The following is a 72,089-nucleotide window of genomic DNA, read 5'->3' on the forward strand; positions in this document are numbered from 1 at the left end:
TTCTCCATCGTCCCTAAAAAAATTTATTATCATCAGTAATACAATTCGTGTATTGCTAACTGTAAAAAGCACTGAGTCTCACTGTGCACGATCACGTAAAGTTTATCAGGAAGCAAGAAGAGAATTCATTCACTAAATTTAATTTATGAGAATTGTTCTATATATCACAAATCAGGCTTGATTTTAAGAGAAAAACGAGAGAACGAATGTAGCTACTGTAAGAGCTCAATATTAGTAGTGTATCATTCTGCTATGAGGCGATTTGATACAGACGACGTTAGAGGTAATCAAAAGAGAAATTGTAGGTCAAATGCGCTCATCTCTTTTGATATGACCGTCGCCCTTGGCAAGCACGCGGGCAAGATAAGAGAGCATTCTGCGTGAAATTAGTTTAATACAATCTGTTCCAAATTTCCTTGTTGTTATTACATTAATTCTCGAAATCAGTGGAACAGTGGAACAGCAACTCACTCAAAGTACGAGGGAAACCATCTACGAGAAATTCCCCGGTATGAACGAAACTACTTTTTAAATGCCGTTGGGTTCTAATGAGAACGTTTAGGGAAGAGAGAGAGAGAGAGAGAGAGAGAGAGAGAGAGAGAGAGAGAGAGCTTTTTGTTTGGTATTTAATGTGCCGTCGTTGTAAAGCGTGTGAGATCATAAATTAATGTACTGTATATCCCCTCTGTATTTATGTACTAAGCAATACATTAGCTTCTGCGTAATGTGTTCAATGGCATAAAAAGCAACAACTCGCGAAAATCTAATGTAAGAGACACAAGACGGAGTTTGTTGTTCTCATAGACATACCACACGTAAACCATCAGTTGCGCAATAAATATGCTTGCTGAACGCCTGCTTTCTAGACAACTGTAGATTCTAAACTAGGAGGCAGTTGGTTTAATAATAGTGAGAAAAGACAAATGACATAGCCAACAATAATACTTCGAAATCTACCGAACTTTCTCGAATTTCAGTGGGTAGTCCTTGGCAAGTAGCAAGCAGTTCAAGCTCAGACAAAGTGCGCATGTCCTTCCCCTGTTCATAGACAACAGATAATCCAGAATACATCTACCCTTAAACCAGATAATGTTCTTGGCTGAGTGTCCTTCCCATTGTAGGATTTCATACTGTTTTATTCTCGAATCGAGCGTGTAAGAAATAGCGGCTTAAAATCCTGTAATTAGCGTAATCGTATCTTTGCTTGATACTAACTTATTTCTTGAAACTGTAACAAATCATGTGTATCAACGGTATTAGCGATAAGGTTATATTTCAGAATATGAACCTGATTTTTATGTCTTTATTATATGTGAAATTCACTATCTTCTTTGCTAAAAAACTTAAGGGAACTGCTGTTTAGTCTTCCTTCTTCTTCTTCTTCTTCTTTTTCTTCCTCTTCTTGTTGGAGCCTCGTTGATATAAGGTTATATTGGTCTTGTATCTTGAATTATGGTATAAAATAACAACTCAGTGTAAATCATTTGTGTCTTTACTTTGGTAGTGTGCATAGCCCTCCGTCCGTGTAAAAATAACATCCTTTGTGTAATTTTTGGCCTTTTAAATTATTTGGAAGAGGTCGGTTTGATGACGAAACGATCGCGCTCCGTGAGCGCGCTATCGTTTTTCTCATTTTCAACATTATTAAGTTGAACTTGCAATCTATGTTTTTAATGAAGTCCGATTGTGATTACTATTAACTAGTCCGGTAACTGCACCTAAGTCGGTGACCGCAAATGCCGTTTAGTGGAAGGGCTGGACCTTGGGTAATTTAAAACATCATTCACCATTAAAAGGGAACAACATTTTTATTTCACATTCAGAACTCAAAAGTATTGACAATATTCATTTCGGATGTTAAACCAGCCGACTCGAACAGCCGAAAACCAAAGACCGTGACTCTTACCGGAAACATAATCAATACGAGTCGCCACAGCTCAGATACCACCCAAGTTACATTCTTGCATTAAAGATTATCAACAACGTAGTTATGTGTCACCAAGCTCGCTGTTTTCTAGCCACGACCTCTGGGTCTGAATCTATCTTTTGCGAGAGAAGGAAAATTAATTTATGCCAGTAAAATTAACTTTATCCCACAATAAAAGATTTAGTGCACAAATACCAGTTTTAAAATTACATGTCATCTTTCCTTATCAGCAACATGACATATTCTATCTTCTACATCATTCCGCTCTCATGGATGCATTTAAAATATATAGTCATACAGAAGAAAGAGTAATACATTACAAAACTTTGTAAGCACACTTTCGCAGGGTTGTAAACATCAGTAGTGGAACAAGGGCGGTACCAACACATTTTGTTAGTGTGGGTTGCCTATATCAGGGGCAGGTATGCAAAGCTATTGTTATCCTTTGATTGACAGGTTCTTAACCTATTGTTCCCCCGCCCCCACCTCCTCCTCTCAACCCTCAGGAAACCTTCCCCCTCGCTGCTACAGATACACTTTCAGGTCTAAGTTATTGGAATATCCCCCTCTCACTCTTATCAATTTGATTGACTATTTAATTGAATTGATCAATTAATCAACCTCTCCCCCTATAGTAAACTCCCTCCCTCCCACCTTCCCTCCCAGAAATTGGTGGGAAAAAGACTTAGTTGATCGGTTATTTGGAGGGAATTCGATTGTAGTGTATGGAATATTGATTAATCAATTTAGACAATGTGTGTAATATTGTTTGTTTAAACAATTTAGGGGATTCAAGGAGTGTATGGAATATGGTTTATTTAATTATTTAAAGAATTTTTCAGGAAGTCAATCATCACCCCCACCATCCCATCCCCACCCCCTCACACCCGCCTCTCTGCGGTGGAATGGAAGGTTCTCACAAAGGGAAATTCAAGGGTATATTGTTTCTTTAAACAAAAAAAAATCAGTTTGCAGGATTTGGATTTCTCTTGCTCATCATTCTCTGCTGTTAGGAAAGATGGAGGTCTTGTGAGAAGTAATTACATCGATCACATTTCTTTTTTTATTCCGATTGCGCAAGGAGTACCGCCATGAAACACACATCACATGTAATTACACAAAGCTAAAAATCTTTCAATGCTGAAGAACGCACTACCTGTCTTCCTCTGTCCACTGGGCCGGCCGGAGTGGCCGAGCGGTTCTAGGCGCTACAGTCCGGAACCGCGCGACCGCTACGGTCGCAGGTTCGAATCCTGCCTCGGGCATGGATGTGTGTGATGTCCTTAGGTTAGTTTGGTTTAAGTAGTTCTAAGTTCTAGGGGACTGATGACCTCAGCAGTTAAGTCCCATAGTGCTCAGAGCCAGCCTGTCCACTGGACCACACAGGACACTACCGCACTTGCTCCCAGGAGTCGGGATGCACTGGCAGCCCCCGCGAAGTGACAACATGGCCATCAGCTAGCAAACCATGCGCAGTTTTCAGTTTGGGTCCCACAAGGATGAGGCAGAGACATCTCTTTGATACTTGACACCTGAGAAATTCCTGTCAAAATACGTGTTCACCTAGGCATCATTGCTGGCACGATGACACATAGCTGTGGTGCGGGTCCAGCGCCGAGAGATGTTTGCATAGCAGCTAAAAGGTTCTCAGTATTATACTGACATCACATGTCTATGTAAATAACAGCCAAGTCCCCCCTCTTGACACACAGTAGAAATCTGTTGCAATGCTTCCCAGAATAACAAGGGTTGCATTCATCCTAGAAATCTTAACAGAACAGTCCGGTTGTCACTAAATTTACCCACCAAACTGCTGCTGTTACCGGTGTGGGAGCACCGTCCACCATTGTTTTTTGCAGACGAGACTCTCTACGGCAAAACTATTTTGTACAGATCCCCACATTGCATTGACAGTTAAACCCTGCAAAATTTGTCTACGTATCATCAAATTCATACAAGACTCACAAGAATATTGGGAACGAGGAACATATTTACCAGTGTAACTACAATTAAATATTATGACTGCTGCTGCAGTCTGACACCGATCAATGTACAGGTAATGTCTCCTCTTGACAGCTGTGGTTCTGGAACGAATCTCAGTATCTGTAGCACACATAATTTTCCACATAAAAATCTCTCTCATACCCTTGCGGTATTGATGCACTTAATCTATACGTCCCTCACAATAGGACACATACTCATTTTCTCTGGTCATGCCACAACATAAGCCACAGTAACATTACATTGCAATATATTCACATTTTACACAAACAGTGCAGTCATCTATTATATCTGCCCGAAAAAATTATGGTATGCCTACACTCACACCAGCTATATGTCTCGATTCTCCTCAGTCCTAGGAAATTGTCTGACAAAGTCTTCGAATCAGCGCTTGTGGAAGGTGCTACACCCTGCCAAGATTCTCTCAAACAATTGTTATGTGGGACAAGCATCTGGTACTATGTGATAATGAATACCACACCAATGGACATAATGCTTGGAAAGACATCACCGACACGCTTTGGTGTATTGTTATCAACATCATATCGATAGAACAACAAGGAAAATGCGAGGGTACACTTAGGGGTGATGATGAGGGGACGTATTGTTACAGCCACATTGCCCATCCTCTTTGTACACTTAAACAGGTCCAGTTGAACACTTGCATTGCTATTTTGTGAAGCTGTTTACGAAATGAATATGTGACCACTTACGTTTGGATATACTCCTCAGTGCATTGAAATCACAATTCATCATGCCCAATCTATCCATCCACTATGACTAGACATATGTAATTTTTTGTGTTTATGTGAATAGTAGTTTGATTACTTCCCACAAACGTATGTTGGAACATAGCCACGGTACCTTTGTGTTCAAGCAGCAACGAAACATTTCTGACTATGAGTTGTAAGTGTATAAAGAAATTTATGATACGTTCGCTTTTGGACCTGCTGGGTGTCGTTTTCGCATTGAAAAAAGCCTCCCGCCATTACATATTTGTCGATGAATAAGGGATGCAATTAAAATTTAAAAAAGCACTAGAGTCTTTTCAGTTTATCAGTTTCACCACTTCCACGAAACGTTTTGGTATTTTCGATAGTTCTAAATCCAGCCAACACACAGTGGTGCTTATCCCATGTGCGACGATCTTTACGTGAAAACTCGAAAAAAATAGAAGAAACTGATATTTCCACTGGGAATACCGATGTCGGTGATATAACAGATTCCAAATCATCCTTATAACTTACAGAGGTAACTAAGGTGTTTCTCATATCTAGAGAACCAGAAAACATGTCCTCCACCCGTCTTTCACCTGCCAGATGCACGCAATACACACACCAATCGATCTCCTCTCAACCAATGAAGAAGCAGTCAATCGGACAATTTACATGGGCGGGAATAATGGTCCAGCACTTGTCAATTTGAATCTTCTCACATTTCCACAAGATCACGAAAGCTGTCCAACACATATTAAGGATTAGTCCGCTATTCGGCCGTCTAGAGGACGATATGGTTAAGTCAACTACTTTCCTGCATTCCAACAGGCCTCTCCATTCGGACGGCTCATGCCGTTAGTGGGAAACGTGAATCATTCCCGACAGAGGCCACCGCTGCCACCGCGTCAAGCACACTTAAACAGAATCGTCCTATGAAATCGGCTACATATATATTTGATCGCTATACTTGCAATTAAATGCTACGATTTCGGTCTCGAACGAGATTCGACAATGAGCGAAGTAACGGAAATACACCAGGCTGACGGCTGTGGCTCTGGAAATACAAATATCTGTACCATTCTTATGACTTCACAGGCTCCTACCTTTGCTATCACGGTATTCCACATCAGATCCATACCTTCATTACGACTGATCATAGTCATTTCCTTTGCACATGTTGGAACACACACATACTTTATAAGCCTTATGCTCAAGGCGAACCTATCATGCATCCCCTGCTGCTAACTATAATACTTCTCCAATAACTGATTCCTGGTGATTCACTCAGTGCCCTTCACTCATTGCAACGTTTGTATGCGGCAGACAAAATTGTCCAGACCATCCAGGATGCCCTCGTCCGACTACAGCGACTGGGGAAGGTTGTAGCTTTCTGCTGGGTTCCGGGGCATGTTGGCATTGCTGGGAATGAAAGGGCAGATCTCGCAGCCAAGGAGGCGTGTCTCGCCCCACAAGTATCTCAGTGTGCTATCCCCTTGCACGCACTCACCTCGCTGTTGAGCTCACGGGTCATGCGTCGGTGGGAGGATGAGTGGCTGGAAGTGACTGACAATAAGCTCCGTATAGTCAAGACCACAACGCGTGTGTGGTGTACTTCCTTTCAGCCCCATCGACGGGACGAGGTTCTCCTCACTCGGCTTCGCATAGGCCACAGCCCTATGACGCATGGCTTCCTGCTCCGGCGAGAGGACCCTCCAATATGTGGTGCTTGCGGCGTCCAGGTCACTGTGCGCCACGTTTTATTGGATTGCGTTTTATTTTCTGACCAGCGGGTCGCGGCTGACTTGCCAGCGGACCTGCCATCTCTTTTAGGCAACACTCGGACGAATGTGGCTAAAGTTTTAAAGTTCTGTGCCCTGTCAGATACTTTTACAAAGATTTTAGGGAGAGGATTTTAATTTGGTCACTGTGTGACAAGCTCGCCCATATTTTATGTAAGTGGCCAGCCAATAACAATTTCCTGTGACATTCTTGTTGCTATGTTTCCCATTTCCTTAGGTTTTACTTTCTTAGGTAGCATTTTCCTTCTTTTCCTGCTTTGTTTGAGTGTGTGCTTTAGTTTTCTTAGATCTGTCCACATTCATTCCCTTTAATGCGTGTCAGGGCGCTGATGGCCTCGATGTTGAGCGCCCATAAGCCCCAACACACCACCACCACCACCACGAAATAATACTGGCCGAAAATCAGCGATGGGTGGACATGTCTCATAAGTTTTTCTTGCAAGTGGTGCCACTGTGTCGTAGAAAGAGAGGCGTAATCGTCTTACAAACTGCCAGATGTTAAAAAACATGATCGCAAAAACTACTGTATGTTACTGGCACAAGCGGTCTTGGTTCTACAGGTGCATACAAGTATCCATGTTAAAAGCTATACTGGCTTTACAAACCGAAGTATGGCATTACCTACAAATGAAGTGGTTTTTCCAGACAAATACCATGACACTGAATATAGACAGCGATCGCCAGAGTGTATATTATCAGACCAACAGTGCGGTTACACTTCGCCGATGGTGCAACCTCGTAATAAAATTACCGAATTTAGAAAGTGGTTCGGCTAAGGAACGTGGTATGAAACCGGCGTTCGCAACTCCCTCACGCCGCCACTAGATATTTCTCCAGTATTTGTAACGCATTCTGTCTCGATGCCATGTCAGACGTTCTGTGATATATCTACTGGATTATAGGCGATGGGTTGATTGAGAAGGATCACAAACAGTAGACAGTGTGCTAATTGAGGTCGTAAGAAATCTACATTAGCTTTCCAGATCTCTGGTGCTATGCTTTCTGGTAGAAATTATGTCTATGAGTTGGAATCAAGTCTTTCCATTCAACCACATACCTGCGCTGGATCCTATGGAGAAGTCCTTTAATGATTAAAGCCACTAGAGAATCATATTTCTGGCTCTCTCATATCTTGAAACGAGTCACCTTTTTTGAACCTATTAGCTACAGCAAAATTTTAGATAGTCCCTATGCCTCTTGCAACTGCCGCCATTTCTGCAGCTTTGCGTATGTGATGGTTCAAATTTAAGTAGGAACTGAGCAAAGTCGGAGAGAGCTGTATCTAACGCTTTCTGCAACCCATGTAGAAACAGAGTGACCTGAGTTAGTGCAACAGGACCATGTTTTGACCATTCGGTGGAAATGGGAACATGTTGTCATAACTCTGCCAACAGTGTACGATGTGTGAGGTGAACGCCAAATGAAGCCTGCTCCTGCAACACGAGGTAATGTAAAAGACAGTACGGGAACTTGGGGGAAGGACGAGGATTATGCTACTGCATTGTGGTGCGCCCCCAAACAACATACAAGTACTGTTGTCGGAAGCAGATCTGCATCCCTCAGGACCCATTCGCGTCTATCACCCCAACATGCTATCTTCGTTATTCTATATCACCCAGCCGAGAAAAATTTCGAACTATAAAAGCTCCTCCATCTTTATCTAATAGAGAACTGAATAAGATTTTTACCACACCTGCCTCCTCCCATAAATCGAAAACAAACACTGTCTGCGTGCCAACACCGAGCACATGTGACGAACCTGTTAAATATACAGCTATTGACCCATTGCACGGACCAGTGTAAAGCTGCATCGCCTGTACTGTAGGAGGATGACCATATCCCACAAACTATACTGTAAGTCGAAGAGACCCTCCCTGTGATTCTGTGTCGTTGTTTGAAACATTGTTTTTTTCTGCTGTAACACGCTTTGTACACTGCCATACATTTTGTTTTGCCGCCACGGGTTCGTGGCCTGTGTCAGGTTCTAAATTGACTTTAACACACTCTGAACCGTCGCTTCTCGCAGAAAACTAGACGTCGCATGGCATAAGTAATGTTGCTACTGCTGCTACCATAACACACCACAAAAACTGGATGACTTTACATAAAAGACAGTTGCAACATAAGGAAACTGGAATAGTTTGACTCCATTGTGGAGAGTTTGCAAACTGTTCTTTGAAGGTGATTGACGACCTCTACATTTAAACTCATCTGTCACAGTGACGGAATAGCTGATGGCTCTCTATTCTGTTTCATATTGCAGTCATTTGGGCGATTACTGTTTCAGTGGTAGCCATCCCCAGAAGGTGTTGCCCGTCCACCAAAATTCTTTCTCCATCTCAAACAGGTGATGTCAGTCAATCATTATGTGGTAACCAACAGCATACCAGTGGACGGATGGGATGGCAAAGGCATCGTCGATGTACTGTAATAATAAGCATCACAGTCGATAGTGCGAACAATTTTAGCAATTTTAGAGTATTTTCAACAGCGACCAATGATGCAACAGCATGTTTCCCAACTTCAGTATCACAGCTAAACCGGCACCTTCTCTAATTTTCGAGTATCATTGCGAATGTGCGAATGTAGATAGATGACTGTGCAGTACGTCCGTCTATTCATTATTAATTCTCGAACACATACATCATCAAAGTATACCTGACACCACTCTACATATTTCTAGCACCTGGAGCATAATGCATAATTTACGATCTATCTCTAAGCAGATTGGAGTCGTAGAGCATTCTCGCAGTCTTAGGATAAAATTAGAAACTGAAAGACCCCCTCGCGCTGTCTTTGACTAGCCCGCCCTGCAGCACCGTTACCGATTTAATCTGCAGCTGACCAGATGTAGAGCGTTGCATTCCGCATATTGTGAATTAATGTAGCTAGCCGAGTCCTCACCCATCCAAGTACACAAGATTACTCCAGATGCACGCATGTCGAGGAGGTTAGCACTCCTTATCGATGTATAGTAAGAGCTTTGAAAGTGTTGTGATGTAATAGCAGATGCTTAAAAAGAACAAGAAACGGCTGGTTTTTGAGCGTGCTGGAGCTCCAGGTAGATGGAGTTCGAAGCATTTTTACTCAAATCAACCACGCTATCAACTCTGAATTATTTCTATAGTCCGGGATCAGTACCTGGAAGGTACTGGTAAGAGAGAACATTAACAAACGCACTCCTAAGGCTACAAGGTTCCACACTTGAAACAGGCTATAATGTTACATCACTCCAGATTCTGACCTATTAGTCGTATGGAATGTAACGCTGTCAATATTCCAACGTATGAAATATATTTCCAGCACATGAGATACATCCTTCTTGCCGGTGTCTCTACGATAAATTATGGTAACAAACTGTAAAATGAAAAACTGCTTCCTTAAAATATCAATTCTGTGTGGTACGTGCACAATATAGCTTTTCAGAGATGTATAGCATCCACTGTTTACATCTGATCACAGTGAATAAATTATACTATGCCCGTATCAGTCCTGTATAAAATGATCGTTATTAATGGGGAATACCTCTTAGAAGGAAACAGATAAACGCATAGCAGCGGCATTTGACATGAGAAATTACATGTCATGCCGCCACTAACTCTGTAAACAGGACATTGTCAAGCAAATGTATACATGGGGATTGCAGTGCCTCACAAACACCTATCTTTAATAAGAATCATCTTAGTTCTGAAACTGAAGTCTTGATTTTATATCTAAGATGCGATAGGGGAATGCAGCACATCGCATAAATTTTCATTCGTTTCGAGGAATGTGTCACGTTTCATCACACATGAGAAGGAAGTCCTCTGATGACCAAGAGGTTTACTGTTAATGGTCGCAAGTAGACACTGCTCTAAGACCCACACAGAACACGCGGTTGTATACGAGTCAAACGCAGGCTATGTCACGCGACTGTTGTATCCTGAGACAACAGCGGAAAAATTGACCTGCAGCAAATTCTCCCTGTCTCTCTCTAGAATGCATCGTCACTCTACCATTAAATCGTACGTCGTTACAACTCCATCTCAACCGACGACCACCCCAATCCACTCTATGTCATCCTTTAACGCAGATGCAAGTAAGTTTAGAGGCAGATGGTTCACTGTTTTTTCCAGGAAAGCATCAAAGACAGCAGTCAACACATGTGTATCGTTATTACCTAAATAGTCATACAGTAGAATGCTGCCTCGAAGAAAATAAAACGTGTTTCCTTAGTTCCCGATATTTGTCATGTCAACATTATCTGGTACTGCTCTCACTGTCGTATTCTTGTTCCCAAGTACAAGAATTCTTCTGCGCAACCAAAAGACACGCAAGTACTTCCTCAATTTCCCCACATTTCAGTGTATTTTCTATCAATTTATACGTATCTTCCACCATTTTTCGCAATTCTATCGATTTTTTATGTCACTTCTACCCATGGGATCATGACATCACTTCTTGTTCTGTGTTATAAAATTCCTTGCAAATGTAGTAAAGCTGCCATCACCTAGCCCAAATGCACTGATCGGGAGGCGTAGTACAGCAATGCACTCGATTGTATCCAGTCGCCTTCGGACAGCAGTACTTGTATGTAGTTTGGGGGGCGCACCACAATGCAGTAGCAAAATCCTCGTCCTCCCTCTCCCCCCCCCCCCCAGTTCTCATTCTCATACTGTCTTTTATACTACCTCAGGTTGCAGGAGGGCTTCATTTGGCGCCGACGTTACACATCGTACACTGTTGCCAGAGTTATGACAACATGTTCCCATTTCCACCGAATGGTCAAAACATGGTCCTGTTGCACTAATTCAGGTCACTCTGTTTCTACATGGGTTGCAGAAAGCGTTAGATACAACACTCTCCGACTTCTGCTCAGTTTCTACTTAAATTGGAAAGATCACAAGTGCAAAGCTGCAGAAATGGCGGCAGTTGCAAGAGGTATAGGGACTATCTAAAATTTTACTGTAGCTGACAGGTTCGCAAAAGGTGACTCGTTTCAGGATTTGAGAGTGCCAGAAAAATGATTCACAAGTGGGTGAAATCAATAAAGCATTTCTCCTTAGGATCAAACACAGGTATGTGGTTGAATGGAAACACTTCATTCCAAATCATAGACATCATTTCTGCCAGAAAGCGCAGCACTAGAAATCTGGAAAGCAAGTGTAGATTTCTTACGACCTCGATCAGCACACCATCTACTGTTTGTGATCCTTCTCAATCAAGAATTGCCTATATCCCAGTCGATATATCACTGAACCTCTGACGTGGCATCGATACAGAATGTGTGTGTGTGTGTGTGTGGGTTGAGGTTTTCGGGCGCTAAACAGCGTGGTCATCAGCGCCCAAACGCATAGAAACAGGAACACATGCGGAGAAGAGACGAAGACGGACAGCGAACAAGGAGAACGGCTAAAAGACACAGACCTGACGCAGTTACAAATCCTCACATACAGAGGCAAAACAAGAGGAGAAGAAACGCACTAAAAAGGAAAGGAAACACAAGGAAAAGAGAACAGAAATTGAAGGGAAACAAGTAGGTAATCGTGACTGGCGGACCTCTTACCTAAAACCTGGGTGAACCAGTCACCCAGCAGCACATTAAAATCCTCTCCCTAAAATCCGAGGCAACAAATTGGACAGGACACAAAACCGTAAGACCTTAACCACAGTCGTTGCGTCGTCTTGCAAAATAGAGGGCAAAATCCGGTGGCAAGGAAACCACCGCCCTCTGGTCAGAGAATAAAGGACAGTCAATGCGTTACAAATACTAGAGAAATATCTAGCGGCGGCGTGAGGGAGTTGCAAATACCTGTTTCATACCACGTTCCTTAGCCGAATGACTTTCTAAATTCGGTAATTTTATTACGAGGTTGTACCGTCGACGACGCGTAACCGCACTGTTGGTCTGATAATATACGCTCTGGCGATCAATGTGTATATTCAGTGTCATGGTATTTGTCTGGAAAAACCACTTCATTTGGAGGTAATGCCATACCTCGATTTATAAAGCCAGTATAGCTTTTAACATGGATACTTACATGCACCTGTAGGACTAAGACCACTTGTGACAGTAACATACATTCTTTGTAAGAATCAACCTACATTAAACTACAGTAGTTGTTGCGATCGTGTTTTTTAACATCTGGTGGTTTGTCAGGCGATTATGCCTCTGTTTATGAGACACAGTGGTACCACTCGCAAGAAAAACGTATGAGACATGTCCACCCCTCGCTGATTTTCGGTCAGTATTATTTCATATCGCCAGCAATCAGTTACTGGCGAAGTATTATACTTAGTACCAGGGGATGTGTGATAGATTCGCCTTGTGCATCAGTCTTATAAAGTATGTGTTTCTGTTCCGACATGTGCAAAGGAAATGACTCGACTTTGTTGGGTACATGCACGATGTCTTTCCGCAAAAGGTCATACCCTATGGTGTTTATTAATAATTTTTTGTTATTAAAGGAAAAGACGTCAGTAAATATTTGTACTTTACAAGACAATCGTAAATAAACGATCGTGTGATGTACATTTTCGTACCTCCCAGGGTCCTTAGGAAACAAGAGAACGAAAAGCGTGTAATTTTTTAGTTATTGCTGATTTTTGTGGCAGTAGATACACTTACTACTGTAAAAACTATGTTACAGCTTAATATAAACGTTAGCATACGCACTCATCCGATACTGTATTCAGAAGTGTCGCTTGCTGGCCGCTTGTGGGGATGCTATCGTTTTGGGTAACAAATGAGACGGGGTGTTGCGTCCGTTACGTCATAATGTAGTACAGTAAAGGTGAAATATTCACAATGGCAGAAAACATATGAAAACCTTAGACAAGTACTTCTGACATCACTGCTAGATGCCAACGGCATCGTTGTCACAGCAGCTGGGGACTTTAATTCAACAAACGTTAGGCAATTTTTTAGAAATATTTATAAATTATTTGCACAAACTTTCCTCGTTAATCAGTCTAACTACTAGTGAAAATCGTATCAAAATCCCTGCAGTAGTTCCTGAGAGAATCCTAAAGATACAGACAGAAACCGCGGTTTGGGGATTTCATTTATATATGTATAGAAGATAGATCGATTGCCTTTGTGTGAATCGGTGCACATGAATCCAGGGCAGTGACTAATACCGTGCTCAGGAATACTGCTCTTTGTTGCCAATCATAACACCACATCGATATTATGTCTAAGATGGTCTCAGTTCCCCAACCCATACTCTGCGATATGCCTTTTCTGTGCACTACAGTGTCGGGTTCAGCTAAACTGGTGGCTGTCCGACCTTTGCTTAACGTGATTCAGAAGAATAAAGACCTTCAGTTCGGCAACAATAACTTAATTGCGAGCGCGTATCTGACGACGCCCGGCATGCATGAACCGATCAGAGTTACAAAATTTGCTTCCGGCCTCTACAGAAGGATCCTTAATCCTGGGAAAACTTCCGTAGTTATTAGAGAGAAAACAGTACTCGTCCACACAAGCCAGGAGCCACGGAATTACTAATTAACTCAAAAAACAAGGAATAATAATAATAAACAGAACGTATATAAATGCTAGAAAACACAGCGCCTCTAGAGGCTGGGCGCGGAACTACACAGACGTCGTGTACAGTAATTGCGACCGCACAGCACCGCACTGACACACGCGCACACACCACACACACACACACACACACACACACACCAGCGAGCTTGAATTAGCGCGCGGCAGCGTCGCTGCAACAGTATCGTCACAGTCTGCGTGTTTATATACGTTGAGAACATTTATTGTCCTGGATAACGTATTAGGGTCTGCTAGGTAAAAAATTTCTAGAACAGGATATATCTGTGAAGAACTCATGTCTTTGCTATCAGTTGACAGTGAAATCGTGTAGCTTCGGATTATAAAAATCTCTGCCTTCTCCAAGACACAATATCTTCTCTTGTCTTGTCATTATTCGCAAATGTTTTGATACCTACATGTTCTCTTCTTATGGGTCTCATTTTTTAGGCTGCATTAATTTAAAGTTTCTTTTGTAAAGTTTTGTTTTCTGTTATGCATTTCATCATGTCACAGCATTTCATGTTTTCTGACATATGCGCCATGTTTGGTGTTTCGTTCCGCTGTTACTACGCATCGCAAGTTTTCATTTACAAAATTAATTTAAAAAGGCATATGGCACCACATTCATGGAAAAATATTACTGTAACAGTGTCCATGTGGATTCTCGGTGGCACGAGATTGTATATTTCACCAATATTGTATATTTCGCGCTCTTCTCTCAAAGAAAATACACAAATGACTCATTTGTTTAGGGTCTAACTCTTCATTGTGTTGCCTTTGAACTATGAGCCTATTCAAACCAAGGAGTCCTTCTTCCTTACACAGATGGTAGAAATCCGGTTCGTGAGGAAATCTTGGTACAATTTTACGTTGATGGCTCACTTGAATAAAGATTGTATGCTTGCTGACATACATCAACATCTTACATTACTAATCATTTGGTACCGGTACTGTGTACTGGAGGAAATAAACTAGCAATGCCATGAAAACCGACAGATGAACGATGACTAGAGATTCACATAACAACTGAAACTGACTATAATAATAAGGAGCAAAATAGTTACGGTACTTAGAAAAAGTTCACAAGGCAAAACTGTTTAAATATAGCATGGTATGTTGCAAAGATGATAATTATACGTAATAATAAAGTACCAAAAAAAGTTGCAACTTTCACTAATGAAATAAAAAATGCTCTGAGTAACCGGAAGTCACTCGTTGGGGTTTTTTGTGATCTCTCAAAGGCTTTTGATTGTGTAAATCATGGAATACTTCTAGATAAGCTCAAGTACTGTGGTATGAATGGGACAGCGCTCAAATGGTTTAAATCATACCTAACTGGAAGAGTGCAGAAAGTTGAAATAAGCAGTTCACATAATCTGCAAAAAACTGGTGATTTCTCAAACTGGGGAACAATCAAGAATGGGGTGCCGCAAGGTTCGGTCTTGGGTCCTCAGCTGTTCTTAATGTACGGTATATTAATGGCTTACCATTCTATATTCACGAAGATGCAAAGCTGGTACTTTTTGCCGATGATACAAGTATAGCTATCACACACAACAGACAAGAATTAACTGATGAAATTGTAAACAATGTTTTTCAGAAAATCAATAAGTGGTTCTCTGCAAATGGGCTCTTATTAAACTTTGACAAAACACAGTATATACAGTTCCACACACCATTAATAAATATAGACTTCGATCAGAAATCGGTAGCTAAGGTGGAATATTCAAAATTTCTAGGTGTATGCATTGATGAGGGGTTGCAAATTTTGGAGATATACATCTCAGTAAATTAGCTTACCACGCCTATTTTCATTCTCTGCTTTCTTATGGCATCATATTCTGGGGTAACTCATCGTTGAGTAAAAGAGTGTTGATTGCACAAAAGCGTGTAACCAGAATAATTGCTGGAGCTCATCCAAGATCATCCTGCAGACACTAAAGAGCTAGGGATCTTCACTGTAGCCTCACCATAGATATATTCACTTATGAAATTTGTTATTAACAATCCGAACGATTTCAAAAGTAATAGCAGTGTAAATGGCTACAGCACTAGGAGAAAGGATGATCTTCACTACTCAAGGTTAAATCTAACTTTGGCTCAGAAGGGGGTAAATTATGCTGCCACAAAAGTCTTTGGTCACTTACCTAATAGCATCAAAAGTCTGACAGAAGAATTTCTGAATGGCATCTCCTTTTACTCGTCAGATGAACTTTTGGATATAATAAGTGGGTAATTTTCTCACCCCCCCCCACCCAAAAAAAATTAAAATACCAAGTGTCATGTAATATTTTGTGTAATGTAATATCTTGTATAGACACCTTTTATTAACCTGACACGTTACACATCATTACAAAGTGTCATATTCATGATCTATGGAACAAGTACTAATCTAATCTAATCTAACTATGTAGCAAACATGTGAAGAGTCAATCAGATTTCAGCTTATGTCAATTTGTGATATTTATTGCAGACTGAAAATTACTTAAAATATATATTGGAGATTGACATACACTGAAATCTAATTGACTGTCCATCTTATTGCTTCCTTTTGTGCCCTGAACCTTAGCAATTCCCTACGGAAAGTCTGGTACACCGTATGATTATAGTTACCCACGAATCGGGATTTCTTAATTCCGTATGAACATCTACAGCGCAGTCCTCTCAAGTATCACGGTCTATATGCCATCCTCTCGATACTACATCTGTCGACATTTTTGCGATATTATCGAAAATAGTTACAGTATTTTGTTAGTATATTATTGGCTGAGTAACAGGAAACTACGAAGTATCTACCATACTCAGTCAAGAGAGCGGACAGTTTTTCTTAGATCACGGCCGGTTATGAACTGATCTGAGAGGGGAACACAAGGTCTCGCTTTCGGTTGTTTTATTTTCCTCGGCTAACCGAGATTATGTTTGCCTGAGGGGGCAACACAGATAGTGCCCAGGGTTGCAGAGGTTAGCCCTAATGAGAAGCAGACAAAGTTCTGCCCATTGCCACCACCCAGTCCGGGACAATAGCCGGTCATCATATGTCTCTTTATTGTACCAGCTAGGAAGAGAACGATCAGTCTGCGAGAGTCATTAAAGCACCGGAATACGAGTATGTTGTACACGGTGCCGAATAATCTATATAGTTTACCAAATAAATTCTAGACTAGATCCCAACAGCAAACAATCACGTGCGGACTGAATTACCTGACGGATGCACCTGTAATATTTCATAATGGAATAAGATATTTAAAAAAATGTAGTAGATAAGAGTTAAAAAGTAAAAGGGAGAGTGATTTACTGTTTCCTTAATACTCTAAATTATTATCCATCACCATATTAAACCAACATTTTTTCATTAAACAAATAAAACAAACGATTTAATTATTTTAATGACATGCGAGAGCTACTGTGAAGAGGAGTACAACTGCAAGTCCCTTCCATAAATAAAAGGCGGGAAAGGGGAATGCAGAAATTCCGGTCCAACACACTTTCACCTCCATTGTCACGCAAGTAGTACATGATGGTGGAAACTGGATATCCTCAGTCTTGGCTTCGTATCTACTACATTTAGAGCCTCTCAGTTGGGATACGTTCCGTTGCACTCTTTAAAAGATTCACGTTATTAGACTCCACGTTTCAACATCTCCTGATTGTTGTTGAAATCTCAGCCAAGGATCTATGATAGCCCCAACCGGGGCAAAAACTTGATGTTGGCACCCCGCCATCCCTCGCCCCCCCCCCCCCCCCCTCACGCCCTCCAACCATTTGTAATAGGACTTAAAAAATTAAAAAAATCTATGTTTTCGAAAATCAATTTGTACAGCACATTTTTCTGAAGAGTTTGATATATAAAACATATATTTTCGAGGAAATGTAAGACACGGCATTTGGTCTTAAGCGTGCCAACGTGCAGAGCCACGCCTCTTCACACAGCATTCTTCTATCGCTCGTCAATGTTTTTCGCTCTGTGGAATTCCAACGCGTATATTTTGTAATGGAAGCCATCAAACATACATACAGGAGAGTTGAAACTAAAATGTCCTGTGGTGCCTCTACTGCTCCAGTCAGCCGGCTTGACATTCTACTTCTCTTAGCTAGTAACTTTCTCTTTTGTGTGACATAAAATTAAATGTAGGAAACATAAAATCAGTAAAGACAAGAGACACGCGAGACAGTAAGCATTTCTTCAATCCTTATGTCCCAGCATTTTTTTCCCTTTAATCTTGTTACAGCTTTACGCAGCGTTCTTTCCTTTCTGTGAAAAAATCTATTACCTCATCAAAGTTCGTCTTACAGGCATTGTATTTTCAGTGGCTAGAACCGCGAGGCCAGATAGACGTTCCTGATTCACTGTTGGAAGTAGATAGTTTTTAACTACTTTCAGTTTGCTGAAGCTTCGCTCACAGCTTTCAGATGTTGTCGCTAATATGCTGTATATCCTTACAGCTTAATTAATATTAGGAAAAGCTTCTTGCAAGTCACGTTTGCACAGATGTTATAACAGGTCGAACGCGCTTTATTTTTCGTTAATTTCATTTACTAACTTTTTGAATACGGCGAGTTCCAGGCAAAAATCAATTGCATTCATGCCTTTCGAATATCTTTATGTTAGGTCGGCTCTATTTTTCTGCAGATCCTCGGTCGACATATTTAAAAATGCGTGACCACTGTGGACTCACTACCCTTGTTTCTCGTTAAAATTTTGTCAGATACTACTCTTATATCTTTGTAAAACAGCTGAGTCGGATCTAGTGTCCTTGATTCGTCCTCGCTGATTTCGTCGTGTTGCCTTCTCTTTCTGGAAGTTAGTTTGCTTTTGAGAACAGACTCGATTTCCAACTTTTCTGAAACAGATATAACTTCTTCGATCCACTGTTCTGTTGGTTTACCTCCCATTTCTTACAAGATCTTAACAAGGTCTTGCATTAGCACAGCAGAACGCGAAATGATAATGTCTTCTTTCTGTATTTCGATGTTCACTCTATTAATCTCTTGAAAAATTCCAGCCCAAATAAATAAATTTAAAATCCAGGATAAATTTAAAATCCATCACCGCGTATAGTAGATGACTAGCTTCATGCTTGTTAGATTCCGTGACAAGAGAAGATTCTTCAGTTTCTTCCACAGATTTGACAACTTCCGGTAAATTATTTAATGGAGCTGCAACAGCTAGGTCTTCAGCTGACCATCTTGTTGACTACTTCCTTTTAAGTTGGTTTTTGTAACCTTTTGCATTATTTTACACCGCGTGTTGGATCCAGTTACTGTATAACCCCAAATAGGCTTCTGGACATGATGACGCAGAATGCTCGCCCACAAGATTTAAAGAGTGTGCTAGACATGATACAAATTCTGCCAGCTCCTTCATTTCCATAATTCTGGATTGGACTCCTTTGTATATGCCGGCCATATTAGATCCGTTGTCGCAAGGTTATCCACGACATTCTTACACATCCAAACAATCAGCTTCTAGTTTTGCTAAAGTTCGTTGTATGATATATTTTCCAGTCTTTCCGCCAACTTCTATAAGATCAATAAAGCTTTCCTTTATTTCATATATAGCTTATGATATTTTTATCTAACGAATCATTTGACTCATTTGTTCCGTGTCAGATACGTCTGGAGTGCAGTCAAACATGATGGTGAAATAGTTCGTCTCCTTGATATCATTGATAATAGGATTTCGAACTTTGTTTGCCATTATATCGATGATTTCGTTTTGTATTGTCTTTGACAAATAGGATATCCGTCCCATTTTTGGTGATCTAAGTATTGCTTGAGAGTAGCATTGTATCTGACGAGCAGAATTATCAAATTAAGAAAATTTCCTTGACTAGGTTGAGGAAAATTTTCAGTGAGATCAGTCTGTGTTTCCTTAGAAGATCTAAAAGCTAAACAGTTTGTGGCAAGATAAATGACAGCCTTCATTACTAGATGCAATGTCTCCATTTTTGTTTTTCCTCAGAATGACTTAATCTCTCAATCTCGCGATCGATTCCCTGACACGATTTAATTTGCTGCCGATGCGTTTTCCATTTTATGAAACATTCCTTATGTGCTTGTGATGCTTCTCGCTCGTATGATCTTTCTGAAACTTTTTTACAATTAATAAGGCACTCTGAACACAAGGCTGATGCAGAAGAGCTGCCGTATGGCTTTCTGTCAGTACAGTAAATTGCATTTTTTGCTTTCGAATAAACAAGACAGAATCTTTTAGTATTTTCCTGATTTGCCATTGTTCCGAACCACATGTGACATGTCAAAAGCCTACCATTGCATTCAGTGGACCTAAACTCTATTTTAGCTGGATGTTTATTATTTAGTAGCACAGCTTGTTTTCTGAAGAATGACCTTTGTTGATCTGTAACTTTTTTGTGGTTCGGCCTGTACCTGGGTCCATTAGATCCATAATTTTGTCTTTACTACACGTCTGCAATAGGTCAGCAAATGCTAGCTCAGGTCCATCTTCCTGCTAAGATAATGCCGACGATGAAGACTGTGTACCATCATCTGAGACTTGAACCTTCTACTGTTCTGTCGAATTATCTTGAATGTCCAAGTCACAAGAATTATTCGAAATGCCTGAAATCATAGTATCAGAACCATCAGTGGAGCTTAATGATGCGTCTGCTTCGTCAAGCCATCTTCTCATCATCGAAGCCGATTTATTTATTTCTTCAATTTTATCCTTAGTTCTTTTTCTCTTTTGAGCCCCAGAAAGCTTTTTTCTTGGTGCATTAATCATTTGCTCTTTACTGGCAAAAAGTATGACACTTCTACTACAATCAAACATAGATCTTAATTTGAGGACGAGATTTTTGAGAATGTACGTTTGGAGCACAGCATTGTATGGTACTGAAACATGGACTGAGGGAAATCCAGAGAAGAAGAGAGTCGGAGGATTTGAGATGTGGTGCTACATAATAGTGTTGGAAATTAGGGGGACTGACAAGGTAAGGAATGATGAGGTACTCTTCATAATCGGCGAAGAAAGGAATATATGGAGAGCACTGACAAGAAGTGATAGGATGGCAGAACATCAGTTAAGACATCAGGGAATAACTGCCATGGTACTAAATGGAACTGTGGAGGGTAAAAACTGTAGAGGAAGACAGAGATTGGAATACATCTAGCAAATAATTGACCAAGTCGGTTGCAAGTGCTACTCCGAGATGATGAGGTTGACACAGAAAAGGAATTTGTGTTGGGAGGCAACAAACCAGTCAGAAGATTGATGACTGCAAAAAAATAAATAAGTAAACAATAAAATAAAATATGTTCACTCTGTGGAGATAAATAGCTTTAGTGCTGTTAAGATAAGAGTTGGACAAAACTATTATGCAGATGCTAACCAAGTGTGTTTGACCACCAACAGCAGCTCAACACTTCCCAAGTGTCAGTCGTGGTTAGAACATTGTTCTGTCTAGTAGTGAGTGCATTGTTTCAGAGCCGAGTGAATTCGAACATCTGAGTACAAATAACAGCTCCATCAGTGCATTGCTCTTTTACACGTTCTGTACACGATACTACCGCCGTCTGTATATACACATATCGCTGTGACATGACTTTTGTCAGTGTACTTCGGAACTGATATATTTCTCTGAATTACGAACAGTTATGCTGAAGTGATGTACTAAACACTGATGTAAACAAATTAGTATTACATTAAATTTTTATAAACTTAATTGTTATTATTAGTATTTAAATACTAGACATATGTGAGACATTAAAAGTTGGGATGCCAACAAACTTCTCTCTTTCAGAAACGCTTTTGTTTCCATTGCAGCCCACATTTTATATCGTCTTTACTTCGGCCATCGACAGTTATTTTTCTGCCCAAATAACATAATTCATCTGCTATTTTTAGTGTCTGATTTCCTAATCTAATTCCTTAAGCAGCGCCTGATTTAATTCTACTACATTCCATCACCCTAGCTTAGCATTTCTTGACGTTTATTTTATAGCCTGCTTGCAAGACACTGTTCGTTAAATTCAACAGCACTTCCAAGTCCTTTGCTGTCTGTGAAGGTATTACAATGTTGTGGTCAAACCTTAAAGATTTTATTTCTTCTTCCTGAACTTTACTTCCCACTCGAAATTCTTCTTTGGTTTCCTTTCCTGCATGCTCAGCGTACAGATTGAATAACATCGGAGATAGGCTGCAACCCTGTTTCAATCACTGCTTCCCTTTCATGCTCTTCGACTCTTGTTACTGCCGCCTTGTTCTGTACAAGTTGTATATAACTTTCGCTCCCCAAATTCTAACCCTGCTATCTTCAGACTTTTAAAGAAAGTCAGCATTGTCAAAAGCTTTCATTCAGTCTACAGAAACTGTACACGTAGGTTCCCCTTTCTTGCAAGACAAGTCGTAGGGTCAGTATTGTGTCACGTGTTCCGGACCCCAAATTGATATTTCCAGAGGTCGGCTTCTACCAGTTTTTCTATTCTTCTGTAAGAAATTCGTGCTAGTATTTTGCCACCATTACTTACCCTGAGGTAACAAAAGTCATGGGGTACCTCCTCATTAAGTGTCAAAAATGTTCGACGGGATTCATGTCGGGCGATCTGGGTGCCAAATCAGTCCCTCGAATTGTCCAGAATGTTCTTCAAACTAATCACGAACCATTGTGATCCGGTAGCATGGCGCATTGTCATCCATACAGATTCCATCGTTGTTTGCTGAAAATAGTCTCGAAGTAGTCAAACGTCACCATTTCTAGTCAATGATCGGTTCAGTTGGACCAGAGGACCCAGTCCATTCCATGTAAACACTGCCCACACCATTATGAAGCCACCACCAGTTTAAACTGAGCCTTGTTGACAGCTTGTGTCCATGGTTTCGTAGGGCATGCAGCCACAGTCGAACCCGACCATCAGCTCGTTTCAACTGAAATTGGGACTCATCTGACAAGGCCACCGTTTTCCAGTTGTCTAGAGTCCAGCCGATACTGTCGCGAGCCCAGGAGAGGAGCTGCAGGAGATGTCGCGATGTTAGCAAAGGCAATCACGTCGGTCGTCTGCTGCAATTGCTCATTAACGTAAAATTTCGTCGCACCGTCCGAATGGATACATTCGTCGTACGTCCCATATTGATTACTGCGGTTATTTCACGCAATGCAGCTTCTCAGTTAGCACTGACAACTCTACGCAAACTCCACTGTTCTCAGTCGTTAAGTGAAGGCCGTCGACCACTGCACAGTCCATGGTGAGAGGTAATGCCTGAAATTTAGTATTCCAGGCACACTATTGGCACTGTGGAGCTAAGAATATTGAATTCCGTAACGATATCCGAAATGTAATGTCGGATTCCTCTGGCTCCAACTATCATACCGCATTCAAAATCTGTTAATCATGTCGGAAACCTTTTCACATGAAATGACAGCTCCACAGTGCACTACCCTTTTACACTTGTGTGCACGATACTGCCGCCATGAGTATATGTGAATATCGCTATCCTCTGAGTTTCGTCATCTCAGTGTATTAAACTGATAGGTAGGTAATATTTGCAGCTGTCAGTATCTTTTCCCTTTAGAAATGGAATTAAAATAATTGAAAAGCCACTAAGCTACAATATCGTTTACTAGATGACCTGTTTCAGCACTCTGAAGGTGCCATCATCCGATCTGTGAAGGTATAACATAACGGGTTTGAGGGAGGGCTTACATGAGTTAACTATATACATTACAATTATTACAGAACCACATACCTGAAACGTGGATTAACATTTATAAAACCGTATGGACATCATGGTACATGACGCAGACCATCTGATAAAAATCATTGTCACAACCAATAAAAAATATTAAAAAACTGCTCTCATGGTCGTTCTTTCCATAAAATATAAAACTGGGGTCACCAGATGAAACTACCACTGCTCGCCTAACACCGGTCGGCATCATCACTGCCCTATTCCGGGCAGACTTACCTGCTGTGATTCTAGCGGTTCACAACCGGCCACCAGATAGCGCTGTCCAAGCAGAGCACACACAGTCCCACGGTATAACCACTCATTACTACTAAAACGCAACTTTACTATAACTGCTTGTAACATATCCACGCAAAGCCTACATTTGCGCATACATTTCCTGTACATACTATAATCACTATAAAGTACGTCAATTACAAAGTAAAAGCATCTGAGGCACAGAGATTATCCATTAGCGCCTTACAAAACTACATATTATAAATTACCTTACGTACGTAGAGTCACTGTGCATCTTGGTCCGCATGTCATTTGCCCCCCCTGTTCCTGTACCCTTCGGTTTGCTTCTAACTGGCATTCCTTAATTCCATGTGCCTATGCAGGTTTTCGTAGTTGATTCGTACCTTGCTCATAACGAATGTATAGATGGTGAGAGACTTTATAGCAAGTTAATACGCTCTTTTTTAACCCTTACAATACCTAAGACCATAGTGCCTAGACAGGTAAAGCCCAGCATACCGGTTTTAATCGCTCGTCACATTGTATCTATGTCGTGTTATGAACAGCTTTCTGTGTGCATGTTCCTGACGTCCTTATATGAATAAAGGTAAATTATAATATGTAGTTTTGTAAGGCGCTAATGGATAATGTCTGTGCCTCAGATGCTTTTACTTTGTAATTGACGTGCTTTATAGTGATTATAGTATGTACAGGAAATGTATGCGCAAATGTAGGCTTTGCGTGGGTATGTTACAAGCAGTTATAGTAAAGTTGTGTTTTAGTAGTAATGAGTGGTTATACCGTGGGACTGTGTGTGCTCTGCTTGGACAGCGCTATCTGGTGGCCGGTTGTGAACCGCTAGAATCACAGCAGGTAAGCCTGCCCGGGATAGGGCAGTGATGATGCCGACCGGTGTTAGGCGAGCAGTGGTAGTTTCATCTGGTAACTTCAGTTTTATATTTTATGGAAAGAACGACCATGAGAACAGTTTTTTAATATTTTTTATTGGTTGTGACAATGATTTTTATCAGATGGTCTGCGTCATGTGCCATGATGTCCATACGGTTTTATAAATGTTAATCCACGTTTCAGGTATGTGGTTCTGTAATAATTGTAATGTATATAGTTAACTCATGCAAGCCCTCCCTCAAACCTGTTATGTTATACCTTCACAGATCGGATGATGGCACCTTCAGAGTGCTGAAACCGTTCATCTAGTAAACGATATTGTAGCTTAGTGGCTTTTCAATTATTTTGAAAACAGAGTGATCATCCTACGACACACCACGTGTTCACTGCAGAAATGGAATTTGTGTCCTCGGAGTCTTTCGCGACGGCATACATGAATAAAACGTTCTCGGTTTTCCAGCCACGTGAATTCAAATAAAATGCTCGAGCTTTCGATGGCCATTGGGGGGGGGGGGGGGGGGGGGGAGTGTGAGCCACACGATCCCGTCTACTCACTCTGATTCTGTGCCTGGCGCGGTTTTGCTACATCCTACAGAACTCTAGATACCGCTTGTATTGTATGAGACAGGCCGCCTGCAGAGCGGTGGGTGGACCGCTGTGCAGCGCAGGCCACGCCCCCTAGGCCCCTGTTGCTGGCTGCTGCGTCGCGTTGCCAGGCAGCCAGTGGCCCGCGGCCGTCACGGCTCTCCTATCTGCCGCTCTGAAATTTGATCGCCATTTAACCTGCGGCCTCCAGATAACAGTGTGACCTTCTCGCTCCCCAGAAGCACCGAGGCTGACAACTGGCACAGCCGCGTACGTCTGCAGGTTCCTGAGACTACAACGAGAAACACAGAAAGCAGGCAGCTGGAATATCTCTGAGGCTCAAATCACTCTGAAGTCTGCAACGCTTATCCTTCTCACAGTTAGAACAAAAGTAGTTATTACTCCCCGAGACTGCCTATTAGCACAGCCATTCCACAGAACAAATGGCAAGCTTTGCAACGAACTTTACACAGGATTTCAAATCCTTACAGAACTTTCACTCACTAACGACACTCAAAAAACGACAAAAGGAAAGAAGTTTATAACTTACTATGTCTTCGCCGTTCACGCAGTAAAACTACCGCATGAAAATGACGTTTTTAATTCTTCACTGCTAACTATATTTGTGACTCATTTTGCAGACTGTCTTTACATACACCACAGAATGTACCAGCAAAATTATATCAAAGTACAACACATAGCTAAGGAGTTATGACGTCATAAACACTGACAAGGAGACGGTACGACCGTGGGGTCGGGGATTTCTCCGAAATTCTGCGTGGTGAAAGAGGTCCCCTAACACCTCACGTGGTTAAAATATTAGGACGCACTACTCGGAAAATCCCGAGAAAAATCGATCCAAAGTTTCTTAGATGCCGTATGAATATAAAATGTTAGTCCATTCCCGGGCCGCCGTTTGGCCTACATGGTACGTCGGCACGGCAGCTCAGCGTGTTCGGTCAGAGGGTTACGTGCCCTCTGTAATAAAAAAAAAAACTGAGTTAATCGATCAACAACAAACTTCAATGAATGTCTTACGACGTCCGCCCCGAGCAGATCCAACGAACAAAAGCGAACAAAATGAGATTAAAAAAAAATATTTTTTTAAAAAACATGGTTAGTGCTCGGATCGTGACGCCAGAGGTCTCGGGTTCGATTCCTCCTCCGGTACTTCTTTTTTCTTCTGTTGCTTGCGAAATTGCAGCGCATTGTTACAGGGGAATCGTGAAATTAATTCCCAGGAAGATTGTATAAAAATTCATTCTATAATTCACCATCAATCATCGTCACCAATATTCCGAGACATGATTCAATATTCCTGGTTTGCCTCAAAAGTATCAGAAACTCAAAAAATTTTCGTAAATATTAATGGGGCATGTTTTTGTACAGATTTATTGCAAACGCCCTGTGATTGTAAAAAATCCGTTTTTATATGTTGCGCAAGATGTCGCAAAAATTATTGCTTTGTTTGTTTTTACGATAAATACCACTGCAGTTCTTGTTTATATTTATTATATGTATAAAAATTGAATGAATCCCAATCGACTTTGTTATTCTGATTAAAAACCTAATGTTTTTTCCTCATATACTTTACAATGAAAAATGGAAAACCCACCGCCATGAATTGTGTAGTTGGACAAAAAGAAAATAATTTTTATTCAATAATGTAACTAATTTGTTAAAGATAATGTAGGTTTGGGAAACTTTCAGAATAATTGGTGGAATAACAAAAGAAAATGAAACAGAAGGAAAAAAAGTGGCGGAGGAGGAATCGAACCCGAGACCTCTGGCGTAAGAGTACGAGCCGTAAACATCTAGGACAGACGGCGACTCAGCAATGCACTAACATTTTGTACTCATATGGCACCTAAGAAACTTTGGGTAGATTTTTCCCGGGATTTTCGGGGTAGTGCGTCCTAATATTTTAACCACGTGAAGTGTTAGGGGTCCTCTTTCACCACACAAAATTTCGGACAAATCCCCGACCCCACGGTCGTGCCGTCTCCTTGTGAGATACGCGAGAAACTGCTGCACGTTGCATGACGTTTAAATTGATTACTTATTCGCTGCTAAATGTGTTCGCAACACTTTTCACAGTCAGCATCCAAAAATGCCGCCGAATGTAGCCCCAAAAATGTATCATTGCACGATACGTAGTTCAGGAGATGTGACGTCATAAACATTGAACTGCGTAAAAATAAAACTGCAGGGCAAAATTCGTTAAAGATACAGATGAAATATCTGTACAAAAATGCGTGAAATAGTTTAAAAACATGTGAGATATATTTAACATGTGCATACACAGGAACGCCATGGGTAAAAAACTCATTCTCAACCCCTGAAAGGATTTAAATCAAATTTGGTTCAAATGGCTCTAAGCACTATGGGACTTAACGTCTGAGGTCATCAGTCCCCTAGATTTAGAACTACTTCAACCTAACTAACCTAAGGACAGCACATCCATGCCCAAGGCACGATACGAACCTGCGACCGTAGCAGCTGAGTGGTTCCAGACTGAAGCGCCTAGAACCGCTCACCCACAGCGGTCAGCCCATAAAATATGGTTCACATATTAGTTACAGTCTGGAAAGAAATTCTGTGGGGCTAAGAACAACCAGGCTTCTACCGCAGTGCGGAGAGAGAAGGGGGAGCAGGAGAAGGGCAGACAGAAAGGGAGAAGTAGGAGATGGACAGAGAGAGGGAGGGGGGAATGCAACAAAGAGAGGGGGGGGGGAGGAGATGGATTTTGTCGGAGTGAGGAGAAGATAGTTAAAGGCAGATGGACAGAGGGAAGGGAGAGGAGGAGATGGACAGAGAGAGGGGGAGGAGCAGATAGGTGGAGTGAGGCGTAGGAGGAGCTGGACAGAGAGGAAACAGGAGGGGATGGGCAGAGAGTAGGGGTTGTGGGAGGTGAACAGAGAGAGGGGTAGAAGTGATGAGCTGAGAAGGGGATGGAGGAGATGAACAGACAGAGGGGAAAGGTAGAGATGGACTAGATTGGAATAAATACAGACACAGACAATGCTGTGTACTCAGTTAATAATTTACAAAAGAAAACGTGGTCTGTCGCAGGCTGTAATGTTAACGATCTATGTATAACATATTGTAATTACTATCAGATTGTTTTACTGTGCACATACAAAACCAGACGTCATATTCCGTAATTACGTTAGGAATTAATCCACATCAAGAACGTTACAACCTCACATGTCACACATTGGTAACTATCTACAGTTTACTGCCTACTGTTTACAATAAGCTAACTTTGGTTTTAGAGTGTATGAGGTAAGCATCTAACGTGCTATCACATCCTTGCTTTTCGTTTGTTGTCCATACTTGCAATTTATCTCACATTTTCTGATTCGACCTACATGGTATCTTGTTGCAGTAGATGATAGTATCAAACGAGACCGAGCAGTTGTCTAACTCATAGTAAAGTAATATTGTTCCAGTTCTTGGTGACCATACTGCTCTAAACGCCACTGACCAATTACACTGTTGTCGAAAACTTCAGGACGAAGGTAACTTCCAAATGACGTGCCACTGCCAAGAAACATAGTTCGATGAAACTTACTCCGTACACAGAAAAACTGTTATAGTATAGTGCAGGAGGTAGCTGAGAGAAGCATGCAATGAGGCGAATAGAAAGGACTCTTTTATGAACGACAATAAATACACTAAAATCACCGCGATTCATCACCGTCCCCTGGACTTTACAAAACGAAGGACATGGTTCTTAATAGGGTGTGTGATCGAAAGGGACGACAATGCATGATCTGCAAAGTGCTTCCATGTTGGCCACAAGATTGGTAAGGAGTTTTTGTGGAAAGGCATTCCACTCCTCCAACTGCCGGATGGTTGTTGATGCATTTGGATGTGCTGCAATACGTGTTCCCAACGCTTTCCACACGTGCTCGATGAGATTTACGGCGACGAAACGTGCAGGTCAGTCCATTCGCCGAATATCCTCTCGTTCCAAGAGCTCCTCCAACTGCATATTCGATGACGTCACACATTGCCATTGGTAAAAATAAAGTCATGGTCGAATGCACCACTGAAAAGACGCACATTGGAAAGGAGCAGAGTGTCACAACAATTTTGACCAGTGAAGGTACCGTGTTCAAAGAGTAAGAGGGTAGTACGCCCAAGCAACTTCACGCTTGTCCACCTGGATCACCAAAATGACAGAACTGTTATATAAACAGAACAGCCCTATAACAAAATTATGTAACAGCGGAACAAATCCAGTAAACATAAGAGTGGCAAATTATACAGCCATAGAGCAAAATTATTTCCAATTTCAACGGGGACAGTCAGTCAGATGGGTTAGGAATGGGGTCCCCTCTGACCCCGTTATTAGCTGAAATGTTTATGGATAATTTTGAACAAATATTTTTGTACAAAGTGCTCCTAAGTTCTGAAATACTGTACTGGACTAGGTACGTAGACGACGTACTATGCTTGTGGGGTGATACCATCAGAATATTAAATAAATTTTTCTACATTTAAATTCGCATAACAGTAAAATTAAATTTACAGTGAAATTGGAAGGAGACTCTATCAGCTCTTTAGATTTTACCATTGACATTAGCACGCAATAACATTTATTTAAGATGTACAGGAAAGTAACTTCCACAGATACAGTAAACCTGTCAGTTCCCATGCATCCCATAACGCACAACCATGCAGCCTTTAATTCCATGGTACACCGCCTACCATTAAAGGGGGCGTGCTAAAAAGTTAACCCTCGGATTTTTTTGTTGTGAAACTCTTAAAGCTTCTGTCTTTATTCTTCATGTCTACGTAGTTATTTCCCAACATTCTCATCCTGGCAATGGAACACTGCTCCATACGAGAGACCAGTCCTTCATACCGTCACTGTAGAATGTTTGACTTTTTTGGCGGATCCACAACCTCACCTCTGTTTGTACCGCTCCACCACTATGAAAGTGCAGTCGTTGAAGGTGTTTTGAAAACAAATGAAAATCGAATAGGGCCAAGTCGGGACTGGACGGATGCTGATCGATGACAATGAACCCAGGGCGATCGTGTGTAGTCTGGCATTGTCATACTGAAGACGACGGTGCTCCACGTGTGGGCGAATTCTTCTAATTCGAAATTCGATTACAGCATGCTGTTTGCCACGCACCAACATAGTTACGTCACACACCTCCGTATTACACGCTACATTTCGGAGTCTTCTAGCGACAGAGGGCCGCAAATATGAGATAGTGAATGTTAATAAAGTTTGTTTTATTTTAAAAACTTAAAGAGTTCTCACGTAAAAAATTCCAAGGCATTATTTTTCAGCAGCCCACGTATAGTAAAATCCAAATCACATTTTGAAAATGAATTAAAGAAGTGGCGTAGTCCACTTTTGCTGAACATGCTCTGAATGAATGTCACTCTTATGGCATTAAGTGTGTTGCTCTCCACAGAGGAACTAAAGGCAGAAAACAAACATTACTCGAAATTTTGACTATTAATGAACATCAATCAAAGAATCCTGACATGGTCCTTAATGACCAAACACAGTTTCATTAATCGCCTGTACTAAAGTAGCAGTGGCCTGATAATATTTTCTCGCTATTAGATAATGTTATTGTTATAACCTCAAGCCCACATTCCATAGACTCTTTCTCTACTCTGACCACCCCCTCCCCCCACCGTCCCTTTATCGGCTTGTTCACAGCATTCACCAGTTTGTTCACGTAACATACGAGGGCTATTCGGAAAGAAAAGACCGATCAATCGGGAAATGGAGACCACTGGGAAAACCAAAAATGTTTTATTTGCAACAATTACCTACACCTTCCAGCTACCTCTGTATATAGTCGCCACTCCGACGTAGAGATGTGTCGTAGATGCGTGTGCTTTCCACCAATTCTGTACGCTGTTCTACAGCTCGTTGTCTGTCCCAGAATGTTGTCTTCACAGTCGGCGGTTCATGTGAGCAGAAATAAAACTCAGAGAGAGCCCAATACTAGCTGTATTGTGGGTGATCAAACGCTTCCCATCGAAATCGCTGTGGGAGTATCTTCATTGCCCCTACAGAGTGAGGCCAAGAATTATCATAGACAAGGACACGCATGACACTTATGTTATGTGGGCTGCACGGTATCAGGCGAAATTTCTCACGAAGCCTTTATACTTGGAGGAAGACACTATTGTTCTAGGCATCTTTACGCACGCATTGTGCGCTCAGGACAGAAAAAAGCAACCTGACCCAATCGACAGGCATACTAGAGGCATTGTCCAACACGTTTCTGCAAAGCTTCATCGATTTTCACTGTGGTTTGCATTTCGTGGCCAATCGGACCTTACTTTCGGAATAGCCCTCGTAACAGTATGTGTCATTACTCTCTTTTACAACATTTTCTTGCTTATACGCACCGTTACTTGTAATTTTTGAGTATAAAGCAATATAAAACGTATTTGTTCAGAACTTATTTGTGAATTTAATTACGATTATGTCTTTGAATCGATATTTAGTCGTCAAAGTAACATGTGTTTCAAAAACAATTTCTCTAAGCTATGAACACCCTGTGGTGTTGTGTAGGCTACCAGTTTGATAATAAGTTACACGAGCCCTTTTTTTATTTTTTATTTTTTTAGTCATGCGGGCCGCCACGAACTCCTATTCTGTGCCAACCTTTTCATCTTAGAGTAGCACTTGCAACTTACGTCCTCAATTATTTGCTGGATGTATTCCAATCTGTCTTTCTCTGCAGTTTTTGCCCTCTACAGCGCCCTCTGGTACCATGGAAGGCATTTCCTGACGCCTTAACAGATGTCCTATCATCTTGTCCCTTCTCCTTGTCAGTTTTTTTCACGTCGGGGCGTCAGAGGACAGCGCAACATCAATAGCAGGGTCGTCATCCTGTTCAGACATCCAATGGAGGCAGTCATCAGGAGTACGGCCTTGCCTCTTCCGCTTCTTTGGCGACCGTTGCTTCCTAAGACGCTGTTCCGTGTCAGATGGCGGGCTGCTATCGTCCGACATGTGGCCAGATGGCAGAAAAGGGATGGTAGGTACAGCTCCGTGATCAACAACCATGGGGTCGGAACAGACAGCTTGTGCCTGCTGACGGTTATCATTCACTGGTATTGCCTCCGGCAGGAGTGGAGGAGAGACAGGCGAAACGTCCATCGCGTCGTCGAGAGGAGTCGACGGCGGTACCGACTGATTCAGAGTGGGCGCAGCACGCAGCACCGCCGCAGACGCGTAAGACGGAGGTAACACAGTGGGCGTCGCAGCAAGAGCAGCGTCTCCGATCGGCATCTGAAGCAGTCTACGTCGGAGACATTCAGAACAGACATAGCCTTTCCGGCCGCAACCTGAACAGGTGCGCGACTGACCATCGTACATGATGGCAGCTCTGCAGCCGGCAATAACCAAGTAGGAAGGCACGTGTTTCCGTAGTTCAATTTTTATCTGATGGACACCATTGAGGACGTGGTGTGTCTCGAACGTCTTCTACGTTTCAGCCACGTGACTGAGGACGTTGCCGTAAGGTTTAAAGGCCACCACCACAACGTCCGATGGTACTTCAAACGGTAGTTGGAAAATCCGCAACGTTAGAAGAGCAAACCCAGCGTGATCAACCACGACTGAGCCGCGTGTGGCTCGTGTTCGTGCCATTTCTTATTTTACATCTTGTTTTTACCGTACTGCCACCTCGTTATGTCAGTTTTCAATTACTGGTGTCACTGAGTTGCTGCCTTGACCGCCCGTGAGCGGCAGCAGCAGCGCTTATCGATATAGTCCCAGCCGTATTATCTTTTCTGAACTGCTACTACTTCCCGGTCGTCGTGTGTTGTGAGTTAGTTCGGACCTGGCAGTGTGTGAGTTGGCACGCGGCACAATTTCAGTCGGGGCGCGGCAGCAGTGAGGTCCGGACAGCCATGACTAACCCGACTGTTGCCGGCACACATGATTGGAGTGGCGACACTTTGGTTGGTCGTCGGTCGGTCGTCTTACCGGACGACGTGTGTATAGCCGGCGATCGCTTATTGGTTGACTGTGTGTGCCGACTCATGATTCGTACCTGTTATTGCACAGTCACTGCCGTTAGCATTGTCTAGTTCTTCGTGCAAGTGTTCGTGAAACTGTGTGTAGTTTGTGTGATTTTGATTGACAAGTTATTTTAAATGTTGTCGGCGTACTGGCTCTGAGCAGTCGGTCGGTTGGCGTGGAACAGCGAGGAATTCTCGGCGGGGCGTAATTTGGTCGGGGCCCGCTGGCGGCCTCTACGCAGTGTCGGAGTGTGTGACGCTGTTCACATTGCTACGAGGTCCGTGGCCCATCCACCCTGGACACGAAAGTTGAGTTTTGATTTAACCTACCAGCAAGTCAAGACTGTTCACATTGTGTCGTTTGGAGCTCTTTGTCGACTGTTGGAATTTTCCCGCGAGCAACAAAGTGGTTTTCAAGTTGGAAAATTCTAGCCACCCTCCGGTGGAGTATCACTTTATTTGGTTATTTGAATTGAAGTGCATCAGTGGAATCTTCTGGTTATCTGCCCTGGGCGTTGACGTAAATTTCAGGCAGTGTAGTTTCCTCATCGTGTTGTTGCTGTAGTTTGTCAGCTCCGTGTATGATTGGCCGTGGGCGCCATTATCTTCTACGTGGTTCCGTCCCTGTTGTGCCCTGGTCGGGTGAAGTGGGAGTTATCTTGTCGGTGGGTCCGCTGACTGTCGGTGGGTTGGGTTGTCGTCGTATCGTGAATGGTTGGGCCGACTGCCTGTCTCACCTAAGCGAGCGTTGGTGTTTGAATTACAGGCCGACCCTTGAACATCTGGGCGCCCTTGTGTGTACTGCATTACTTTTTTAAAAATTTGTTCTTGTTGTTGGTACTTGTATGGCTTCTAGCCGGTTTTGAGTTTTAAATTAGAGTTGTTTTACTCTTAAGGCCTTCATCCTAGTTTAAAGTACTGTTTCACGTAAGCCCTTTGGCATTTTAAATTTTTTTTTAATTTAACTTCTTTACTTCAGCCTAACTAATGAACTGTTTTAAGATAAGGCTTGCCTTTTAAATTTCTGATTATGCGTGCGTTTTGAGTTATTGGCCTTCAGCCGTTTCTTAATTAAAGTGGCTTTCAGCCGGTAATTAAGTCCCAAAGATTAAAGCTGTGTGTTTGAAAAAAATTTTTTGGGGGCTCTTGTAATGTTTGATCAAATAATAAAGTTGTATGTTCGAGTGTAACTGACAGCCCCTTATCTTGGCCCCTTTCCATAATTTAGTCTATCTGTCATGTCCTACGGGTTAAGCAGGGCGTTTCGGCGACAGTCCCTATATGTCCGTCAGAGTATCGGAATTTCGAAAAATGCATTCCCAGAACATCTTGTGGCGGGAGACGCATTTCATCCTGTATAAAACGTCCTACTTCGTACGCCTTCGGTCGTTCGTGATCCAAAGGAAAAGTTAATTTAATTGTGGCTTGGCGATAAAAAAACGCCATGACAGTCGATGAAGTCGGACTGATACAAGCTGCTAAGCGGAAGTAAACAAATGCGCGCTCGCTCGCAAGCAGCACAACAGGAGAGACTCAAACAAGGCTTGCGCGCCTCACCACAGCCAAAGGCCGACAGAATGTAGAGATCACCATGCCACTGTTTCGTTTACAGTCCACATGTCCTGTGGATATATGTTATGTGTCTTTAATGCAGTGGTTTCCGTTGCCTTCTGCATCCTCATATCGTTGATCATTACTGATTCCTTCGCCTTTAGGGGCTGTTTGCCACCCTAAGGACAAGAGAGTGCCCTGAACCTCTGTCCGCTCCTCCGCCCTCTTTGACAATGTCATTGGCGGAATTAGGATGACTTCTCATGCGGAAGTCTTCGACCGCCAATCAATCAAAATTTGAGTAGTGGCGGGTTCCGAACCCAGTACCGACGACGATTTGATTACTGCTCAGAGACGCTACAGCTAGACCACGGCTATGCTCCCAGTCAGTTCATAACGAAATATTAAATAAATATTGTGAAACGTCAATACTGTGTATTTAACTTTTCAGCATGATTCACTTACATAATCGCTGAAAAAACAATATATACCCTCTGATCCCATGGAGTTTAATTTCGTTTTCTCCTCCCTTCTATGTGCTTTGTTTCTTTTTTCATGCAATGTATACGTATATTGGGTGGTGAAGTCTGGACTTGACGCTTAGACAGCAGTTGTGAGCGTATGAGGTTTTCCAGATGTTTTGTAGCCAAAGTTTTTGGAAATAAATCATTTCGTTGGTTTAGGATGATATTTCTCACTAATTTTGAATATAAATGAAGAAGCGTTACCAGCAGAAAACTGTTCGTTTGTTTATCCAGAAAAATCGTCCAGAACCTAAAAGTTTAATTATTATGTAAGAGAATTAATTAAGGAGCAAGTATTGTTTCGTATGTTCTGTTATTTGTGTGAGGCATTCCCCATGGGCTCCGAACAGTCCCAAGAGCGTTAAAGCTGTATTTGGCATCGTGTGTGCAAAATAATCGGAAACGGCAAAGAATTTTCTGCGTGAATCATGGGGTCAAAGAATACCAACGGCTAGCAGATTATAACAATAGTATACATACCGATGACTTTTTTTTAAAGTATGAAGCTTATTCAAAACGATTTGTACCTTGATGATTAACCCCTGATCACGTTTTGTAATTAAAGGCACAATAAAAGCCTTCCTATAAATCAGAGTTAGCGAGTCCTGATTTTGGTAGAAATTGAGCTCTTCTGCAGACATAAGAAGAATCATCAACGAGTCTGTGGTTCGCTGAAGACCAGCAGCGAGCTAATTTATAAATTAACTGAACCCTCGCACAAAGTATGTCAAATGAATGATGATGATGGAAATAAGTTTCTTGCCGCAGTTCGCTTCACGTTCTATGGGGAATCAAAACTTTGTGGTTGATCAGTACTGTGTAGTTGGACCTTGCCTTCCTCTCTGACCGACTGAATCATCTAGGCAAGACACACAGTCCTCCCTTACAGACTCATTTCTCCCAGTACCTCCCTCCCTCTTTCCAAACTTCATAAAACTTTCATGTATATCTACCGGGACTAGGAAGCTTGGAAGAAAGGGTATTGCGGAGAAGTGGCTTAGCCATAGCCTAGAGGATTGCTTGCGGAATGATTCTTTCTCTCTGCCGCGGAGTGGGCGCTATTTTAAAACATGTTGCCAGATTAAAACTGTATGCCAGACCAGGACTCGAACCATGAACCTTGCCTTCGAGGGCAATGCTCTTATCGACTGAGCTACCCAGGTACGAGTTACGACCCCTCCCCCCTTCCCCCTCACAGCTAATCTTCTGCCAGGTACCGTAAAGTTTCGGAAGTGAAAGAGAGCATTCCCCACGAAATCAAGTTCCGAGGTTCGATCTTCTGCCCGGCCGCACAGTTTTGATCTGCCAGGAAGTTTCAAAACAGCATACATGCACTGCTATGCAGAGCAAAAGATTCATTCCGGAACACGGAGAGCACCTGCACGTATCCTTATCCTCAAGCTCCACCAAGACTGTAAAACTTGCCGCAGCTGACGGAAGGCAGTGTAGGAAGCAAATCGCGACACTATTCCACATTGTGGCCAGAGAACCTTACATGAAACAAAATTAAAACCATAAAAGAAAACAAAGCAAAGATTAGTTGTGACAGATCCTATCATAGCTTTATGGTGTAGGAAGATAATGCCTGCAACCACTTCTAATCTCGCCCCTTTGTTGAAGAGCTAATAAGAAGTGTGAGGCAATTACAGAACATCCTGCAGCCCATTCGGTTGCCGTACATACGCCACGTAGTTCTGTTGACATGGTGCATTAGACTCTTCGAGGCGTTAGACAGCTCCTCTGTTCAATAACAGACCTGTCATATACTAGCAGGTGTGCAACATCTTTGGATGGCTAAAATCTAGTCTAGATCTACATTTACATTTACGCACCTACTCAGAAAAACCACCATACTCTGCATGGCGGATGCTACCTTATACTACTGCTAGTCAACCAGTTTGCTGTACCACATACAAATGGAGCGATAGAAAAACGATTGTCTGTGTGCCTATGTACGAGACCTATTGTCTCTTATTTAGACTTCGCGGTCCTTTTGCGAAATGTACGTTGAATACTCCTGTAATCGGCTTCAAATACCGGTTCTCTAGATATTCTCGTTAGTGTTTCACAACAGGAAAGTCGTCTTCCCTCCAGGGATTCCCATTTTTCACAGACCATCTCTGTAATACTCACGAGTTTCTCGACCCTACCAGTAATAAATCTAGAAGCAAGACTCTGAGCTGCTTCGATCCCTTCCTTTAATTTGACCTAGTAGGGATCATAAAAACTTGAGCACTTATCAAGAGCAGGTCACACGAATATTCTATATAGTTCTCCTAGAACTCTCCCAATAAAATGAAATCTACCGTTTTTCTTCTTATTATTGACCTAATGTGGTCGTTTCACTTCATATGGCAACGTCTTAGGCTACCTAGATATTTAACTGACGTGACCAAGTCAGACAGCATCACTAATATTGAGAGGTAGATATGTTGCTTTAGGCAGTACATCGTACCTATTACAATGCAGTTAAATTTCAGGAATAAATTTCAATATTTGAAACTGTAATTAGTCATCAAATGTAAATAGATATACTGAAGAGCGAAAGAAATAGGTACAGCTACCTAACATCGTGTAGAGTCCCCGCGAGCACGCAAAAGTGCCGCAATACGACGTGGCATGGACACTGAAGTAGTGCCGGAGGGAACTGACACCATAAATCCTGCAGGGCTGTCCATAAATCCGTAAGAGTACGAGAGGGTAGAGGTCTCTCCTCAACAGCACGTTGTAAGGCATCCAAGATATGCTCAATAATGTTCATGTCTGGGGAGTTTGGTGGCCAGCGGAAGTGTTTAAACTCAGAAGAGTGTTCCTGGAGCCACTCTAGCAATTCTGGACGTGTGGAGTGTCGCATTGTCTTACTGGAATTGCTCAAGTCCGTCGAAATGCACACTGGACATGAATGGATTCATGTGATCAGACAGGTTGCTTACGTACGTGTCACTTGTCAGAGTCGTATCTAGACGTATCAGGGGTCCCATATCACTCCAACTGCAGACGTCCCACACCATTGCAGAGCCTCCACCAGCTTCAACAGTCCCCTGCTGACATACAGGATCCACGGATTCAGGAGGTTGTCTCCGTACCCGTACACGTCCATCCACTCGGTACAATTTGAAACGAGACTCGTCCGACCAGGCAACATGTTCCAGTCATCAATGTCGGTGTTGATGGGTCCAGGCGTGGCGTAAAGCTTTGTGTCGTGCAGTCATCAACATTACACGAGTAGGCATTCGGCTCCGGAAGTCCATATCTATGATGTTTCATTGAACGGTTCGCACGCTGACACTTCTTGATGTCCCAGCATTGAAATCTCCAGCAACTTGCAGAAGGGTTGCACTCCTGTCACGTCGAACGATGCTCTTCAGTCATCGTTGGTCCCGTTCTTGCAGGATCTTTTTCCAGCCGCTGTATGTCGGACATTTGATGTTTTACCGGATTCCTGATATTCACGGTACACTCGTGAAATGCCTAGGATTACCTGCTCTAAACCAGATGGCCATTGTGCTCAGGACAACAGAACTGTGCAGTCTCGGAGCTGCATCAAAACGGCTCTCATGAAGTCTCAGACTGAAGTCTCTATTCCCCACTTCATCGCTACCTCGGAGATGTATTCCATCGCTCGGGCGCCGACTATAACACCACGTTCAAACTAATTTAATTCTTGATAACCCGCCATTTTAGCTGCAGTAATTGATCTAATATCTGCGGCAGACACTTGTCTTGTGTAGACGATGCGGACCGCAGCGCCGTTTTCTGCCCGTTTACATATCTCTGTATTTGAATACACATGCCTATGCCAGTTTCTTTGGTGCTTCAGTGTGTCTTAGTCCAGGAAAACGTGTTGGGTTACACTAGTTGAAAAATCTTTAAGTCAGTAACATAACTGAGAACGTATTCCGTATAATCAGACTTTTTTAAGTCTGCTGTCCATTTCAGCAGTAACTGACCTGACTAACAGCGACAGGAGACGCAGCAAGCGTTTAGAACTGTCTCTCAAGACGATATCCGACGCCTTGGTGCTGGTCCGTATGTACGGTAGCAAAAAAATCAAATGGCTCTAAGCATTATGGGACTTAACATCGGAGGTCATCCGTCCCCTGGACCTTAGAACTACTTAAACCTAACTAACCTAAGGACATCACTCACATCCATGCCAGAGGCAGGATTCGAACCTGCGACCGCAGCGGTCGCCCGGTTCCAGACTGTAGTGCCTAGAACCGCTCGGCCACCTCGGCCGGCTGTACGTTAGCAGCACAGTATAGTAGCCAGAGGAAGTTATACGAGATCCTGAAATTATTATCCACGACAGTCTGCCAACACGTGTATGAGACTGTGATTATGGTGATATATAGGGTGTGTAACAATAATTTAACCAAAAGTGTAGGGCAGAAAGATAGCATCAAACGAAGTAATTTGAGCATAGGAACTAGTGGTCGCAGTTAAATATTTACGACGCTATGCCAGCGTGAAAACGGCTGTCAATTCGAACATTTCCTACGACATACTTCAAAGAATTAAGTGGCGGCAAGAGTGTGTACAAGAGAATACTCATTTTACATTTACTTTGCCATTTTTACGACATACTGAAACACGAAATTTGGTCATGTGATTGTTTTTATTTCTAAGGAAGTGTTGTGTGGTACGTCAGCTAAGTACAGCGATGCTTTACGTTTTTCTTATTCTCAACGTGACGATTGGCTAGTCCAAACATTTTGTTTCCGTACACATTTTCTGTGAATTACATTTCATTCTGAGTAAAGACGTCCATATGTCAGATTTCGATTAAGTTTCTGTTGAGCCAAAAAAATGCAGCTGCGACCTGTAGTTTCTATACTCAGATTCCTTTGTTTGATGCTGCCTTTCTGTGCTACACTTTTGGTCAAATTGTTTTTATGCACCATGTATAAAACACAAACTGTTAAATACATACGTAAAATTTAATTATTGTGAGACCATTTATTCTGAGTACTATTCTCCACTGACGTATTCCCAGTAGTGTCTCAGTAGTATTGTTGATGCTAAGCTGCGCGTAGGACGCGAGCTTAAGCTTGATGGTCCATTAGAAAAGAGTTATGTGCCTGGATGACGTATCACCCTGCGTCCGAATCTTAGCACTGATTATGGAATTCACACAGTTTGTCATTATATCATTCCTAGAGAATATGTTAACTGATCCTAGCAGACATGGCCATGGAGAAAGTTTTCCACAGAAGCTCTTTTCCAAAGTGGACATAGAACGTTGACTCTGCCAGCGGAACCTTAACGCTTAACCCCAAAATGACAAAGCTAACCATCGTCCGTTGCACTTTGCAGCTGTTGGGCAGACAGCAAGTCGCCCGCAGCTTGCGACACTGCCAAGGTCAGCGTGGTGCTCGCTGACTGGCTGGGACCCGTAGTCTGCTGACTGGCATCTCCAGCACACAGCTGCAGACGCCTGGCTAGACGAGAGGGGGGGGGGGGGGGAGGGGCACGGCGAGGGGCAGCACCCCGGTCTCTCCTTGCCTGACAGGCAGCCCCTTGAAACACGGATGTGCTGGCTCTCGTTTGGATACGACATTCTCTCATTCTCTCCTATTGCATTACAACATACCTTTGTTTTTTAAACAAATTCTTTACTTGCATGACCCCTTTAGCACACAATAAAAGCACACTGAGGTGAGAAGAATCATGAGATAGAAATATTCACGTATACAGATACCCTTGGTCTAGGGGAAGCGTCATTGATATAATCAAAACGTTTTCGGTCCTGGGTTCGAATCCCGCCGCTGCTTAAATTTCGATTACTAACCAGCATTGGGGCCGAAGACTTCCGGCATAAGAAGTCACCCCTCATTCTGCAAACGGTTCTATCAAAGAGGGCAGAGGAGCGGACAGAGGTTCATAGCACTCTCTTGTCTGGCCGAGCGGTTCTAGGCGCTTCAGTCTGGAAGCGCACGACCGCTACGGTCGCAGGTTCGAAACCTGCCTCGGGCATGGGTGTGTGTGATGTCCTTAGGTTAGTTATGTTTAAGTAGTTCTAAGTTCTAGGGGACTGATGACCTCAGATGTTAAGTCCCATAGCGCTCAGAGCCATTTGAACCAACTCTCTTGTCCTAGGGGTGGGAAACTGCTCCTAAAGGCAGAAGAATCAGCAATGATCAACGGCATGAGGATGTAGAAGGCAATGGAAACCACTGCATTAAAGACACATAATGTGTATCCACAGGACATGTGGCCTGTAATTGAAGAAGTGTTATGGTGATTTCTCCATTGGCAAAAGATTCCGGAATAGTCCCCCATTCGGATCTGCGGGAGAGGGCTCCCAAAGGGGAGTTTACCATGAAAAAAAGATTGAATAATCAACAGAAGAATAACGTTCTACGATTCGGGGCGTGGAATGCCAGAAGCTTAAACTTGGCAGGGAAACTACACACATCAAAAAAAGTTTTGCATCTCCCCGGTTCCCACAACTCCTGAAGATAGACGTTGATTGTGGATATTGTATCACAGACACAGTCCCTTTGACTGTTCAGAGAAGTCACTAAACCCGCCCAAAGATGTAAACAACCATGCATGAGCAGCGCCTACTAGACTGAGGGTATCCGACAGCCGACCAGTTCCAGTCATTCCAACAGGAAGCAGATACACGGCTCGTGATATCTGTAGTTCAGCCACTTCTAGACGGTCGATCGCGTCCGCATTGTTACCTTGTGCCAGGAAGGGCTCTCAACATGGGTAGTGTCCAGGCGTCTCGGAGTGAACCAAAGCGATGTTGTTCAAACATGGAGCAGATACAGAGACGCAGGAACTGTCGAGGACATGCCTCGCTCAGGCCACCCAAGGGCTACTACTGCAGTGGATGACCGCTACCTACGGATTATGGCTCGGAGGAATCCTTACAGCAGCCCCACCATGTTAAATAATCCTTTTCGTGCACCCACAGGACAACTTCACTCCCGACGTCGATGGCGAGGTCCATCTTCGTCACCACGACAACATACAGCGCGGTACAGATGGGCCCAATAACATATTGAATGGACCGCTCAGGATTGGCATCACTTTCTCTTCACCGATGGGTGTCGCATATGCCTTCAACCAGGCAATCGTCGGAGACCTGTTTGGAGGCAACAGGTTCTTAGACACACTGCCCAACGAGTGCAGCAAAGTGCAAAGTGGAGGTTCTCTTCTGTTTTGAGTTGGCATTATGTGGGGCCGACGTACTCCGCTGGTGGTCATGGAAAGCGCCGTAACGGCTGTACGATACGTGAATGCCATCCTCCGACCGGCAGCATATTGGCGAAGCATTCGTCTTCATGAAAGGCAATTCGCGCCCCCACCGTGCACATCTTGTGAATAACTTCCTTCAAACTAACGACATCGCCCGACTAGAGTGGCCAGCATGTTCTCCAGACATGAACCCTATCGAAAGTGCCTGCGATAGATTGAAAAGGGCTGTTTATGGACGATGTGACCCACCGATCAATCTGAGGGATCTACGCCGAATCGCCGTTGAGGAGTGGGACAATCTGGACCTACAGTGCATTGATGAACTTGTGTATAGTATGCCACGTCGAATACAGGCATGCATAATGCAAAGAGGACGTGCTACTGGGTATTAGAGGTACCGGTGTGTACAGCAATCACCACCATATCTGAAGGTCTTATTGTTTGGTGGTACAACATGCAATGTTTGGTTTTCAGGACCAATAAAAAGGGCAAAAATGATGTTTATGTTGATCTCTATTCCACTGTACAGTTTCCGGAACTCTTGGAACCGAGGTAATGCAAAACTTCTTTTGATGTGTGTAGAAAATCTGAAAAGGGAAATGCAAAGGCTTAATCTAAATATAGTAGGGGTCAGTGAAGTAAAGTAGAAAGAAGACAAAGATTTCTGGTCACATGAGTAGAGGATAATATCAACAGCAGCAGAAAATGGTATAACGGGAGCAGGACTCCTTATGAATGGGAAGGTGCGACAGGGAGTATGTTACTGTGAACAGTTCAGTGACAGGACTGTCTTATTAGAATCGACAACAAACCAACACCGACAATAATAGTTCAGGTATACATGCCGACGTCACAAGCTGAAGTTGAGGAGATAGAGAAAGTGTATGAGGATATTGAAAGGATAAGACAGTATGTAAAGGGATATGAAAATCTAATAGTCATGGAAGACTGGAATGCAGTTGTAGGGGAAGGAGTGGAAGAAAAAGTTACAGAAGAATATGGGCTTGGGATAGGGAATGAGAGAGGAGAAAGACTAATGGAGTTCTGTAACAAGTTTCAGCTAGTAATAACGAATACTCTGTTCAAGAATCACAAGAGGAGGAGGTATACCTGGAAAAGGCCGGTTGATACGGTAAGATTTCAGTTAAATTACATCATTGTCAGACAGATTCCGAAATTAGATACTGGGTTGTAAGGCGTACCCAGGAGCAGATATAGACCCAGATGACAATATAGTAATGATGAAGAGTATGCTGAAGTTTAAGACATTAGTCAGAAAGAATCAACACGCAAAGGAATGGGATACGGAAGTGCTAAGGAATGACGAGATACTGTTGAAGTTCTCTAAAGCTATAGATACAGAAATAAGGAATAGCTCAGTAGGCAGTACAGTTGAAGAGGAATGGACATTTCTAAAAAGGGCCATCACAGAAGTTGGGAAGCAAAACATACGCTATGTAATCAAAAGTATCCGGACACCTGGATGAAAATTACTTACAAGTTCTTGGCGCCCTCCATCGATAATGCTGCAATTCAATATGGTGTTGGCCCACCCTTAGCCTTGATGACAGCTTCCACTCTCGCAGGCATACGTTTAATCAGTAGCTGGAAGGTTGCTTGGGGAATGGCAGCCCACTCTTCACGGAGTGCTGCACTGAGGAGAGGTATCGATGTCGGTCGGGGAGGCCTGGCACAAAGTCGGCGTTCCAAAACATCCCAAAAGTTTTCTGTAGGATTCAGGTCAGGACTCTGTGCAGGCCAGTCCATAACAGGGATGCTAGTGTCGTGTAATCACTCCGGCACAGGCCATGCATAATGAACAGGTGCTCGATCGTGTTGAAAGATGCAATCGCGATCCCCGAATTGCTCTTCAACAGTAGGAAACAAGAAGGTGCTTAAAACATTAATGTAGGCCTGTGCTGTGATAGTCCCACGCAAAGCAACAACGGGTGTTAGCCCCCCTCCATGATAAACACGACCACACCATAACACCACGGCCTCCGAGCTTTAGTGTTGTCACCGGGCATTCGCCATACCCACACTCTGCCATCGGATCGCCATATTGTGTACCGCGATTCGTCACTCCACACAAAGTTTTTCCACTGTTCAATCGTCCAATGTTCACGTTCCTTACACCAAGCGAGGTGTCGTTTGGCATTTGTCGGGGTTATGTGTGGCTTATGAGCAGCCGCTCGACCATGAAATCCAAGTTTTCTCACCTCCCACCAAACTGTCATAGTACTTGCAGTGGAATCTGATGCGGTTTGGAATTCCTGTCTGATGGTCTGGATAGATGTCTGCCTATTACACATTACGACCTTCTTCAACTATCGATGGTCTCTTTGAATCAACAGGCGAGGTCGGCCTGTACGCTTTTATCCTGTATGTGTCCCTTCACGTTTCCCCTTCACTATCACGTCGGACGTAGGGATTTTCAGGAGTGTCGATATCTCACCTACAGACGTATGGCCGGCTGCGGTGGTCTCGCGGTTCTAGGCGCTCAGTCCGGAACCGCGCGACTGCTACGGTCGCAGGTTCGAATCCTGCCTCGGGCATGGATGTGTGTGATGTCCTTAAGTTAGTTAGGTTTAAGTAGTTCTAAGTTCTAGGGGACTGATGACCGCAGCTGTTTAAGTCCCATAGTGCTCAGAGTCATTTGAACAGACGTATGACACATACGACACCCAATCACCTGACCACATTCGAAGTCCATTGAGTTCCTCGGAGTGCCCCATTCTGCTCTCTCGCGATGTCAAATGACTCCTGAGGTTGCTGATATGCAGTACCTGGGAGGAGGTGGCAGCAGACTGCACCTAATATGAAAAACGTATGTTTTTTTTTGGGGGGGGGGGGGGGGTCCAGATAATTTTGGTCACATAGTGTAGGTACAAAGAAGGTAATTGCGAAGAAACCGTGGGTAACAGAAGAAATACTTCAATTGATCCATGAAAGGAGGAAGAACAAAAATGTTCCGGGAAACTCACGAATATAGAAATACGTGTCGCTGAGGAATGAAATAAATAGGAAGTGCAGGGAAGGTGAGACGAAATGGTTGCAGGAAAAAATGTGAAGACATCGAAAAAGAAATGATTGTCGGAAGGACAGACTCAGCATACAGGAAAGTCAAAACAACCTTCGGTGACATTAAAAGCAACGGTGGTAACATTAAGAGTGCAACGGGAATTCCACTGTTAAATTCAGAGGAGAGAGCGGATAGGTGGAAAGAATACATTGGAAGTCTCTATGAGGGGGAAGATTTGTCTGATGTGATAGAAGAAGAAAGGTGTCGATGTAGATGAATTGGGGATCCAATATTAGAATCAGAATTTAAAAGAGCTTTGGAGGACTTAAGTCAAATAAGGCAGAAGGGATAGACAACATTCCATCAGAATTTCTAAAATCTTTGGGGGAAGTGGCAACAAAATGAATATTCACGTTGGTGTGTAGAATGTTTGAGTCTGGTTACATACCATCTGACTTTCGGAAAAGCATCGTCCACGCAGTTCCAAAGACGGCAAGGCCTGACAAGTGCGGGAATTACCGCACAGTCAGCTTAACAGCTCATCATCCAAGTTGCTTACAAGAGCAATACATAGAAGTACGGAAAAGAAAATTGAGGAAACGCTCGCTAGATGATCAGTTTGGCTTTAGAAAACGTAAGGGCACGAGAGAGGCAATTCTGACGTTGCGGTTAATAACGGAAGCAAGACTACAGAAAAATCAAGACATGTTCATATGATTTTTTAACCTGGAAAAAGCGATCGACAATGTAAAATGGTCCAAGATGTTCCAAATTATGAGAAAAGTAGGGGTAAGCTGTAGGGAGAGACGGGTCATATACAATATGTACAACATCCAAGAGGGAATAATAAGAGTGGACGACCAAGAACGAAGTGCTCATATTAAAAAGGGTGTAAGACAAGGGTGTAGCCTTTCACCGCAACTGTTCAATCTGTACATAGAGGAAGAAATGATAGAAATAAAAAAAGGTTCAGGAGTGGAATTAAAATTCAAGGTGAAAGGATAGTAATGATACGATTCGCTGATGACATTGCTATCCTGAGTGAAAGTGAAGAAGAATTATATGAACTGCTAAATGGAATGAACAGTGTAATGAGTTCAGAGTATGGATTGAAAGTAAATCGAAGAAAGGCGAAGGAAATGAGAAGTAGCAGAAATGAGAATAGCGAGACACTTAACATCAGGATTGATGTTCACGAAGTAGATGAAGTTAAGGAATTCTGCTACCTAGGCAGTGAAATAACCAATATCGGACGGAGCAAGGAGGACATCAAAAGCAGACTAGAAATGGCAAAATTGGCATTACTGGCCAAGAGAAGTCCACTAAAATCAAATATCGGTCGAGAATGTACGTCTGCTGTACAGCATTGTATGGTAGTGAAACATGGACTGTGGGAAAACCGGAACAGAAGAGAATCGAAGCATTTGAGATGCGGTGCCACAGACGAATGCTGAAAATTAAGTGGACAGATAAGGTAAGGAATGAGGAGGTTCTCCGCAGAATCGGAGAGGAAAGGAATATGTGGAAAACATTGATAAGGAGAAGGGACATGACGATAGGACATCTGTTAAGACACGAGGGAATGACTTCCATGCTACTAGACGGAGCTGTAGAGCACGAGAACTGTAGAGAAAGACAGATATTGGAATACGCTCAGCAAATAATTGAGGACGCAGGTTGCAAGTGCTACTCTGAGATGAAGAGAGTAGCACAGGAGAGGAATTCGTGGAGGGCCGCATCAAATCAGTCAGAAAACTGACGATCATAAGAAGAAAAACAGATGGCGGCAGTATTCTGTACACAAGGTATATAGGGGCAGTGCGTTGGTGGAGCTGTCATTTGTACTCAGGTGATTCATGTGAACTGGTTTCCAACGTGATTATGGCCACACGTCGGGAATTAACAGGCTCCGAACGCGGAATGGCAGTCGGAGCAAGACGCTTTGGAGATTTCATTTCGGAAATCGTTAGAGAATTCAGTACCGCCCGATCCGCAGTGTCAAGAGTTTGCTGAGAGTACCACATTTCAGGTATTAACTCTCACCACGGAGAACGCAGTGGCCGACGGCCTTCACTTAAAAGACCGAGAGCAGCGGCGTTTGCGTAGAGTTCTCACTGCTAACTGACAAGCAACAGTGCGTGAAATAACCGCAGAAATCAATGTGGGACGAGCTATCCACCAGGACAGTGAGACGAAATTTGGCGTTATGGGCTGCGGCTGCAGACGACCGACGCGAGTGCGTTTGCTAACAGCACGACATCTCCTGTAGCGCCTCTACTGGGCCCGTGACCATATCGGTTGGATCCTTGAAGACAGGTAAACCGTGGCCTGGTCACATGAGTTCAAATGGTTCAAATGGCTCTGAGCACTATGGGACTTAACTTCTGAGGTCATTAGTCCCCTACAACTTTTTTTTTTAAAAAAATTCTTTATTATTATCAAACCATTATAATTATACAAATCAACCCACTTCCTTAATTCATTAGTGGGTCCTAACAGTTATACATTTATATAAATTTTGCAGCTAGTTTAGTTTTAGTATGTGAGCTACTTATTAGTATAACAATGGGCATCTATTATCTACATATACTGTTTATACCTAATTCCTATAACTAATTTAATTTATGTATGTATTTTGCAGCGTCACATGTGTGCCAGTGAGGATATAAACCTACTTTCATATGCCTTGCTCTTCGAGCTAGCCCCGAAGAGCATGCCCCTGGCACTGGGCAGGCCTCGATGTTAAATTCGCTGCAGTCCCTATCTTAATTTCCTATGACTAAGTCCTACAAACTAACTTAACCTACGTCATGTTTGGTGTGTGTCACAATCGGTGGTTGTTCCCTACTCCCCCTAGTCCTGCACGTGGCGGATTCCAACTTAGATGTAGTCGGCCGGTCCACGCACAGGCGGCATGGGAATAGGGCTTTTGGACGCAATCAGTGGTTATTGTCATTTTTTAGTGTATCTCGCCTAAATAGTCAAATAGAACTTTTCGAAATACCTCGTTTGCCAAGGTGTTTAAAGTCTGAAAGGTTTCCTCTCGTCTGAGTAGTTGGTATGTGTCTCGGTTGGGTAGTCTGTCTCGTAGTGTGTTTGCGATATCATTGAAGAGGGGACATTCGTAAACTTAGAACTAGTTAAACCTAACTAACCTAAGGACATCACACACATCCATGCCCGAGGCAGGATTCGAACCTGCGACCGTAGCGGTCTCGCGGTTCCAGACTGCAGCGCCTAGAACCGCACGGCCACTTCGGCCGGCTGGTCAGATGAGTCCCGTTTTCAGTTGGTAAGAGCTGATGCTAGGCGCACACCCCACAAAGCCATTGAACGAAGTTGTTAATGAGCACTGTGCAAGATGATGGTGGCTTCATAACGGTGTGGACTGTGTTTACGTGGAGTGGACTGTGTCCTCTGGATGTTCGGCTACTTACACACCATTTGCAGACGTGGACGTAATGTCCACAAACAACAATGAAATTTTCATGCATGACAATACTATATGCCGCAAGGCGACAGTTATTCTCGATTGAATTGAAGAATGTTCAGGACAATTTGATAGAACGATTTGGCCACCCAGATGACCCGATATGAAGCCTATCGAGTATTTATAGGACATAATCGAGGAGTCAATTCGTGCACAAAATCCTGCACTGGCAACACTTTCGCAGTTATGGACCGCTATTGAGGCAACATGCCTCAGTATTTGTGCAGCGGACTTCCAACGACTTATTGAGTTGCTGCACTGCGCCGGGAAAAAGAAGATCCGACGCAATATTAGGACGTGTCCCGTGACTTTTGTCGCCTTAGTGTATAGTGCCAGTCAAACGAAAACGAGGCAGACTGGAAAAAATAAGTAAACTGTTCATTATTTCAAAATTAATCGCCGTAACTTTTAGTACATTTATCCCACTGCGAGACAAGACAGTCAATGCCTTCACGGAAAAATGTTTGCGGTTGCCATCGGAACCATGATTGTATCCAGGCGTGCACCTCATCGTCCGAAGCAAATCGATGGACACGAATGACTTTCTTTAGGGCTCCAAAAACATGGAAATCGTATGAGGAGAGACCAGGACTGTATGGAGAATGTGTAAGGGCTTCCCAGTGAAACTTCTGCAGCTAAACTGCCATTGGTGAAATCTTTCTAAAGTCAGTATCACATAATTATTTCTTTATTTGCAGCAAACGGTTTGAACAGACTTCGCAATCATCTTCAGATATTCAAGAATTTTTGTGATAAAATGTATTCATTTTGAGCTGGAATTACACGCCAAGTTGTCATGTTAGTAGCTAGAATGTAGCACATTACACAAAGGCATGTCATGAATGAAACATTCCAAATCAAAGAGAACCTTGTGAAACTGGCTATGTCCGTGTACGTAGCGCTCAAAATGAACTCGTTGTACGACAAAACGTTTTGAAGGTCCGAAAATGACATCAAAGTGTGTCGAAATCTTTTGTTGTAAATAAAGAAATGTGTATGCGACCTTGACCTTAAAAATTTTTTATCAAGTAAAACAGATCGCTCTTTCTCACTTCTCAACATGAGAAAATGTAATATAATTGTATTTTCGAGTACTTACTTTTTTCCATTTGTCTCGTTTTCGCTTTACTGCCCCTTGTATTAAATTTTACCTCAATGATTACTTTTTTCTTATTAAATTTGCCACACCACGATTTCCCCATTAGGAAATTATACTGTATAAATTATAAATACAACCATCCGCAAAAGGCTTTTCGAGGTTTTTTAAACTGACGAAGAGCTTTGCCGGGATCGTTCCTTTGAGAGCGACACTTCTTCATATTCACCCAGACAGAGTTTGTGCTTTCATGACCTCGTCATTGACAGTATGTTAAGCAGTGATCTTCCTTCTTATCGGAGAAATGCAAATTCAACCATCTCCAGTAAATACTGTAGTGTGTAAGAATCAGTTGCTGATTTCTCGCTACTCCTAAGAGTTTATTCGGTAACTCTTCGTCGTTTTTCGGTAAATTTGTCTTTGTCATTTTACTTCGATTGTGCTGCTTTGTGTATATTTTTCTTTCTTATTTGGGGGAATCAAATGGCTCAAATGGCTCTGAGCACTATGGGACTTAACAGCTGAGGACATCAGTCCCCCAGGACTCAGAACTACTTAAACCTAAGAACATCACACACATCCATGCCCGAGGCAGGATTCGAACCTGCGACCGTAGCAGTCGCGCGGTTCCGGCCTGAAGCGCCGAGAACCCCTCGGCCACCGCGGCTGGCTGGGGGAATCCATTGTAAGACAAGAATGTAACTGTTTAAGACAGCTAGATTTTACATAAATAAATAATGATAATAATAATTTGTGACTGTTTGCAGCTTTCAATAGGTATATTTTTTTTCTCATTTTTTAGTCCTTTAAAATATGCGTTCGAAAGCACAATCTGTCTTACGAAGAACACAGAACCGAAATGATACAAACATTTTACAACGTTAACTATTGTATACAAGAAACAAACCATTCACATTGGGTTGTAGGAAGTGTTGAATTCTGCCTAGTCGTCGAATGTGGGGTGTCTAGGAAATATGCTTTCTCGGATCGACAGACGAATAATTCAGGCAAATTGTATTAGTGAGTTTTATTACGAAATGAACAATGACAATACTTAACTTTCACAATAACACAGAAGTGCTGCAAGCAAAGGGCGACATGCAAATAAGAAATCTCTTCAGTATATACAATTCCTATGTCGCTGGTCTTGAAGTGCCAAATCTTGACGCTGCTGTAGAAGTGAGTCGTGACCTTTTTTTTTAACTATTAATTTCCGCTCCTAAAGGGAGGTGGATGGGCCGCTGGAGAGCTTGTTGCTCTATTGGGGCCAGAGATGAGGGTATTACATATTTGTCTATTTGTTTTCTTTATTTATTTTGTACTTATTGCTAACTTACATACTAATTACAATTTTCTTAAAATATTATTTGACCATATATAATTGTTTTGTTATCTTAAGAACTAATTACAATTTTTCAAGCAATAGAGGTAGAAATAGAATTAGAATTGGAAACGGAAATAGGGGTGACAGTGGAGGCGGATTTATGTGCCGTTTTGTTGCACTTGACCGTTTTGTTGCAATCGATTAGGTAGTGTTTATGGTGGCGGGCGGTCGGGGTTCAACGCCTGGAGGTGGGAGGGGGTGAGAGTGTCATTGTTCTGTATGTGTAACTGTCTTGCGTGTTCGTGTTGGTGTATTGTGTCAGGGAAGATGTGGAGGGTGTTGTTTATGATTGTTCTTGGTGGGTAGGTGTATTTGTGTTTGGGATTGTTTCTGTGTCTGGTTCTGTGTGTGTATATTGTGTGTAGGTCAGGACGGGAGATGAGGGTGGTTTTCCCATAGCGGGCTCTCAGGAAGGCTAGTCTTGTTTGAACGGGGGTGACTTTTGCTTCCTCAAAGACCTCTTGTCTGGGGGTGGAGGGAGGGAGGCGTAGGATGCTGCGTAGTATTCGTCTGTCGGTGCGGAAGATTCTTTCTGCTTGGGTTTTGGAGATGCAGGCGAGAGGCGCTGCCGCGTATTCAAATAGTGGGCGGACGAACGTTTTGTAGGTGTTTACAGCTGTCTTGTCATTGCAGCCTGTAAATTTTCCTTGAACACATCGTATGAGGTGTTGGCGTTGACGTACTTTGCTGAGGGTCTCCTTAATATGGCTGCTCAGGTTGGGCGCGACGCTTATGTCCTCTTCGTCTAGAGGTCTCTGCCGTCGCGTTTTCGTCCTGGAGAGGGGACGGCCAGAGTGCAATTGGCTGACGTCTTCTTCACAGCCCCCTGTGTTCTCTCGTTTCCGACTGGCGTGCCGCCGCTTGACTTGACGCCATAACAGAAGGGTATGATGTAATAACTTTACTGTCTGAATAGTAGTCAAGATGGCGCCGATGGGAAATTGTTGTAACTCTTTGCTCTCATCAAAAAACAAAAAGTCATCAGCTATTCATGTAGAGAATGTGAAAAGCGAGTGATGAAAGGTGTTTTGTGTGTCAAGTGCAACTACTGGTTACACAAAACGTGCGCGATAGTAATCATAAAAATCATCAGTGGCGATATTCCACGGACATTGTACTTATATTTACGAGCCGAAAGAGTCGATCTTATAATTAAAGTGTACTCAAAACCAAAATTATGAACTTGCTGCAAAAGGACACTGAGGTGTTAGAAACGCTAATTTTGACTACAATGAAAGAAAGTTAAACATTAATACAGAATCCCACGATGTGAAAAGCCTGAGCCAAATGCAAAACAAAACCTTGAAAATAATGTGTGTAATGTGATCGACAAGAAAATACAGAAGCCATCGACTGCAATATCTGTAAACAATTAGAAATTAGTAACTGTGACCTATAAAAATGACAAACGTGAAAGTATCATAGCAAAACCGACTGAAAATAGTGAATTTCTTGCTATTGAAGAATCTGTAGTGAAAAATTTTACAGTTCCAGGCTGTAAACCGATGTTCATCCTGGAATCCTTTCGAAACATGTGAATGGGCATTTTTAAAATATCTTGAATTTGAAACAAGGTGTAACAAAAAGTGGAAACAAAGAAGGACAAATACAAAGTTTTTTAATTCTTTTTGGGACAAATTCCATCCGGAATAGTAATGAGGAAGAAAGAAGTAGTGAAACTTGATGCCCTTAGTCGAAACTATTTTTATAATTTCAAGAAATATTATTACTGGAATCTTGCACAGAAGTTCAGTAACTGATACATACATAAATAAGAGAAACAGTGGAATTAGGTAACAGTGCAACAAGCAGGGTGCAATTTTCACTGACTCAAATAAATTTTTAAGTAAGAAGTATCTGGGAAACGATGCTCTACAATTGAATACATTAGGTTCAATAACCGCTCATAGACCTCTGCAGAATCATTAAAAACAAGGGAAACTGATAATTTACGAAACTGTGAATATAATGGAAGCAATGATTCTCTTCAAACCATAAACAAACACAAAAACTCTGCCCTGATGCATAAGAATATGTTTAAATCTCAGTTACTCTAAAACTGATGAACTGTAAGTTATACTTTCAGATTTTGTAAACATAAAGATTGTGTACTTAGATTAACATTGGCTGACGAAAGAATGCATAGAGATTTTCAATAAAATAACAAACTGTAATCCGCCAGCAGCTTTTGTAGAAACAATGCATCTCGTGAATGTAGCTTCTGTATCCTACTTGAAGCCTCAATAAACTATAAAGTGAAAGAAAGTTTCAGCTGTGGAGAATATATTTATGAAAGGTTTGTAGAGCTATGTGATAAAAACACTGTGATAATATCGATTTACAGAATTTGTGGAAGTTCTGTCGCCAAACTTTTCTTAGACAAATTTCACTCTCTTTTAGAAAAACTTAAGAAAGAAAGCAAGAAGATATTTTCATCGCAGCAGACTTAGTCGAAAGCAGAGACACTGTAAAATTTCGTGATTTAATCTCGATATTGAGTTTGAGTTAAATTTTACTGTGTCCACTACAGAAAACTTCCAATCAGCAGCATGCATAGTTAATATTCTTACTAATTATCAGTTTGGAGATACAAAGAAGTTTTGTCTATATTTAGCAATATCTCATCACTCAACTTTGTTTATAGAGCACCCAAAAACAGAGGAACTAAAACCTGGATCTTATATCAGCAGGAATTTTGGTAAAGAAAGTTTAAATTTCTTTTGTGATAAGTTAAAGTGTTTTAAATTGGCCTTTAGACCACTGTGCTTCAGGCTACAAGGACTTTGATAAATTTTTAAGCTGTTTATAGGTGCATTTAACGAAACATTTCCCCAAAATCTTATCAGAGGAGAGGAAAGTGGAAACTGAATTGAATTACATCAGCAATAAGAATTTCTAGTGCTGGAACAAGATAGCTGCACAATGAGCTTAGGGTAAATAGAAACCTCGATTTGTGTTAATCATTACAAGACTGTATTTAAGGAAGTTGTATTAGCAGCAAAGAAACTGGCAGGCAACATTTCCTAAACAAACAAAAACTAAAACAAAGCCAGCCTGGTCCGTTGTAAAATCAGAGTTGGGAGTAAACGTTAAAAATCAGGAAATTTTACAAATTAAGATTAAGAAGGATATTACTGTAAACCCTGTTCAGGTGTCAAATTGCTTCAATAAATTTTTTGTGAATGTAATAAAATCTTATGTAGATATGACAAGCCATCAGGACAGTATGAACTTCATGCAAGTAGGTGACAAATAGAATATTTGTTTTTTCTTAAATTCACAAGAATAACTCAGAAAGACATGGAAGTCACTACATTATCATAAAAAATAAAAATTCAGCCAAATGGGATGGAATACTTTCAGTGACAATTGAAACAGTATTGCTCATAATTTCACATCCATTGAGTGTTAGTATAAACCTTTCCTTTCAACAACAGTATTACCAAAATGTCCTATAATATGTTGATACAAGCTGCTGTTACAAAAGGGATCACATGAGATATAGGAAATTATCATTCTATTTCTCTCCTTCCTGCCTTCTCTAAAATAATTAAAAAACTTATGGCAAAATAACCTGAAAATTCTCTTACAGAAAATAATATGATTTCTAAAAATCAGTTTGGTTTCCAAAGAGGAAAAGCCAGAATAAATGCCAACAGAGAATTTTCAGAAAACGTCTCATGGGACCAGAATAAAGAGGATTTACGAATGTTCTATGCTCTAACAAAAGCCTTAGATTCAGTTAACCACTCATTACTACTTTACACACTTAAGAGCTAGAGGATCAAGGAAACTGCATTACAGTGGTTCAATTCTTGTCTGATAGAAATGAAATGAAGAATTATTATAAATCATACTCAGTAAACTATTACTCCAAATCGAAAACAATTTCCCAAGGCATCCCATGGGATGCAATACTGGGTCCATACCTGTTCATGCTATATTTCAATGATTTACAATTAAATACTGACCTCATTCTTGTTTACAAATGACAAAACTTGACTTATGGTTCCACAAAAATGGAGTAAAACTGACTGTCACAAAGACACAGAAAATGCAGTTTGTGTCTAAATGATCAGCACTGTGCCTTGTAAAAATATCTCATAATATTCAGTTAATGAGAGAAGTATGCTATATGAAATTCTTGGTCCTAAATCTTGACAAGAGTCTAAGCTGGAAGGCACATATAGACTTCTTGGCAAATAAATTAAATACCATAGCTTTTGCAAAGATTTTTTTTCACTCAAAATGACACAAGAAAGCCCATCTATCATACTTATTTTGAATTAGTTATTCAGTATGCGAAAATTTTCTGGGGAAATTCTACAAACAGCGCAAGGCTATTAATTCGTCAGAAGAAAATCATTAATGCTGCCCACAAAAATGAGTCAAGTCACCTATTATTTAAGCTATTAAAAATACTAACCATATCTTCATTGCATATTTTTGAAATTTTGATTTTTGTATACAGTAACCAATATTAACCTGTGAAGTGCCACTTTAACCATAGCTACAGCACTTGCTACAAGGAGAACTTCAAACTTTCCTCAAATCACTTGAAGCTTTATGCTCAAACACCATTGTATATGGCGCAAAAATATATGACAGACTAAAAGGTAAGAACATATTAAATGTGGGCTTTGGCTCTTTGAAAAGATTAGTCCATAACATTTTAGTAGGAAAATGTGAGCATATCTTTGAAGAATTAATGGAAGACATTTTTACACTTTGATCAGCAGAAATATGTAACTATTAATTTGTAAACTATTAATATATAACAAATATTTTAGTGTAATATGTATTTTTACTAGATGCACTTGCATAACTGTTACACTATAATACACAACTTTCTAAAAAGAATGTAAAAATATCTTTTGTAAATCATTATATGCTTTTCAAATTTGGCATAACTCCTGTACATCAACACTAATGTACACTACGTTTAATGAGACTAACAAATGATATTTCACATTTCTTGAAAAGTATGTCTCGACATACCTTCCGTAGTGGGTGATTTTTGTGGAAAAATTTTTTGATGCTGTGATATCTTTTATTCTCCCATCAGTGATATCTGTCTTTCTTGTCCTCTTTCCTTTCTTTGAGTTTCGACCATCTACATCCTTTCATACTGTATTGTTTGGTTTCGTTATTCACATTTCTTAAGCAGGCATCTTAACTTCTAATCTGACATGTAGCATTGTTGATGTAGAACATTAGTAACACCTACATGTATAATCTGCGAACCAACACCAGGTTCCTGGCAGAGAATACATCCCATTGTACCAGTTATTAGGGTTTCATCCTGTTCTATTCACGTTTGGAGCGTGGGAAGAATGATTGATTGAACGCCTCTGTGCACGCGCAAATTATTCTAATCTTATCCTCACGACCCCTATGTGAGTGACATGTAGGGGGTATAGTACATTCCTAGCATCATCATTTGAAGCCGGTTCTTTGAACATTGTTAACAGACAAGAGTCTTCCAGTTCAGTTCCTTCAGTATCCTTGTGATACTCTGCCACAGATCAAACAAACCTATGACGATTCGTGCTGCCCTTCTCTCTACACATTCAATATCCCCTGATAGGTCTTTTAGGTATGCATACCGCACACTTGAGCAATATTCTAGAGCTAGTTGCGTGAGTGGTTTGCAAGCAATTTCCTTTATAGACTGATTGCTCTTTCCCAGTATTCTACCGATAAACTGAAGTCTACCACCTGCTTTACCCACAACTGAGCCTACGTGATCAATCCATTTCATATCCCTACAAAGTGTAACATCCAGGTATTTGTATGAGTTGGCCTATTCCAGCAGTGACTCGCTGATATTACAGCCATAGAAAACTCCTGTTTTTTGTATTGTGAAGTGCATAATTGTATATCTCTGAACATTTAAAGCAAGCTGAAATCTCATCAAGATCTGGTTGAGTATTTATGCAGTTTCTTTCAGTCAATACTTCATCATATATAACTGTATGATCTGCTAGAAGCCTGATTTTACTATTAATATTGCCTGCAAAATTATTGATATACAACATGAATAGCAAGGGTCCCAACGCATGTCCCTAGGGCACACCTGACATTACTTGTACATCTAACGATGACTCTCCATCCAAGATAACATGCTGTGTCCTCCCTACCATAAATTCCTCAGTCCAATCACAAATGTCACTCGATGCCCCATATGATCGTACTTATGACAATCGTAGATGTGGTACTGAGTACAACGCTTTTCGGAAATCAAGAAATACTGCATATGCCTCACTGCCTTGATCCAGAGCTTTCATTGTGTCATGTGGGAAAAGTGCGATGTTTTCGAAATACGTGCTGTTTGGTACTGATGAGGTCATTCTCTTCAAGATATCTCATTATGTTTGAGAATTTGTTCTAATATTTTGCAGCAAATCTATGTCAAAGACATAGAACGGTAGTTGTGTGGATCGCTTGTACTACCCTTCTTGTAGATGGGTGTGATCTGTAACTCAGCGGCAAATTCAGTACACAATCGCACAAGAGTTTCATCGGGCTCTGGAGCGTTGTTCAATTTTAACCATTTCAGCTTTTTCACAACACCAATGACAATAATAGGTATTTCATTCATCTTTTCAGTGGTACAAGGATTAAATTGGGGTAATTCTCCTAGGTTTGTCTTTGTAAAGGAACATTTTGAAACGGAGTTAAGCATTTCAGCTTTTGTTTTGCTACCCACAATTTTAGTTCCTGCCTCATTCGCTAGGGACTGGGCTCTAATTTTGGTGGCATTAATAGACTTTACATACGACCAGAATTTCTTTGGGCTACGTGAAATAACATTTGACAATATTCTGCTACGGTAGTCATTGAAGGTATCAAGCATTGCTCTCTTGACAGCCAAACGGATCTCATTAGCATCTCTCTATCTATAGCATTACGCTTTGTTTACACCCAGTATGCAATAATCTCTGTTGCTTTAGAAGCTTCTTTATACAGACTGTATACAATGGAGTGTCCCATTATGAACTTTTCTATAGAGTAAACATCTCTGCTGTGCACGGTCAGCTATTGTTTTAAACTTGATCCATACTTCCTCTACGTGCTCTTGCCCTGTGTTGAAAGTTTCAAGTTCCTCAGTGTGATATGATACTGCTGGTTTTTTATCTATTTTACTGACACATATATCCTTCTGCTTGTTTTAGTTGTCCTTTGTACTTTGATAAACATTATTGCCACAACTGCGTCGTGGTCGGTGATGCCAATTTCGATGTTGACTCCTCAAAGAGGTCAGGTTTATTTGTTGCCATTAGACCCAATATATTTTCATCATAAGTAGGGTCCTAACTATCCGTTTACGGTAGTTTTCAGAGAAGGCATTTGGTAACGTTTCACAGTATGTCATACCACGCCCACCACTAGCAGAACTGTAATTTTTCCAACTAATTGTTGGATGACTAAAGTCTCCAACGATGATTATAGTATGATTAGGGAACTTACGTACAAGTGAACTGAGGTTTTCTCTGAAGTTTTCGATTACATCAGGATATGAGTCTGGTGGGCAATAGAAAGATCCACTTAGCATTTTATGCCCAACCCTGATACTGAGTCCTGTCCAAACAATCTCACTTGCAGCTTCTATTTCCATCTCGATGGATTTGAGTTTCTTGTCTGTTGCGACAAATACACCACCACCATTTCCCATTTTCCTATCCTTTCGATATGCTCTCAAATTTTGAACAAAAATCTCACTGCTATCAATTTCAGGTTTCAATCAGCTATCTGTACCTAGTATTATGTGAGCTCCACTGCTTTCCAGTTATGCTTCAGACTCTGTCACGACACGACCGTGATTTGCTACTCAATTTCAGGCTTTTGTCTTCATTTTGTACGGCATTAACGTTAACAGTTCTCCCTTTCTCTGTCTTCACTATGAACTGTTGGTGATGTCTTTCTCCGCTAAAATATTCTTCTACGTTATCCTTTCGTCGATTTTCCGCTCCATATTTAACAAGTACTTTATTGTTAACTTTCTTTAACAGTGTGTTAGTGTTCAAGATATCAGTTAGAAAACAAGAATAAAAAATTTGTGTAAGACGACATTATGAAAGATTAAAGTAGACTGATATTAGGCATTATATCATTGTCAGTGAAATTAACAGTAACTGAATCGATTCTGTGTCTTTTCTAAAACTGCAATACTGCTTTCAGTGATTTGGTTTTATTATTATTTTCCCACTACATTGGGTCAGAAGTCTGTTTTGCTAGACACATAGTAGCCTTGAACAGCTTTAATGTTAACATTTTTCTCTCTCTCTCTCTTCCCCCCCCCCCCTCTCTCTCTCTCTCTCTCTCTCTCTCTCTCTCTGTATGTGTCTGGCTGTCTTCACTAAGATTTAAAATAATCGAGCCGTCGTCAGTAGATCGCCAGCCGTCTCCTATGACCATTACTCATCTGAGGATAATTTTACTCCATATGCTGAAGCAAACCTTTCAGAGGGTGACAGTACCGAAGGTCACCGCGGACAATATAGCAAATAATATGCTTCGCTGCATGTTTGCGGCAAAATAAGGATTTTCGATCATAAACACATTTGCAACAGTCACCAACGAATCTATTCCCCCACGTAAACACTGTAGTGCTTCAAAATAAATATAAATACTTCTGAACGCGACAACTATGTAGTGAATCAATGAGATCGCTATGTACACTATATGATCAAAAGTATCCGGACACCTGGCTGGAAATGACTTACAAGTTCATGGCGCCCTCCATCGGTAATGCTGCAATTGAATATGGTGTTGGCCCACCTTTGGCCTTGATGACAGCTTCTACTCTAGCAGGCATACGTTCAATCAAGTGCTGGAAGGTTTCTTGGGGAATGGCAGCCCATTCGTCACGGAGTGCTGCACGGACGAGAGGTATCGATGTCGATCCAGGAGGCCTGGCACGAAGTCGGCGTTCCTAAACATTCGTAAGGTGTTCTATAGGATTCAGGTTCAGATTCTGTACAAGCCAGTCCATTACAGGGATGTTACTGTCGTGTAACCACTCCGCCACAGGCTGAGCATTATGAACGGGTGCTCGATGGTGTTGAAAGAAGAAATCGCCATCCCCCAATTGCTCTTCAATAATGGGAAGCAAGAAGGTGCTTAAAACATCAGTGTAGGCCTGTGCTGTGATAGGGCCACGCAAGACAACAAGGGGTGCAAGCCCCCTCCATGAAAAACACAACCACTCTATAACACCACCGCCTCCGACTTTTACTGTTTACGCTACACACACTGGCAGATGACGATCACCGGGCATTCACCATACCCACACTCTGCCATCGGATCGCCACATTGTGTGCCGTGATTCGTCACTCCACACAGCGTTTTTCCACTGTTCAATCGCCCAATGTTTACGCTCCTAACACCGAGCGAGGCGTCGTTTGGCATTTACTGGCGTGATGTGTGGCTTATGAGCAACCGCTCGACCATGAAATCCAAGTTATGTCACCTCCCGCCTAACTGTCGTAGTACTTGCATTGGATCCTGATGCTGTTTGGAATTCCTGTGATGATCTGGATAGATGTCTCTCTATTACACATAACGACCCTCTTCAACTGTCGGCGGTCTCTTTCAGTCAGCAGACGAGTTCGGCCTATACGCTTTTGTGCTGTACGTGTCCTTTCACACGTTTCCGCTTCACTGTCACATCGGGAACAGTGGACCTAGGGATGTTTAGGGGTGTGGAAATCTCACGTACAGACGTATGACACAAATGACACCCAATCACCCAAACACGTTCGAAGTCCGTGAGTTGCGCGGAGCGCCCCATTCTGCTCTCTCACGATGTCTAATGACTACTGAAGTCGCTGATATGGAGTACCTGGCAGTAGGTAGCAACACGATGCACCTAATATGACAAACGTATGTTTTGGGGGTGTCCGGATACTTATGATCTCATAGTGTACCTTAGTGACAACGCCAAAGGGCCAACAACAAGACTTATAGCTTAAGGTGTCGTCCAGGCACAATTTTTTGACAAAGTGCCTCTTTGGTTCTTCAGGTAGAACACACGACATCTCAAGATGTTAACAGATTGCCGGGAAAGCCTGTAGAATAACTATAGGGATGTTAAATGCGTAAATGGTGCCAACTGAAACTTAGAATATTGGGTTTCATACTTTGCATCTTTATTAATAAGTTGACCAAATCTGCCTTTCCCCATACAGTATCTTTTACAAACTTCAAATTGTACGATAAGACTTCTGGACGGAGGATATGTTTTGTTTTGATACAACGATGCCGAGTTTAATAGACTCGTGGAAAATGCCTGGCTCCGACACCCCAGAGACTGATAGCCAGTTCTGCAATGCGTTCCTGTAAATCTCCAAAGCACCGCCAAAGAAATTAATAATAGATTCGGAACACTCTTGATCATTCCTCCAGAAACAACATGATCGGACACGTACCCCTTCCTAAAATTGCCTTCCGTAAAGTAGAAGGGAAATAGAGTGTGGATAGTCTTCTCGAGTTCTTTAACCCTGGAGAAAGAACATACTGCAGAGATCCTACTCATCACCGCCTACTGCCGTCCGGCACATCGCTTCATCTCTGAAGTTCCTTGATAATGTACAAAGTTGGGTAGTGTTAGCCACTCGCACCATAGTGAAGTGAGTAAGTGGCTCCGAGTAAGTCCATCGGAACCTACTTCACCACTGTAAGTCCCTTCTTGGTAGCAGTACTGAGCACTTCTCCAGTTTAGAATGGGAAAAGCTGTGTAGTATACAGTGTGTCCCAAAAGTCATTCCCTGATTATAAACGTGAATAAGGCAGAAAATATGACACGTAGACACATATCTTTTAAATTAAAGTGCGGCTAACATGTTGAAATTTTTGTGTATACAAAGACAATTATAAATGTCAACTTGTGCTCCTTTCGTTGCCCGAAGGATGTTCATGCGATATTCCAGTTCCAACTGAAACGTCCCCTTAGAAAAATTATACACGTGACTTTGCTTAACCTGACATACAATATTTTTTAGCGCAACGCAATCTGACTTTCAGAAATCCATACAAAAGAATGGCCCTGACTAACATTAACCTATGCGTTTCACAAATCGCTTACCTCACAAAAATCTTGGTTACTCGAACTACTGCAATACAGCGAGCGCCACTACTGCCAGCTAAATAAAAGATTCAAACTACGGAAGGCACTAACTACTGATAGGCATAGTTAGCAAAATGAAAGATTTTAATAGAGAACAAACAATGTATTTACCTTAATAGTCATAATATATATAGCAGTTCATGACAAATTACAAAACTCCGCCATCTCTCTCCCCACATCCACCACTGCTGGCGGCTCACCTCCAACTGCGCAACGCTACGCGCTGTTCACATCCAGCTGCCGCTGCCCAACACTACAATGGCAGGCAACAATGCAAACTAGCCACAGACTGCACACAGCACAGCCAGTGATTTTTATACAGAGGTGGCGTTACCAATAAAAAAACCTAAACAGCCTAATTACATAGCCCCCACGCTCCCCACAAAAAATTTTACAAATTGTTTTGGGCAGTGGCCAATAATGATTTGATAAAATTTTTCATAATTACAATAACAAAGATATCAAATGCACACACTTATTGATACAATGTTGGTCAAAAGCTAAAATTTTCTCACAGTCCATAAAGACAGTCCTGATCATTCATCACAGTAACCTTGCAGTGTTTTTCTCAAAGTCTGAGCAGTAAAATAAAATGCACACGGGAGTAGTGGATTTCCATGCAATCTTGAAGAAGTAATGTTGTCCTTCCAACGGAAAGACAGTGCTGACTCTTGACATGCAGACAGGTATTGGTCCACAACAGAGCAAACCCACAGCAGAGTCAGTCGAAATTTTGAAGAGTATTGGCCCACTGTAGTGCAGGTAGAGAGTATGGTATTGGTGGGCCACCAGAGGTGCAGACCCACTGCAGTCCTTGTAGAAATAATGGTATTGGTGGGTCATGAAAGGTGCAGACCCACTGTAGTCCTTGTAGAGATAATGGTACTGGTGAGTGAGCAAACGTGTAGACCCACTGTAGTCCTTGTAGAAATGGCCAGCAGCCATCTGTTGTGACTGTGCAGGTGCACAATCACCATTGAAGAGTCTTGCGGATAATATAGCAAGTCCATAACCAACACTTGTGCACTCACAAAGTTTTTGGAATTGTCCTTAGAACCAGCAATGCTGTTATCCAGTCCCTTGCTGAATTATTAACACACGTGCAAACACTAACAGTCCCTACTTCTCACATATTGCTCATATACTATGACCAACAGAAATGTGTGCAGTGAAATGGAACTTACAAGTTACTTAATTTGATGACCTGGTGTCAATTACAATTTTATAACATAAGAATACAATAACAAAGGAACAAAATACATCATTAAAGAACATAACAATACAGATAACATTTGTAGTAAAACAGGCGTTACAATAGAATAGAAATAGACATATACGTCAGTGTTACAGGAATTATGACATCAGTACATACATAAAAGATCAGAATAACTTTCGAAACATCAACTTCACACATGAGCATTAAAACAAAACAGAATAAATAATGTCTAAACACCTTTACAAAGTAAATAACATATTATTAGAAAAATTCTACAACATAACTCTTATCAGATAAACACATAAAGACAGGATGAACACAAATACACAAGGGTACACAAACATATAGCGGAATAATACAAAAGGAAGGGACAGGGTTTGTGGTACTGTAGTATTTTGCAAACAAAACTTTCTTCACTTCTTGGAGATCTCCCTTCATTCATCATTATTCCCAAAAAGTCCTATCTATACCTCTTTTCTGTATTCTAACCATACTTCTTTCAAAATAATTATGGCTCATTGTACAATACTCATTTTGGCCCAAATCGTTTTCATATAACTTCTCAATGCATTCTTTCCCTATTCTCCATAGTTAGGTTCTTATATAGTCTACCTCCTCTTAAGCTAACTTAAATCTACTGAGCTCAGACGCTAAACTAAGGGACGAGGCAATGCAGCAGAACAAAACAATTAACACAAACAGCAATGACAAAATATTCAAATTGCCCAAGCAAGCAGCAATATTACAACTAATATTACGCAATGAGCAGCAAACGAGAAAAATAAATCAGTAGTAAAACTGGCTTAACAGAGTAATACAAAGTGAAATTTAGTAACACTATGCCTGGCAAACAATAGCAGCAAACGCAAAAACTTATATCTAAACATGACATAGCTCAAGCAGAAAAAATATTACACTAAAAAATGGCCATGTCTAATACCTATGTCACATCTTAACACTAGAGTGATGCATCACGAGAACTTACACTAGCAGATAAGTTACCAAATCGTAAAGAAATTACACTCCTGGAAATGGAAAAAAGAACACATTGACACCGGTGTGTCAGACCCACCATACTTGCTCCGGACACTGCGAGAGGGCTGTACAAGCAATGATCACACGCACGGCACAGCGGACACACCAGGAACCGCGGTGTTGGCCGTCGAATGGCACTAGCTGCGCAGCATTTGTGCACCGCCGCCGTCAGTGTCAGCCAGTTTGCCGTGGCATACGGAGCTCCATCGCAGTCTTTAACACTGGTAGCATGCCGCGACAGCGTGGACGTGAACCGTATGTGCAGTTGACGGACTTTGAGCGAGGGCGTATAGTGGGCATGCGGGAGGCCGGGTGGACGTACCGCCGAATTGCTCAACACGTGGGGCGTGAGGTCTCCACAGTACATCGATGTTGTCGCCAGTGGTCGGCGGAAGGTGCACGTGCCCGTCGACCTGGGACCGGACCGCAGCGGCGCACGGATGCACGCCAAGACCGTAGGATCCTACGCAGTGCCGTAGGGGACCGCACCGCCACTTCCCAGCAAATTAGGGACACTGTTGCTCCTGGGGTATCGGCGAGGACCATTCGCAACCGTCTCCATGAAGCTGGGCTACGGTCCCGCACACCGTTAGGCCGTCTTCCGCTCACGCCCCAACATCGTGCAGCCCGCCTCCAGAGGTGTCGCGACAGGCGTGAATGGAGGGACGAATGGAGACGTGTCGTCTTCAGCGATGAGAGTCGCTTCTGCCTTGGTGCCAATGATGATCGTATGCGTGTTTGGCGCCGTGCAGGTGAGCGCCACAATCAGGACTGCATACGACCGAGGCACACAGGGCCAACACCCGGCATCATGGTGTGGGGAGCGATCTCCTACACTGGCCGTACACCACTGGTGATCGTCGAGGGGACACTGAATAGTGCACGGTACATCCAAACCGTCATCGAACCCATCGTTCTACCATTCCTAGACCGGCAAGGGAACTTGCTGTTCCAACAGGACAATGCACGTCCGCATGTATCCCATGCCACCCAACGTGCTCTAGAAGGTGTAAGTCAACTACCCTGGCCAGCAAGATCTCCGGATCTGTCCCCCATTGAGCATGTTTGGGACTGGATGAAGCATCGTCTCACGCAGTCTGCACGTCCAGCACGAACGCTGGTCCAACTGAGGCGCCAGGTGGAAATGGCATGGCAAGCCGTTCCACAGGACTACATCCAGCATCTCTACGATCGTCTCCATGGGAGAATAGCAGCCTGCATTGCTGCGAAAGGTGGATATACACTGTACTAGTGCCGACATTGTGCATGCTCTGTTGCCTGTGTCTATGTGCCTGTGGTTCTGTCAGTGTGATCATGTGATGTATCTGACCCCAGGAATGTGTCAGTAAAGTTTCCCGTTCCTGGGACAATGAATTCACGGTGTTCTTATTTCAATTTCCAGGAGTGTATTTATGCAATTCCTGTGAAGGGAAATGTCTATTTATGTGCCCTCGTTTTCTTGGAAGTAGATCATAAATTTCTTATTGACTGGATCTGTAGGCATAAAATAACTATATTAGTACATATATTAAATTTTATTTTAACCAATGCTGCAGTGCAGCTAGAAACTAGATATTAAAGAAAATGAACAAATATGTACAAAGGACGGCATGAAACATCATTCATTAGCCATATGGCATTTCATAAGGCAGTAAAAATTCTCTCAATTCTCGAGAAAGACGCTTGTCATAATCATGTGTGCAGATGTATCTTTCCAAGTAATGAGCGTGTCGTATTTGCGGTGCTTTCTACAAAGGAATGTCAATAGCGAGGATAATGGCCTCCCTTTTTTTTTTCTTTTCTACCTGTGCCTCTGAGAGGCACTCACTAACGGCTTTTTTCCAGGCGACTGTCGCCCAGCTGAGTGCCCACGACGCATTGCGTGCAGGTGGTCACTTAACTTTCTTACCGAAATATTTACAACACCAGTTTGCACTACAGTGGCAGTCTCATATACAAAATTTCACGGGTCGAGAATTTGCGTTGCAAATGTGTAGATACAAAATCTTATGAATATAACAGTGTCCAAAAAATTTTTGCCAGCCTTGTTGTACATTCACGCATATACACACATTTCATAACTCTTAAAGTACGATTCTTGGTTTCCAACAACCTTTTTCACAAACCAGAGTCCCTAAATGCTACTCATTATTCCTTACCTTATTACACATATACACATTCGTCGACACTTCTTCAGTATTTCATCATAATAAATACATACCATAATAAACATTCCTCAACAACATAATACACATCGTCATCATAATAACAACATCATAACACCTCAGTCAAATCTCAAAAAAGGCGTAGCTTTCTGCAATAATGTCAAAACCTAAAAAAATTCTCTGCTCATGCCAAAAGTGTCATCTACCTCAAACGTACTATAAAAATCATGATCCCATATCAAATATATCATTCAAAGCTCTCATAGTATCACAATGGTTCCGGAAAAATATGAGCATTTCACAAAGTACAGACAAAATACAATTTCATAAGTGTGAAGTTATCCAACGGTGTAATTGCGTAAATATGTGTCACTGATGTAGTAAAAAAAGTTTATCTCTCAGTTAAATGATCAGATAGTTGTGTAATTTGTGTATTAGAAAAATATGGTACCGATGTGTAAAGTTGTATAAGCAAATACCATATTAGCTAGGGCTCCTTGTGCTTGCCAAACACATGGTACACAAAGTATGCGTGGACCCCCCTGAGGATTAATGTAATTATACCCTCAGGTGTTACAGATTACAGCAATGGAATGGAATGTATCACAGAAAACCTTTGTATCATTGTACTCCAAATACCTCTAAAAATAAATATTTTAAGTACAAAATTAATCACTCAAATACGTGTCCTGTAGCGCTAAATGTGTGTCTTGTTGCAACATAATCTCTGTGGAAATGTCGCAGTTATCGTCCTCTGAAAGCTAAGTTCTGCTGAAGTCAATGTACTTACCTCATGATACACAAAAGTGAAATGCTTTGCGTATAGATACCTTAGTTATTACGCTTATTGCTGTGATGAAGAAAGTACTGTGCTGTAACGTATTGTTGTGCTACGGAAAAGGCTGTCTCCTTGTAGCTATACCACAAAAGTTACTACTAAAACGTGTTTTACTTTCCAGAAGAATTCAGAAAAACTGTGCAGATATAAAACAGAAACACCGCAATAGCAACATTGTAAATTGTCACTCATTAGTAGCGTCGTGATATAATCGTGTAGCTGTCAAAGAAACCAAATGCTAAGTCATCTTTAATCCCACAGAAAGTACTTCAAATAAAGGATGTATTTTCAAGCAAACCAAAATGATGCATTAAAATCTCATTAGCAGTACCTGTATATGCTCGAAGTATGTGAGCCTTATAGTCGTTACGTAATCATGCAACTAACAAGCAAGAATGCACACACACAATAACACTGTGTCGTCTGTTCACAATAACAATGCATTCGTAATTTCTGTTTAAATAAGTTCTCTTGGTTCTTGACTGGATATTTAACTTCAAACATTGTTGCATGGTAACAGTTTCTAAGTCTGACAATGCATACTAGAAATGTGAAGTGAAACGTTTTATGGCAAAGACAAAGTTAAAAAGCAGATTATCTTTCAATAAACGGTTTTACATGTGAAATGTGGTGTAAACCTTTACTCTTCCTAGTACGCAGAGTTTCAACTTTAACGCAATTATCATGCGGTATACGTCGTTAAACAATACTGGAATTTTTCTCAAGGTTAGCGTCTATGTCATTTTTCTCTGAGCCAGCCGGCGCAAGCGGCTGCCTGCCGTGCGAGTCATTGTCTGTCCCTTTGTTGGCGCGCGTCGTTATTGGGATTAGGAGACCTAGCTTCTACAAATTCAAGTTGTCGAAAGTGCGCTGCTCTGTTTGAATCCCGACAGTTCTGATGAAATTCAGGTCTGTCGCTATGATTATCTCGTCTGTCGTCATGTCGGTAGATTTCATAATTTCTTTCTTGTCGGTCATGTGGTGGAGAATTTCTTCCTGAATCGTACCTGCGCGCTGAACTGTTGCGTCTGAAGTTATTCTGTCTCCCTTGATAATAATTGTTTTGGTTCCCATATTGTCTGTTTCTAAGGTAATCTCTGTCATATTCATTACTACGGAAATGCGATCTTTCTCTGTAACTATTATTCTGCCAGTGGTTGTCATACGGGTGGTGTCTGTTTTGGTCACGATTTGTATTGTGAGAATAGCCTTGTCGCGTCCAGTTATTATTTCTTTCATCGTGGAATTGCGACGGATATGACCTGTAATTGTTGTGTTCCTGTTTCCGCTTTCCGCGATTGTCAGTGTCAATTTCTAATTCTTGTAAGAGTCCCTGAAAAGCTTCAATGTCGTCTTTGCAACGTCCTGCCAAAATAAGATGTCGTAAATCTTCAGGTAATTTGATTAAGCAAATACGGATGAGTTCTGAGGGGCTGTATGGGTTTGACAGGTACTGATTCTTGTGCAACATGTCTTCAAAATATTTCACAAGACTGGAAAATTCAGATTGTTCGAAATGTTTCATCATTATGATGCCATGTTTTACTCGGTCTTGTGTGGCTTGAGACCAATATGCTGAGAGGAAGGCATGGTAAAATTCTCCTTCACTGTGGCAATCGTGAATGACCGATCGCATTCTTACAGCTGGTTCATTCTCTAAGTAGCCACACATTTATTCTAATCTGTGTTATAATGACCAGTTGGGAGGAAAACAATGAGAGAATTGATGGAGCCACGCTTGTGGATGAATGTCGTTGCCAGAATTCTTAAATGTTTTAAATTTACGTGTAGTAATGAACAGCTTATAGTCAAAATCATCATGTCGGCGAGTCGCATAGCGGTCATTGTTACGTCGTTTCGGCGGTTCCATTTCAAAATTCGGTGCACCTTGCCAATTTCTTTCATAATTTCAGAAGTGTCCTGTGTTATTATTTTGTGGCTGTTCCATATTTCTGTGTCCCTCATCCCGTATTGGGGCGCGAGTGTCCTCTGAAATACGTAATTCTTGTACTTCCCGGATTTCTCTTTGGTGTTGCGTATTAATTTGATTCAGATTTTGTTTCAGTTTCCTAATTTGTTCGCACTCTTCTGTCTCATTAAAGACTACCGGTTTTGTGTAATTCAGATTATCATCTACCTTCGTACATAAATTATTTAGCTGATCCGAAAGTTCAACTACTTTCTCTGATAATGAACTAATTTCTTCCATGTGTCTTTCTGAACCAATTTTCAGAGTATCTACTGTGTCCTTTAAGTTTTCTTGAGTTTTTGCAAGTTGCGTAACCGAATCGGTAGATGCAACTGAGTCAATTTTAGCTTGCAGGGTCTCATGATTTTGATGAACAATAGTTTGCAGTTCTTTTATGGCTGCTTCGTGATTCTGTAATGCATTTTCATGCCGCGAAAAAATAGGTTGGAAATGCTCACAAATTTGTGTTTTTACGTCATTACAGACTTTTTGACATTTCGATTCGATGTTATGTAACTCAGTAGTTAAATCTTCACGTGTTTGTTCAAGCGTGGTGTCTAACTTTTGAAGATTTTGTTCCATTGTGTCTAACTTTTTAAGATTTTGTTCCACTGTGTCTAACTTTTGAAGATTTTGTTCCATTGTGTCTAACTGTTGCTGTGTTTGTCTCTGATTTTGTTCCATTGTGTCTAAGTTTTCAAGCTTTTGTCCCATTTGTTGCATTAATTGTAATAACAATGCACTGGTGTCTAAAACATGTTCCTCAGTGCTATTCGGCAATGCATTTGAACCGGCAATATTCGCAGTTTGAAAAGCAGAAAATGTGTCTTGACTTATTTGAGAAAAGGGTGAGGACGCAGAACCTGGATTTTCAGTATTTACCAGTTTGTGTCCTGTCATTTCGGAATCCTGAGGCGAGCTGTTGCCGACCGATCGATCGATAATGCTTCCCTGTTCACTAATTGTTTCACTGCCTACACCATTATTTGACGCCCGCTCCATTTCCCTATGCACAGTTACCAAATTACTACTTTGAATATTTGTTAATTCATTACATGGTGGCGTTAACACACTGCTTTCGTCTTCCCTGTTATTTCTCAGTTTACCTTGGAGCCTAGTATTACGTTTTTCACACGCCATTATTGTCACAATATTTCACACGATAACACAGAAAAACACAATTTGAAGAGCAAAAATAAGAGAACACATTAACATAGCACTGAAAATAGTATCTAGTTAATTGCAAGCGCAGCTGCGAAATACTTGGTGCAAATCTAAATGCATGCCACAACTGTGTACAACAATGAAAAACTACAACTACAAGGGAAATTCTCTCTATAATTACGTGCTAGCAATAAACAAAAGCTACACTAATTACGCAAACTACAAGAAAAAATCAGAAGATTCCAGGTTCGAATCCTGGCAAGGTCGACATATGAAACGTCCCCTTAGAAAAATTATACACGTGACTGGGCTTAACCTGACATACAATATTTTTTAGCGCAACGCAATCTGACTTTCAGAAATCCATACAAAAGAATGGCCCTGACTAACATTAACCTATGCGTTTCACAAATCGCTTACCTCACAAAAATCTTGGTTACTCGAACTACTGCAATACAGCGAGCGCCACTACTGCCAGCTAAATAAAAGATTCAAACTACGGAAGGCACTAACTACTGATAGGCATAGTTAGCAAAATGAAAGATTTTAATAGAGAACAAACAATGTATTTACCTTAATAGTCATAATATATATAGCAGTTCATGACAAATTACAAAACTCCGCCATCTCTCCCCCCACATCCACCACTGCTGGCGGCTCACTTCCAACTGCGCAACGCTACGCGCTGTTCACATCCAGCTGCCGCTGCCCAACACTACAATGGCAGGCAACAATGCAAACTAGCCACAGACTGCACACAGCACAGCCAGTGATTTTTATACAGAGGTGGCGTTACCAATAAAAAAACCTAAACAGCCTACTTACACAACCTTGTGTTGATCAGCATTTTGTGAGGTACATGTAGTGACGTCAGTTATTCTGCGGCGTAATGTTGTGA

This window comes from Schistocerca piceifrons, chromosome 2 (assembly GCF_021461385.2).
Source record: "Schistocerca piceifrons isolate TAMUIC-IGC-003096 chromosome 2, iqSchPice1.1, whole genome shotgun sequence".
In the NCBI taxonomy this organism is placed as follows: Eukaryota; Metazoa; Arthropoda; class Insecta; order Orthoptera; family Acrididae; genus Schistocerca; species Schistocerca piceifrons.